Here is a 72,089-nt window from a genome sequence, read left to right as displayed (position 1 = left end):
GATACTTGATAAATTTGCCCTTATATGAATGGAAGTCTGACTTGGACTCCACAACACAAAAAGTTAGCCACGTTGGATCCACATAGGCTCCACGTAGTCTCCCAATCCCAATTCTCTTAACCCAATTCTCTTTTGAAAAAAGAAAAAAAAAAAAAAAGTGCCCCTGCAACATTTGTTTTGTAATAGTGAAGGTTTCTTCATGAACTCTTCAGAGCATTTCTGAACAAAGGAAAATATTTTTTCTCATAATACATTCCTAAACGTATACAGAAAGTAAGATCAGAAAAGTTGTGATCCTGCAAAAGTGATAACAAGACAATAAAATAAATTTGTGCAGTTCAGCTATGAAAATCCATTTTCAGTTCTCTTGAATAGTTTTTGGGAGCTTCTGACAGGGAGGCGACAACAATGAGTTAAGTTAGCTCCATCGAAGTTCACCTAAGATAGATGTCATGTTCAAGAAAGTTTTGCTGGTCAGATAAATTCTATGTTTCTGGAGAGAACAACGAATCCTTGGTCGTATTAAACATTTGTTGTTGCTGCTGTAGAATTTTTCTTACATGCCTCCTATTTTATGCATTACGTGTGTACCTCGATGCGATTAAAACTTCGGCTTTTCACATTACTACATGTGCCTTAGTGTCAGCAATAGTCTAGACGGGTTAAGAGAATTGGGATTGGGAAACGGGTTAAAAAGAGAATTGGGTTTGGGAGTCTACTTGCAGCCTATGTGGATCCGTCGTGACTAATTTTTTTGTGTTGTGGAGTCCAAGTCAGACTTCCATCCATGTAAGGGCAAATTTATCAAGTATGCTAATGGGGAGGGCAAATTTGATCCCAAACTTCGATGATGAGGGCAAATTTGATCTCAAACTTTGACGGAGGGCAAATTTAAACTATAACCCATACTTGGAGGGCAAATTTGATCCCAAACTTTGACGAAAAAGGTAAATTTGATCCCAAACTTTGACGGAGGGCAAATTTAAACTATAAACTATACTTGGAGGGTAAATTTGACCCTTTTCCCGTATAACTTCTATGTCTATTTGGAGAAAATATTTATCCGAAATGGCACATATTACTAATATTACCCGAAATGGCCCATATTTCTAATATTATCCGAAACGTCCCTTTTATACAAGGTTGATACATTGTCGATAGTAAGTGTATAATGTTGTATATCGTGTGCATAAAAATTGTTGCGAAAAAGAAAAGAAAAAATTGGCTATGCGGATGTAATTCAAAAATATGGATACGTGGATGTAATATTTTATGCTGGATTATACATTATTGAAATTGTCCCTTTTTTATTTTCACCCAGTATACGTTTGTACGGTATCCCCATTGGGTGTCAATTAATTCGGATTCCAGCACAATGTAAGGCCCATTAAATGAGGAAGCGCTCCTTACCATGATTTTTACATTTAACCCTCGGTGATAAAGAAGTAACGATTATATGTATTCTATTCTCCTTGCCTTTGCAGGTTTTTGCCCAACATTGTATAAATTATGAATATTTGTGACAGCAATGTAACAGTTCCTTTTTCTGAGGAATTAATTCTTGATTATGACGGATCTTAAAACAGGTATATTAGTTGCTTATATTGAAACTCAACCTTGTCTTCTGAATTATGTCATCTAACTAAATAGACACATATAAGGTCATTTGGATTATTCTGTGTATAATAATTATTTTGAAGACTCATTGTTCTGATTTGACAAGAAAACGAAGATGATTGAAAGATCCCTTTTTCTTCAAATAGTAAGAAAATCATTCAAACTTTGCGCTAAAATGTCATACATACTGCTATTATCTCATGTAATTGACTATAATTTGATATTCTTTTTTTTTTTTTTTTTTTTTTTTAAAGATGAAAATTGTCTAACCTTTGTTGGGAAATTAAATAAAGGGGTGGGGATTAAATACTGGTATTTCAAAAGTTTTAAAGTTTAAATAATATAAAAGCAGCGGGAAATTATGTTTGATAGTAAAACTTAATAACCCCACAGGGGCCTCCTTTTTTTATTTTTTTATTTTTTATTTTTAGAGGGGCCTTCGTTTTAAGTACAGAGTAATTTTTTTTTTTCTTCTTTTTTCTGCCAAATAGGGGTCTCCAAGTTTTGATGATGATATTACAGGCCCCTCTCAAGATAATATTTATTTCTTTAGCATCTGCATATGGCCACAGAAATTGCTTTGGCAGTATAATAATTTGACAGCCATGCATTTGAAAAAACATTATAAACACATTATTTAACTGAACTTTAATAAAATATCCACCCCCTCGCCACACACACACCCCACGACTTTCTAGTATATATTATTGATTTGTTACAGCCTTACAAGACAATGTGCCCTCATGGTAATGTTTAAATTAAAATATTTAGAATTTACTAGGACCTATTCTTCTTTCCTATCAATAGTAGAAAAAATAAAAGTGAATAAACACTGGTTTCAAGTAAATACCCTCCTTAATTCTAGTTATTCTTTTAGGTATTAATAAACAGGGTAGAGGTTAATGTCGTATCCCCCGCATTATAGAAGCTAAAATCCTGGGTGGAAGAATTTTTTTTAAAGAAAAAGTAAATACAGTGGAATATTAGAAATACCGTTGAATAGCACGTCAATATACGGAGCCGAATTCATGATTTGAATTTTATGGGTTCACAGTTCTAAAACGACTTTAAGTACTATAATAACTAAGTTTAAGTTTAAAATTTATACATATACTTAGTGAATTTTATGACGTAAAAACAAGGTTTAGGACAAATATAATTAAACGTACTGAATTAGTTAAACATGTAAGTTGTCTTCTAGCTCCGTCCCTGCTAAAGTGCTAATACATAAGTATTAGAGTTATGAGCACTAGGGAAACTTAACCATCACCAAACATTTTACATTTTATGTCCATTAGATAAAAGGAAAAACAATAACGTGGACAAGAAACTGCATATGTGAATTTATAGCAAGGCATAGGATTCTCCAAACCCCTTTTTCTTTACGAGAGCGTGCCTTTGCTGAAAAAGTGAAGTCCCAGTGGAGTGTAACATAAAATTAAAGAAAAAAACAAAACTACTAAGAAAAGGACAGGAAAATCAACAATCAACTTATGATCACCTTAAAAAGTTGGTTTTAATGACACAAAGAGAAAGGGGGTGCCCACACGAATGTAGGTATCCCAAGCATACAAGCCCTACCTTTCACCCTAAAGCTAATTATAATCACCCTAAAGCTAATTATAAAGGACAAATAAAAACAAGAAATGAATAGAAAAGACTAATTCCATATGTTGTATTTTCTTTCCTCATGCACGTGGAGCCTTTCTTCGCCTTTTACACTATTTGATATATCTTAAGTCTTAACATTATCAGGTATCACATCTTACTTCCTCAATCAGAAAACGGGAAGAAAAGACCAACCACGTAAAGAAAAAAACAAACAAGAAAAGTATTTAGATTTTACATGAAAAGACAAGTTGATAATTTGTAAAGTCAAGATCAATGAGGTTTTTCATATGAGTGAGCTCAAATGGACATTTTTGTCAGTTTTGGGTTTAGGAATCATAGTTTAAGACTCTGCAAAAACACTAGCCTAATTAGAAGCTTAAGTAGAGAAGTAAACTCCTAAAGATTAAGGTAAAACCTAAAGTGTATCATTAATCGAATAGCAGAATAATATATTTTACATGTAATTATCTTTTAGGTGATTTGGTATCTAGTGTTAAAGTTCATTATACTACCATTTACTATATCAATTATACTTTATATATATGTATATGCATCAGAGGATGATATATATGGATGAAACTTTACATGTAATATACTAGTCATGTCACATTTTAAGGTATGTGATAAAGGAAGTTGACAAAATTGTACGTTGTTTGTGGCTCATTAGAATTATATTTAGAAGTCATTACTTTCCTTTAAATTTAAATTCAAACGAGATTGGCCTAATTTGATGCCGATTGATGATGAATTTCCAATATCAGCAACAGCCAAAGTTTTCTGTTTCATTTTTGGTTCATGATTGTGACTAGCATTTAGTTTAAGATCAAAATTAACAATCAAGAAACTTTTAGAGTAGAACCAAAAAACTAAGATGAAATATAAAGTTCATTTTCTACAAAACTTAACAATTAGTAAGATTAAATGGTTCTTCGTAGCAACTTCTTTAGATTCCTCAAAAGATTGTAACTAGCATCAAGAATATATAAATACTACCCTCCGAATCCCAAGTTATATGTCATACTTTTCTTTTTTATTTGTCCTGACAATAATGTCATATTTTCTTATTTAGAAATAATTAAATTTTAAATTTCTCATTTTATCATTAATGAGATGATTTATATAGTAACACAAATATTTCTTATTTTCAATTTTAACAATAAATTTAGTCTTTATTTCATTCTTATATTTCATCCACGGTCAAATTAAATATCGCCACATAATTACTCTAGCAGACGCAGTAAATGTAAATTGTGTTATCAAGACGGTAGCAAACATTATAAAGAATGCCCCATATATTGAAAAAAGGAACAGAAAGTGATTGTACTATTTTGTTTGGTTCCGTTAGTTGTATAGTATTATCCTACTTCAAACTTTAGTTTTGTAGGGTAAAAGGCAACTCACTTTTCCTTTGTGTTCATCATTATATTTGCTTACCTTTCTGTGAATCCTAACTTTGATTAGCTGAAAAGTAAATAATAAGGGGAGCGTTAATCTTAGATTTTTGAGGGACCCAATTCACAATCAAAGGCAAAAGATTATTGCTCCTTTTCCTCTAAATAAAATTGGCACATGATAAGGGTGATGCACAAAAAACAACATAAATCAGATTTTGTACTTAATCCTTTTTTTTTTATTCCTTCGGAAGGTTTTGTCCTTAATCCGGTTTTACTTTCTGTTATATTTCCTAATAAAGTTCTTTCATATAATTTTTTTTTTACCTCTTTGGTAAACTGTGGGACAGCGCTATTCTACACATAATAACGGTTGGAAAAGTACTAAGTCCAAGTTAAAATAGAAAATTAAATTATTTTAGGATCTTTTAGTTCATGTTTAAATAGGATTATAGTAAAAACTATATAGTAGGAATAAGTTTTTTGAGTTTCTAGTAAAAGTAGGTGCATACTATTATAAATATATGCATTGCTACTACATCTATCGTAAATGAAGAATTGAGAGAAGAACGTTAATAGCTATATTGAAATTTATTTGATTTCGGGTGTATTATTTTTTTTCCTTCAAGCACTCTTCATACACCATCATTTATCTTACAGTATCAAAAAAGAATATTCATATTTTATTGCTATTTTTATTTCTTTTTTGCTACTTTCTTTAACCCTTTGATGCCGGAAAGTCACAGGCTCAAACTAATCAGGATTTGTGATTAATTTGAAACTTGAACAATCCCTTTTCTTTTTTTTTTTTTTTCTTTTTCTTCATATATGTGATTAATTATATGCAAATTTTCAAAGTGATAGGACTAGAGTAGAGATTTCATGAAAGTACTCAAATTCATCATTTCCATCATCCATATTTATTGTTTGGTTGTCACAACTCTCAAGTACTAATAAAATATGTAGTGGTCAATTAGCTAGACTTCTATTCAAAATCTCAAGAATGATATGATTAAAAACCATTCAAGCTCATTATTACGACATTTGGCTCTAGGTTGAATATATTCTACCAAACTAAGACTCAAGAATCTCTCACTTCGAAGAAAATACAATTGAATGCTAATCATTGGATGCCATTTTCTTGAAGCTAAAAACTCATTTTCAACAGCAAGCAAATAGCACCATATATATACAGAATATATAGTAATAGGACAATTGAGAAATTAAAAAGTGAGTTAAGACAAAATGTGAAGAACATCGATTACTGTTTTAATTTTCTTAAAAATGAATTAAAAAACTGCAAGAATATGACAAAGCTAAAGCTTAGTAAAAGGATAACTGAGTATTATGTGTAGGACAATTGTATTCCAATTTTGAGAATGTATAGCAATGTTTAAATTGCTTTTGCCTAGGCCCTAGGGTTCCATCACTTTTCAATCCTTTCCTGTTTAGCTTGTTAATTTCTACCGACCTTTTGGCTTCTTCTTTCTCCCTTTTACATGTTACATTTAGATTCCCGCTATGAAAAATTTAATTATTTTCTACGCAAAATCAAACCATTTTTAGCAACTCTTTCAACTACTTGATCAATAGGGGTCATTATAATAGTGTAATTCAATGGGTCAAAATGCAATTCAATCTCAAAGGTACAAATCAAATTAATTTGGAGATTGAAAATGAGGTAAATTCGGGACATAAACTATTTTTTTTTTTTTTTAAGAAAACAAAATAAAAAAGGATAGGATGTTGATCATGTGTTGGGTGAGTTGAGTCATGATACATTATTTAACCCAACTTGGCCTAACATATTTTGATCTAAGCAAACTTTGGACAAATTAAGTCATGATTTGTTTATCCACTTGACCCTTTTTTGACGGGCCAAGTTTGACCTAACCCACCTGTTTGCCACCTCTAGTGCAATAATGTAAAGTGTGTCTAATAGGCACATTTTTGAAATAAGTACAAGTATTAGTATAGGAGTTTAACTGAAAAATTCGGACAAGTTTAAGGGGATGGCCTATGTACCCAGCCTAGATAATATTATTATATATATAATTTGGAACAATATGAACAGATGATCATGAATGGCATAATGCAACTTGTTTATTGATTTGTACTGTTGTTATAATTTGAATCAATGAAGACTTTCATCGCTATCAATCAGAAAGAGAGACAAATAAATTGGTCACTCTATGCTTTAGCAGGAGTGCTATTGTAGGCCTCCACTACTATTCCCTGTTGATCCAAATAGATTAATAGCTTATAATACATCAATCCCTTTCGTTCCACTCTTTGGGGCACTACTATTCTTGCAAATAGTAGTATCAATTACTCTTGAATGCAACGTTAATGAGAGAGAGGAGTAACGTAGACTTGCAAGTTGCAATGTACACCATCATTCATCTTATCATCTACCCGTTAAATATGAATGGATTTAATCTATATATACCGATGATGTTAAAAAATAGAGACTCTAGATCTTAACTTCTTGTTGCCGGTGAGTTGTTTTATTTTTCAGACCATTATATAAGTTTTAAATGAATGATTGACTGTAATTATCTTTAGCTATATTTGATAAGATATGAAACTTAAACGGAACGGAAACTCGGTGTGCCTACATCAAAATTATCTGCATCTTGTGTTTACTTGTCTTGCACACACATAATTATTAACTTAATCATAATTAAGTGAGGTGTATTTTCACTTTAATTTGTAATCCTTCATATTAAAATAATTTGATTTAATTTGAACACCAAGTGCAATATATGAGTATCTTACCTTATAAATATACCAAAAGAAACGAAAAAAAAATTGGGGAATGAGCCATTGAGGTAGTGTTAGTATCTATGCGTATTAATTATAAGTCTCATGGAGTATAGCGTTAGTTTTCAAACTTCCCTTCATACCCGCGCCTAAAGAGAGAATCCCTTCATCAATACTCCCTTCATTTTAATAGAAATGAATTTTTGGCACTTTTTCTACGGTTCAAAATAAATGAATTTTTCAAAGTTTAAAGATGTATTAATTTTATTTGGAAATGCAAGAAGTAATCTATAGTACTAGATATCAAAATTTAAACCAGTTTGCAAAGTACAAATTAAACTTTACCACCTTTCCCCAAAAAATAATCTGAAAACTGGTCATTCTATGAGGTTGTGTGACCAAATGACAGCTGGGGACCAAAATGAATCTAGCAAGTAATAAAATGTGCAATTATTAGAAAACATCGACTTCTGTTTTTACATAACAACTTAGATAGTTACAATCAAACTTAGGGATGGCAACGGGGCGGTGCGGGTGCGGGGCGGGACAGGTTTAGACTTATGCGGTGCGGTGCGGGTATAGACATATGTGGGTGTGGAGCGGGTCGAAATAAATTATTTTAACAATCTTTGCGGTGCGGGGCGGGTGCGGGTTAGTGTTTAAAATTTTGAATGTGTTTGCTTTCATCGTGTCAACTAGCACTTCTTCCGTGTATATCTCAACTCTCTAGATAATGGTATGAAAATAAATTTGAAAGGCAACTGAGTGCCATTTTTCTCGGCATATATACTAACTTTATAAATAACACTTAAATTTACATGATCATTTTCATTTAATTAAATTTACATGATCATTTTCATTTAATTTTTCCAGTAAGAAAAAATAATTTTGATATAGTTTACTTAACTAAGACAAGATTTCATTACCATTTCATGTCCACGTAGATAATATTCGCATAGTGTGTATCTGATTGTCATTTTAAGAAGATTCCGTCAAAGTTAAAATAAAGTCCATCTTATTTTAAAGTAAGTGCCATCAATTTTCACTGAGTAAAAGTAAACTCTTTGATAAAAATAGCATTACATGTGCACATAGTAATAATTCTTTTAATTCCTAAATTTTCAGATTCCCCCAAAAACAAAAACTAAACTTTTTTATATTAATTAGTAAAGTTAATTTTTGACTAACGTAAACTAAAACTAACTATTATATTAGTTACTGAAAGTGAGCCTAGATTTATTACGTGGAAGAAAATTACACTTAATAAGATCAAATAAGTAATTTTGGATGAAAGCAACAGAAAGATTAAAATAATAACTTAGTTGCCAATGGGTGGTTAACTGGTTATTATCTAAAAGGACTCATTTAAAGTCCAGTTATTCTCAACAGAGTTAAAAAATGAATCGAGAATGGATCATCATTATTGGGACAAGTTATACCCGTAGGTGGATGCGGTTTGTGCGCGGAGCAGGTGGACGCGGGTATAGATGCTTTGCAGGGCGGGCGGGGCGGGTTGAAAATTTGTGGGTTAAAGATAGAACCCGCACCGCACCTACACCGCCCCGCCCCGCCCCGTTGCCATCATTAATCAAACTATAAGTTACCACTTCAATGATTATAAAAATGTACTCCTATCACAGGTGAAGATATGTTTGCTTGCTTCAAACCGACCAAAGTGCTAAAGGCACTGTAAAAGTAAGTCATTATAACATGCACATTTGTATATAAATTGAGTTAGCAACAGTTAGAAGTTCTGTACCTTTTTGCTCCGCTGGCTTCGGCAGTTGAGCGTGCCTCCTTATATATGAGCTAATCACCAAAAATTGTGATGGAATGGTAAGTATTAATTAAGTTTCGGATTCAAATTTTGAAAATAAAATTATTTTGATAATGATTATTTTACCTCCAAAATGAAACTTTTCAAAATCTGAATTAGTCGGGTTGGGCCTCAGAACCATCGATGGAAAACCAAAAAAATATGTATAAGGAGATACTCTTATATGGTGGACATTCTTCATCTCCTCTCGTGTTCTAAATTTCAATGTTGAATTATATGAATCTGTCTTTTTAAAAAAAAAAAAAATTGTTAAAAAGAATATTTTTATTCATTTAAGCGGTATCCAAATTCCAACATGCTTGTTAGTTATTACGTGCAAGTTCGATTCTTTTTCTTGAATAAACTGTAATGTTGTTTGTTCGTAAACGATAATGTAAAACCTGAATTGGTACAATATTGAATTGTATGAAACGCATTATCTAAAAGTTCATAAAGACGACTCTAACAGCTTATCCTACCTAAGATTTTATTCAAAACGAGATACTTAAAACTAATTCAACAAAAATTGGTTTGCTGGCACAATTCTCTGAATGGGCCGGAATTGTAACTTTGAATCAGATGGACCAAATCGTTTACTGGATCAAAACTCTGCGACAACTTTGTATCTACTATTATGTGCAATGCACAAACGTGCAAACCAGTGAACTAATATTTAGTTGTTGTTCACTCAACACAGGGTTTGTTGGGTGTTGGTCACGAAGCTTGGGGAAATTTTAGTTGTGAAAATTTTCCAAGTTACCGATATATATTTAATGTAAATACTATTTTTGTATAATTATCTGGTATTCATTACCCACATTGGCCTGAGTAATCTAGATTCGTGTTGCATAATGGCCATCGGGGATCATATCCTACCAAAGGTTTCTTTACTCTTAAGATTCAAACACGAGATCTCTAGTTAAGGATAAAATGATCTCATCTATCCCACCACACTCTTAGTGGTAAAATATGTTTAATGTAAATAATTGCCTATAATATAATTTCAAATGACATGACTATATAAGTATTTTTACATTATCAATAGACAAAATAACTGTAGTGAAAATATAGTGAGTTGGCTTCTTATGATTGAATCTCAGTAATGTAGGGGTTTGCACCAAAATCTTTTTGAAGGATTGAAGAGTTGCCATCGACAAGATTGTGCCAAAGAAAGTGACTGACGCATTGAGTCCCGCCTATTTATAACCAAGCAGCTCATAAATTAACAGCTCTTTCACCCACATATGAATCAAAAGAATAGAACCCTTCCAAATAAAGAAATTAAAGAGAATCTTTGCTGGGGTTGCTCCAAAGAGATATACTCTTTTGACCAGTCCTCGTTCATTTTTTTTTCCTCCTTTTAATTGAAGAGTCTTGGAGCAACGGTAAAATTGTCTCTGCGTGATCTATAGATCACAAGTTCAAATCGTGGAAGCTGCTACTAATGCTTGCATTAGGGTGAAATGTCTGCATCACACCCCTTAAGTCTTCCCCTAACCCTGCTAACGCATCATGCTTTGTTAACCGGACTGCCTTTTTTTGTCCTTTCAATTAAATTGATAACACGAAATAGAGAAATAACTTCTTATAGCATGAATAACTTTGTAGGAGATGAAAGGGATAGGGCCAAATTGAGGTCATGTGGAAGGTGGTGTCTAGTCATGAATGCCTGAGGCAAAGAAAAAGAAACAGCTGATTATTGTGATTAATTCCTCTTGGAGTATAACATCTTTATTGAAATTTGTAAAAGATGAGAGAGACCTATTTCTGGAATGACAGTATGAATTCCAATACTCCAATCCTTCCTGTAGTTTAGGCCTTGCCAGGCTTTGCCCATCCTTGTTTTTGCTTTTTGCATGCTACCAAAAATCATGAACATAGTGACATTTATGATGGGGAGATTTCTTCGCATCCGTTTGATATTTATCGAGTAGAGTTACCTGATACTTTTGTTGGTTGGAAGTAGCAAGCAGAGCAGGGCTATAAGGGCGCAAGTGGGCTAGCTCATTCGAATCCCCTTCACAAGAAAATTACATTATATATACAAGTTTAAATTTGTCATAAATAGTAGATGTTGATGAATCCCCTTAGCTTCTTAGTGTGTTTATATGATTATAATTTAAATTGCCTTAGTGAAATCTTGGCTCCGTCGTTGGTAACAAGTATATATCAAGTAAAATAATCGAAGTAGGTGCAAGCTTACCTAGACGCAATAAAAACTTACATGCACTCAATTTTTACGCCTGTCTATACAATTTAACTTTAGCAGTTAAAAATTAAAGTGAAAATGCATATCATTTGACTATGTGCGAGTAAATTGTTACGGCCACCGTCGTTCTAAAATAAAAAAGATCATGAACATTGTGACATCAATGTAACCGTACCTTTAAAGGGATTAACCTTGATTTGGAGAGATCTTAATATAAGTATAGTAGTTGTTTGAATGATTAAAACTCAATGTCATGTTATGTGTTGATCTATATAAACATAATTTTGATAAAGAACTTCTAAGTTTCATATGGTTGCTTATTTGAAGAGTCGAGTTTGCACTATTAATTGAAATTGCAGGGGAAAAGATAATAAGTGCGAATATGCAGGCTTGAATTATTTTTTGGGGAAAAGATAATAAGTACTAATATGCAGGCTTGAATTATTTTTTAGGAACATATTATTTTGATGAAAGTCACGATATACTTGAAAGATTCATATTTCTAGTAGCACTTTTTTTAAAAATAATGAAAAAATATTGTTAAATTTATTTAATTATTCTGCTTAACGATATGTATACTGCTAGCATCTCAATCAATCAACTATGGTTGATACTAAAAAGAAAAAAAAAATCTGAGTGACTTTGATTACAAAATAGTAAAGAGTGGGGAGGAGTGGGGTTATATATAGACAAGCATTTCAAAGGTCATAAAGTAATATTTATATAATAATAAGCAGGCGGGAAATTATGGTAGCTAATATGGAATTAAAAAACCACATTTAGGGGAGCTAGGTTTTCAAAATAAACTTATTGAATTTAAGTTTTATATGTTGATGGTTAAAAAAATATTATACAATCAAGTTATTAATAAAATAATTTCAGACAAACTTTTGTGATAACTAATAGTGATTGGCGACCTGAAATAATTAACCTACTACATAAGTACATTAATACATAAACAAATAATATAATGGACATATATAATATAAATCGATTCTGTTTTTTTTTTTTTTTTTTTTAATTATATTAGCCAAAAGGGGTCTCCAAGTTTGGATGATAATATCTCTTGCAGGCTCCCCTCTCAAGATAATGTTCATTTTTCTCAGCATATGGGTACAAAAATTGCCTTATAATAATTTGACAACAATACATTTAAAAAAATATGATCACATATTATTTTAACTCAACTCCAAATATAAATTAATATAAATCCCTCCACGCCCCAACAATTTTCGAGTAAATATAATTTGCCCTGTTGCAGCATTACAAGACAATAGGCACACCCTCATGGGAATATTCAAATTAAAGTATCTTGAATTAAGTAGAATGGAGCCTTATTTATTTATCCGGAGAAAATTAAATAGTAAATACTAAAACCATGCCCAAAATAAATAATAAAATAAGTACATATGATGGTTATTATATATTTCTTATACACATTTAGAGTACAAAATGTACATTAGTTGTTACAATATTACCCATCGTACCACGTCCCAGTGATATTGTACTTTTAACAAAATATACACAATCAGTGGGTAGAATACGTTAAGCCCATTCACAAAATTTGACAAAACCAATATATATCTCATCTAATACCTTTTTGTATGCAGAAGATTAACCTAAACAATAGCTCACCCAACCGATTTAATTAAACATGGCTGACGAATGTATAATATGTATATAACTGTGTTATTAAATCTGTATTCGAAAATGTACTTAAACAGACACTGAAAAACTTCAGATAATAGAAAACCAGAATCTGGAAATTTAGAAGGACAGTATCTAAAAAATATGTAGGAATTCAATCGAGCCCACTGAATTCACAGTGTGTCCTTAAGGAAATTATTCCCCTCAATGTACCTGAGGTGTTGGAATATATCCTCCCAGGATAAAACGATTTACTCACCATTGTAGTGGTACTGTAAACTCCGGCGACAACGAACCACTTGAAGGCTGTAAATCACGCGAGAATTTATTATTGTGCAAGAAGAAGAAGAAAGGAGAAGATCAGAAAATTCGTAAGGAATATTCTGAAGATCAATAGGAATATATAGCCATGGAAGTGTTGGTTCAGAAAGGTTTGCTTCCTTTCACAATTCTAACAGATGGCGAGAATATATAAATAAATCCGGGGAAAAAAAATGGGTCAGACGCGCGGATCCGGGTCACTAACCGGGTCATGATTTGGATAATTAATTACTAATTAAACAATTAAAATTAAATAAATTTGGTCTAAAAAGATCAATCAATCAATCAGAGCTGAAGCCGAAGTCGAGCCGAGCGACGACGACTACGGCGCGAGGCTTGCCTTCTTCTCAACCCTTTAACAACTAGAAGGAATGCTTCTATATTTAAGTATAAGGACTTTTCTTTCCACTACCAATGAGGGAGAAATGCTTCCTCCATAAAGCAAAAAGGAACAATTCATTTTCCCTCTATTTCTCATTCAACCAATCATTAAAACCCAACGATCCCCCACATAAATGGGGAATGGATATAAGATAAAGGAATGCACGGACAAGTGTGTGATTTACAAGTAAAGATTAATTGCATCTGGATAAGTAGGTTTCCCTTTGAACTTTCCGTAGTGAACTTATATCGGATATACTCGGTCAATCGGTAGATGTGATATCTTTGAACCGTCAAGCTTTGCTATGTACCTAGATAACATAAGTCACACAATTAACCCTTAACCGTTTATCGTTCTCACGGTTGTGTTTGTTTCAGCCATTAACACCGCTTGGTTTCATGAGTGCGTAGAGAATGGGCCTTTACTATCATTCTCCTTGAAGCGGCTTACACTTCACACTCACATAGGTGATTTCTAAACGTGTAACTCTATAGATACACTATCTGGTCATATCTTGCCAAACTTAGAAACCATTAAAAAACTTTAATGCTTTATTAACTCATTAAAAAGCCTTAACGTTTTATCCTTGTTTCTGAATATTGTCTTCATGACGAGAATGGGTTGAGTTATTTAACAATGTTGAACCGTCATTCATAACTTTATTTGATCTCTTTGAACCTAGCTCTTGGCATCTCCAGTCTACTAGGTAGAGATATCGCCATGATGACTTATCCTAGGCCTTAACCTCATTCCTCTCGATGATCTTTCAACTGCCTCTCTAGAAAGGCCTTTTGTAAGTGGATCTGACACGTTATCTCTTGACTTTACGTAGTCAATAGTGATGACACCACTAGAGAGTAGTTGCCTAACGGTATTGTGTCTCCGTCGTATGTGACGAGATTTTCTATTATACATAACGCTCCCTGCCCTACCTATTTCTGTTTGGCTATCACAGTGTATACATAAAAATGGAATATCTTCCAAAAAATTCCGGAGCCATTCAGCTTCTTCACCGGTTCTGTTTAAAGCTATAAATTCAGATTTCATTGTAGAGCGGGCGATGCATGTCTGTTTGGATGATTTCCAAGACACTGCTCCGCTACCAATGGTGAAAATGTATCCACTTGTGGATTTAACTTCAGATGATCCGGTTATCTAACTTGCATCACTATATCCCTCAATTACAACAGGATATTTATTATAGTGCAAAGCATAGTTTTGGGTGTGTTTTAAATACCCCAGAACTCGTTTCATTGCCATCCAATGAGTTTGATTGGGATTGCTTGTGAACCGACTCAGCTTACTAATAGCAAATGCTATATCTGGTCGTGTACAATTCATAATATACATCAAACTTCCCAAAACTCATGCATTGTTCAATTGTGAATCACTTTCACCTTCATTCCTTTGAAGTGCAAAACTTACATCAATTGGAGTCTTTGCAACATTGAAATTCAAATACTTGAACTTGTCAAGTACCCTTTCGATATAATGAGACTGTGATAATGCTAGACCTTGTGGAGTTTTATGAATTCTAATTCCTAAGATCAAATCAGCAACTCCTAAGTCTTTCATGTCAAATTTGCTAGCAAGCATACGCTTTGTAGCATTTATTGTCCGCAATATCTCTACTCATTATCAATATGTCATCAACATATAAACAAACAATGACTTCATGATTTGGAGTGTTTTTAATGTAAACACATTTGTCACACTCATTGATCTTAAATCCTTTTGCCAACATTGTTTGGTCAAACTTTGCATGCCATTGTTTGGGTGCTTGTTTTAGTCCATAAAGCAACTTAACAAGTTTTCACACTTTCCTCTCTTTACCAGGAACCATGAAACCTTCAGGTTGTTCCATGTAAATTTCTTCCTCTAAGTCTCCATTTAAGAAACCTGTCTTAACATCCATTTGATCGATTTTAAGACCTTATACTGCTGCTAGTGCTATTGACACCCGAATGAATGTTATCCTTGTCACCAGCGAGTATGTGTCAAAATAATCAAGACCTTTTTTGTGTCTATAACCTTTAATAACAAGTCTTGCCTTATTTGTCAATAGTGCCATCAGCTTTCATTTTCCTTTTAAAGATCCATTTCGAACCTAAGGGTTTATTTCCGTGAGGAAGGTCAACCAATTCCCATGTATGGTTGTTCAAGATTGATTCAATCTCTCTATTGACTGCCTCTTTCTGAAATGGTGAATCTGAAGAAGACATGGCTTCTTTAAATGTTTGAGGCTCATTTTCTAGCAAAAACGTCACAAAATCAGGTCCAAAAGAAGTAGATGTCCTTTGGCATTTGCTACGCCTTGGATCATCTTTACTTGGTGTATTTTCCTTTGGTTTTTCCCGGGGTTGTTTAGATCTTTCGCTGGAAGACTCACATTCATGTTTATACGGATAAATGTTTTCAAAGAATTCAGCATTATCTGATTCAATTACCGTATTAACATGGATGTCGGGATTTTCGGATTTGCGAACCAAAAATCGACATGCTTTGCTGGTGGTAGCATATCCAATGAAAACACATGCCACATTTTTTGGTCCTATTTTTACCCTTTTGGGTATAAGAACTTGTACTTTCGCTAAGCACCCCCACACTTTGAAATATTTCAAGTTGGGTTTTCTTCTTTTCTATTTTTCATATGGAATAGATTGTGTTTTGCTGTGGGGCACCCTGTTGAGTATTCGGTTAGCTGTAAGGATAGCTCCCCCCCACAAGCTCTGCGGCAAACCAGAACTTATTATTAAAGCATTCATCATTTCCTTTAGTGTTCGATTTTTCCTTTCTGCAAGTGCATTGGATTGTGGTGTGTAAGGGGCAGTAGTTTGATGGATGATTCCATATTCTAAACATATCTCTGCAAAAGGAGATTCATACTCTCTACCCTATCACTTCTCATCATTTTTATCTTTTTATTCAATTGATTTTAAATTTCAGTTTTGTATTGCTTAAATTCTTCAATTGCTTCATCCTTACTATTAAGCAAATAAACATAGCAGTATCGAATGCAATCGTCAATAAAAGTTATGAAAAGTCTAAAGGATTAGAATTTAACCGACTTAGATTAACACGTATTTGACATTTTAATTTATTATACTCGAATTTAGGCAATACTTCTAAGTTGATCAATTTTCGCAAGGTTTTGTAGTTGACATGTCCTAAACGAATATGCCATAAATCGTTTGACTCCAATAAATAAGAATAAGCTGGAATTTTATTAATACTATCAACAACCATTACATTGAGTTTGAAAAGACCCTCTGTGAGTTAGCCCTTTCCAACATACATATCATTTTTGCTTACAACAACTTTATCAGATACAAAAACACATTTGAATCCATTCTTGACTAGTAGGGAAGTTGAGACTAAGTTCTTCCTAATTGTAGGAACATGAAGAACGTTGTTGAGCGTCAGCACCTTGCCGGAAGTCATCTTCAGGAATATCTTCCCATATCTTTCAACCTTGGCTGTTGCAGTATTTCCCATTGAAAGCTCTTCTTCGGGTCCCGCTGGAGTATAAGTAGCAAATGATTTTTTAACAGCACAAACATGTTGAGTGGTGCCAGAGTCAATCCATCACTCTTTTGGGTTTCCAACTAAATTGCATTCCGTGAGCACATCACATAGATCATCAATGTCATCATTCTTTCCTACCATGTTTGCTTGATCTACATAGATCATCAATGTCATCATTCTTTCCCACCATGTTTGCCTGATCTTTTTTCTTATTCTTCTTAGGGGCCTGACAATCTGGAGCCTTATGTCCAGGTTTCCCACACAGCAGTTGCTTTTGAATTTTTTCTTGTTCCGTTCCTTCCTCTATTCAGGAGGCTTCTTCCTTTTCTTATTATTTGGAGCAGCTTCCTCAACGATGTTCGCTCCCATAATAGTTGAATTTCCACGCGACTTCCTTTAAGACGCTTTATTATCCTTCTCGATCTTCAAGCGAATCACAAGATCTTCCAGCTACATTTCCTTGCGCATGTGTTTCAGATTGTTTTTGGAGTCTCTTCACGAAGGAGGCAACTTCTCAATCACAGCAGCCACTTGAAATGCCTCATTAATCACCATACCTTTAGCAATAAGGTCATGGACAAGGATTTGGAGTTCTTGAACTTGGGTTCCAACAGTCTTACGGTCCACCATTTATAGTCTAGAAACTTGGCAACCACAAATTTTTTTCAAGCATGCATCTTCGGTTTTATGCTTCTTTTCAAGTGCAATCCACAATTCCTTTAACGTCTTCGCAGAACTATAGACATTGTACAAATCATCCTCTAAAGCACTGTGGATGTAATTTTTGCACAAGAAATCCGAATGCTTCCAAGCTTCAACAACCTTGAAGCGCTGATTTTCTGACATTCCTTCTTCAGGAACAGGAGGATCTTCGTTTGTGAACTTTTGCATACCAAGAGTGGTCAACCAAAAGAACATTCTTTGCTGCCTTTTTTTGAAGTTATTCCTAGAAAACTTTTTTGGTTTCTCTGCCGGTGCCATGGCATGTGCAGTAGTTGAACAGCTTGACGATGCAACAGTTTTCTCTGTCAATAATTGACAAACAATTTAATACAAACAAAAACAGAACAGTAAACAGTGAAGATGTTCAAACTGTTTCACAAGTTAACGATGAAGTTTTTATGTTCTTCAAATTGAACTAGAAAAATATACTTAAATAAATCCGGGAAAGAAATTTGGTCCAAAGATTATCAATCAATCAGAGCCGAAGCCGAGCCGAGTGCGAGGATTGCCTTCTTCTCAACCCTTTAACAACTAGAATGAATGCTTCTATATTTAAGTACAAAGACTTTTCTTTCCACTACCAATGAGGGAGAAATGCTTCCTCCATAAAGCAAAAAGGAACAATTCATTTTCCCTCCATTTCCCATTCAACCAATCATTAAAACCCAATAAACTGTATATAATTTATGTATACCGAATAAACCATGAATCCAGCCAGCATTTATGTATAATTAATATGTTTGTTTAACTGAGGTGGAGTAACCTAATGGCTCTTTTTAGTGAAAATATTAAACATTTTTTGTATTTATATACTTTACATCGTTTTTTGTTATTTAAACATCACATCACAGTTTCCTGCTTACCTAACGTTCAATGACAATCTTAGATATTGAAATGAAACCCAAATACCAATTCAGAAATAACTTGAGAATAGTTATGGTTACACTTAGGTACAAAATAAGGGGGAGGAAAGAAAATTTAGTATTAGGAGCAAAAAATAATAATGAAGGAACTATTACCAAGTAAAAGGGCGTTTTCTTTCTACAGCGAAGCTTCTATTCATCATGTAAATCCAAAATGTGACATGAATAAACAAAACGTAGTGGAGTACCAAAGATGCACGAGAGTTATGATTACTTGGGAACCTTAGTCGTCATCCAACATGATATAAAACAACAAGATTCAACTTATATATAATACAAAAACAAAAACAACAACAACATACCCAGTGGAATCCCACAATATGGGGTTTGGGGAGGGTAGAGTGTACGCAAACCTTACCCTCACTGTGAAAGGTAGGGAGACTGTTTCTGAAAGATTCTCGACTCAAGAGAGAACAAGACAAAAAAGTCAGATAAGGACAAGCATATCAAAACAATATGAAAATGAGAAATAATAAAAGCGAGAAAGTCATGATAAAACAGTGAAAGAAAGGACTAGTAGCTACCATATCAACTTATACATAAAATGTAAGTAATATTTCGCTAAAAAAATGGAATTAGTTTCAAATTTCATAGCTATATGTCGCTCAAAATCTTGTAGCTAGCAATTTTTTGCTATAGTTTATTGTTAATCCGTTACTAAATAGATTTAGCGACAGAGTTTTTGATGGTTAGCTACAAAATTTATCCGTAACTAATTCATACGCCTCAATCTCATTTTAAATCTTGTTTTAGCTTAAAAACTTACTCAAATAATTGTTACTTTAAGAATTCAAGACTAAAGTTGACAATTATTTTCAACTATACCCTAACATTAAAGAAGTATGCACAATAGTTAGGAGAAAATTTTAGTCTACCATTATTAAATAGGAATAACTTAATAAACTATACCTTGTTTTTATTGTTATTCTAATGGACGTAAAAAGAGCTAATAATATAAAGTAAGATATTTATTGTATTAGATTAACACCATATTAAAAAAACTATTTACAATTTTTTATGTAACTCATTTTAATAAAAAAAAAAATACTCCCTCTGTCCCAAAAAGATTGTCCTCATTTTCTTTTTAGTCTGTCCTAAAAAGATTGTCCTTTTCTATATTTAGAAACAATTTAACTTTATGATATGATTTACAACCACACAAATATTTAAGGCTTGTTTTGGACCACACATTTCAAAAGTCTTTCTTTATTTTTTAAACTTTGTGTTAAGTTAAAAGAGGATAATCTTTTTTGGACGGAGGGAGTATAAACTAGAAGATAACTACGTAGGCCAAGGGAGATGTGAATGGCGAGGCATAGGATTCCCAAGAACCCTTTTTCTTTTACGAGAGCGTGCCTTTGCAGAAAAAGTGAAGTGTAAAAATGAAAAGAAAAACAAAATTTACAAAATAAAGAAAGATAAAAAGAGGTAGTATAAAATCAACAATCAACTTATGACCTTAAAAAGGTGGCTGGAAATGCCACAAAGAGAAAGTGGGTGCCCACACGGATTTGGGGATCCCAAAGCCAAACGTTTTTTACATTAAAGCTAAGGGACAATTAAAGAAATAAAATATATTGAAAAAGGCTAATCGCATAAGTTTCATTTTCATTCCACACGTGGGGCCTTTTCTGATCCCTTTGTCTTATTTCTCTTTTTCTTTTTTACCATTATCTTATACGTGCATGTATTAAACTTACGTAGCTCTACATGGTAAAAGTTCTCTCATACTTAGGATTCGAGTCTTACCAATGAGGAGCCTCATGGTTGGTAGCGTTTAGTTTGAAGTGATATGTCGTTTAAAAAAAAAAAAAAGACTTTTTATTATGATTTAAACTATGATATAAAATTCATGCAAAAAAAGTTTTGGAGTTAGTAAAGTTAAACATGTCATAAGATTTGTATGGTTACAAAAGTTTTTCATTAAGGATAACATAGTGGCAGAGTCATATGCATTCAAGGGATATCAATTGAAATCCCTTCGCCGAAAATTATACTGTGTAGCTCGGTAATTTTTTTTTTATGTATATGTATTATATATGACTCCCCTTGGCTTCTTCATGAGCTTGTAATCCTTTGTATCTTGACGTTTCTTTGTGAAAATTCTGTCTTTGTCACTGGAATAACATGGGAAGTATAAAGTTGATTATCTCCAAATTTAGAAGTGTATGGTTCTTTTTTAATGAATTAAAAAGTGTGTTATAAAAATAGAATAGAGGCAATAGATCAAGTCTCGAATTCATGCCTTGCAAATGAGAAGCCTCTTTGGTAGCTGGAAGCGTAAAACGCTTCCTATTGCTCTTGTCGGACAAGAATTTAAATTAGTCAAATTAGTATATTTCAAATATCGGATGTTCAAAGAACAAAAGAAAAGAATGTATATTGGACTTCAAAATCATAAGTACATGCATTAGTGCAAAGTATGCATGACACTTTACATGTAATCCTATTGCTGTCTCGTTTTAAGATAAGGAAGTTGATAAGACTGTACCTAGCGTGTCTTGTGCCCATTGCTCCACTTTCTTTTAAATTCAAAAGTGATTAGCTTAATTGATGTTGATTTTGTTGACAGTTTGGTAAAAGTCAGCAACGGCCAAAGTTTTCATTTCACTATTTCGTTACTCAAACAATTTGTGAATGTAAATAGTATTTGTACAAATAAAAAACAGAACAAAAAGAAAAAGGGGAAAAATAACAGAAAGTGATCGATTTGTACTCTTTTGCTTGATACCACGTCAAACTTTAGTTTTGTAGGGTAAAATGCAACTCTCTTTTCCTTTGTGTTCATCATATCTTTGTCTACCTTTCTGTGAATTCGAACTTGATTAGCTGAAAAGTAAAAAATGTTAAGGGGAGCGTTATAGTCTTAGATTTTTGAGGGACCATATATTAACCAATTATCAAAGTTAAAGATCATTGTTTCTTTTTCTTTTTTTCCTGTAAATTGGCACATGATAAGGGCAGTGCACAAACAACTAGATAAATCAAAATTTTGTACTTAAGAAGGAATTAGTCCCCTTTTACTTTCTGTTCTTGCTCCTAATAAAGTTGGCTCATACAATTTTTTTTGCTTCTTGGGGAAAAACTGTGAGACAAAAGTATTCCTCACAGGAGCACAGAGCACTTTCATAATGGGTAATGTTTGAGCCAACTTGCATGCATTTCAATTAATTTTTCGCTACTTCTCACTAACACTGATATCAATATCTATCAAGCACTACTAAAAAATAGGAATTACCGACACACAAATCCTGTGGCTAAAGCAAAATCCAGCACTAATTCCATTTAGTAACGGATTAGCGATCTGCTTTCTCATCTAGCAATTCGTTCGAGCTATCGTTTTTTTTTTTCTTTTTCCATAATCCAAATTATTAACACCAGTAAGAAAGTGTTAATTAAGTAGCTACCAAATATAGAGTCGAATACGTAACAACACGATTCAAATATGATCTCTTAGCGATTAAATTGTCATGTAAAATTGAAATTTCGACCTGATAATCTTCCCCCTCACTCTCTTTTTTTTTTTTTTTTTTTTTTTTTTGATGATTCTCAAAAGTGAAAGGTAATTCTGATAATTTTTCGTGAAGTATTAGTAGTTTACCTTCTTAATTCACACCAATCTTAAAATTTGATTTTGTATGTTGGGGTTTGATATACTTATTTAAAAATTATGTTAGCTGGGAATTATTTATCGATAGATTAGCGACAAAGTTCATAGCTAATTAATTTCAATTTTTTTATACTGAAGGCTTGAACATATGAGAAAAAATTATCTAATATTTCTTGGCTCTGGCATTTAAACAATACCACTTTTATTTATGATGTTTTGGTGATATTCATTCTTTTTCGAATTATTTGATAGACTAGCTTTTCTTTTTCTATAGATTAGGTTGGGAAACCAGGGATAGGGAGAAACAACCGGAAAAGGGCATGAATAATATAATATAGCAATTCTAACAGCGCTGTTTACGGCTTAAGTTTTACTCTATATGTTTCAATCTGTATGTCTTACTCTTTTTTAAGTCCGTTTTAAAAAATATTACTTCTTATATTTAGTAACTCTATCAACTTTAACATCATACATGATATATTTAAAATCAGGTGATTCAAAAGATATTTTGATACATTACATATATTTAATTTAAAAGCACAAGAATAATTAAATTCTTTCTTATTTTTTTAAATTCGTACCCGGTTAAACTAAGATCCATTAAATAAAAGAGAAAGTATATTTTTTGAGATTCTTTATGTACTTTATTCAAGCTACATTGGTTATTTGTGCGGCTAAGAACCATTTGTTGGTAGATAAAGTCATGTTTTCCTAAGTAATCTTATCTTGTCAATTGCTTATTACTAGTTACGACTTCTATCCTTTGCTTTTAGAATTCTTCTATCTTTTCCTTTTTGACTTTCTTTTTTTTAAAATTTTCATTTGAAAATGAAGAACATAAAGAACAGATATGGACCCTTATTATTTAAAAGAAAGTGATCAGAGCACGTTTGGAACTGCATATATATATATATATATATATATATATATATATGAAAAGAAAGGAGAGACAAAGAAACAAGAAGAAAATATAAGCTAACTTTGGCTAAACTTTCTCAATTAATTAAATTAATTAAAAGAGCTTGTTCATATGGTACTTAACATAGTTTATGATTTGGGACTTCGGGGATGGATTGTGTGCACGGTATGACCTTTTTTAGGTCACTCTTTGAATTCTGTCTCCATTAACAAATAATTTATAGCATGTTTGGTTAAGCTATTGGAAAGCAAGACACTTTTTTTTATTAAAGAAAATGCTTGTTTTGGAGAGTTGAAGTGTTTGAGTAAGCTTTTAAAAAAAGTATATTTGAGTAGTAACAGAAATTGTTTTTTAGAAGCTGAAAAATAATTTTTCCCTTTAGGAACTTTTGGAACCTTACCATATACAAATTATTTCTCTGATATCGATAAAAGTGCTTTCAAATTAATTAGTCAAACAAAAACGAGAAAATGAAATCTTGCCCTCTAACAATTTGAATAGAAAAAAATGCCATTTTCAGATCTTTTATGTGAAAAACACTATCCAAAATAAATAGATTGTAGAAGTTTGGCCAAACATGCTATAAATTTCATCTATAAAAATGATTAGATGAATTTTTCTTTTCTTTAAAATTTTTAATCCACTGAGACCGAACTTAAATAGTGGCATCCAAAATGGCCATTTGTGCAAATATCCCCTCGGCGCTCTGTAGGGTCCATCAAAATAAAAAAGGGCCGATCATAAGATAAGGCAAAAAACAAAAAGTTATGCTAAATAAGTCCAACTTAGTATCAAATCAAAGGGAGATTATCATACGCTCATTGAATATTTAGATTAAATGATCATTAGGGTTTTCTTTTTGTTCACAATAGTTGCCACAAAAATGACCCACATATTTTTTTATTTACATTTTCATTCTTGATTGATTATAATTGCAAGAAAAAGAAAGTGCATTCACTTAGGCTCCTCGTAATCGATAGGTGGCGCTTGAGTTGATATGATGAGAGCTATTTTCCACAAAAATGAAAGCCCCCACCCCACTCCCCTTAGTGCAAATCAATCTCTTTTGGAAATTGGGCCTCACTAACCATCTTTTCTTCTTTATAATCAATACTTTTAATCTTATAATTTTGGACTTTCACGCTACCTAATCCTATTGTTTATTTTTTTCACAAATTTAATCAGTATAATCACATATAATTAGTATGTATATGTTATACACTTATTATACACTGAGTGTATATCTTCGGCGGCTACACATGATTACGGCTAAGTAGGTGATATTTTTTTTTACAAATTTTAGCCACTATAACTTTTGTATAATAAATATCATTGTGTATAATTACATGCTGATTATTGTAAAGAAATTGATCTTGGCTAACTCAACCTCAAAAGCTAGCTCATAAGGGGAGGATTGTTCAAGTCCATATCAATATTGGACCTTTTGCACTCTTCAACACCCCACCTCATGCCCTGGGCTGCACATCTGGAGAGTGAACAATTTAATATGAGGACCCAATATTGGGTGATATGGGTCCTGCTCTAGTACCATGTAAATAATGGATCTTGGGTCAAACTCAACCCCAAAAACTAGCTTATGAAGGGAGGATTGTCCGAATCCATATAAGGAGACCGCTCATCTCATTAACCACCAATGTTGAATTTTTTTTTTTTTTTTTTACTCTTCAACAAGTATACATTTACTATACTGAGTATACCCCGGCGAAGACTACGAATGGTTACAACTAGGAGGGTGGAATTTTTTTTTAGGCGTACGGATAAGTATATTAAGATCCCTACTAATTTTAGTATTTTAGGTTGCATTATCTTTAATTTATTTTACAGCAACGGTAAACAAAAAGAAAAACATTATTTACATCAATGTTCACTTTCTTATATTTTAGTCCCTCAGTTATCGAGAAATTTTAATTTTGGTCCTTATAATTTCTGGTTAAGTACATTTAACTTTAAATTAGTTGACATATTCACTTTTAATCCCTCAATTATGAATCTTCACAAATTCAACAAATTATTAAGTGCTAAACCATTCAATTATGTATTATATTAAATTTGTATTGTCTCTCCATATTTGAGGGTGATATAGTTTTAAAAAATGATCAAACTACATTTTAGTTAATTGAAGGTTAAATATGCTTAACCAAATATTATGAGGATCAAAAGAAGATTTTATCAGTAGCTGAAGGACCAAAAGTGCAACTATCCGTAAATTTTTACTACCTTATTTACTCATTTTAGTGCATTAATGGGTATCTTATACTTAGTGCTCCATCGTGTTTTTGACTCTTTTATTAAGCCTAAACCATATGTTTTGTGTTGTCAAGGATAAAATGATTTAGTAACTGAATTTATTGAAGGTAATGTGATATAGCATATGATTAATCATCTTCAAACTTTTCTAGTAGTCTCTAGGATAATCATGATTACTCTTGATAAATAATTTTGAACAAGACACAATGGAAAAAGAAGCTGCGAAGATTGGATTAATGGTTCTTTTTTTTTTTTTCTAGACCATTTTTTCTTCATTCATTTGCTACATTATTTATATTTTTTTTAGTGATATGCATTATGATAAGGTGGGGAAAATGGCAATAGAACTAGGCCAGCCGCATTATCCCTTTTTTTTTTTTTTTTTTTTTTTTTTTTGTCCAGAATATATGGGTCTTACCACAGCATTAAAAAGATATACTATATGATTTATGAAGATACAGAGAAATCTACTTTGCAAAAATAAAAACTTTAATTTTTGGCCTACCATCTTTGCTTCTAAAGCTCCCTGCAATATCATTCCAATGGGTTTTCATCATTCATTCCTTCTTTCCCCCACACATTAAATATTACATTTAAAAGAAAATTCTACAATCCGCTTTTCTTTTCTTTCTTTATCATACTGGTGCTCAATAAATGTAATAAAAGTAGGGGAAGTTACACAATTAATCACTCAACCAAATATATTTATAGCCTCTAGCCAATATACTTATATTATACACCCGTCAGTTACTTTTTGGGTGAGTGGATGGCTATATATGTTAATTTTGCTAAACTATCCTCTAGTTCGGCATCCCTCCATATTAATTGACTGGTAGTCACAAGAACTAAAAGAGAAGTGGTCAATAAACTAGACTTCAATTCAAAATCTAAAGAGTGATGTGATTAAAAAACCATTCAAGCTCATTATTAGGGCATTTGGCTCTAGGTTGAATATATTCTGCCAAACTAAGACTCTTTCAAGAATCACTTCAAAGAAAACACAGCTAAATGCTATCATCACATGATACAATATATAGTGATAGGACAGCAAAAAAATTAAAAGTGACGACTTAAGACAACTATGAAGACCATGGACTAATGTTTTCTTGCTTTTCAAGATCAATCAAATTTGCAAAAACTGACAAAATTAAAGCATATTTAGAGGATATATATACATGTGTAGGGTTATATTCCAACTTTGCCAAAGTAGCCTGGCTATGTATATAAGTTGCTTTTGCATAGGGTTCCTTCACTATTTGATCCTTTTATTTACTCTTTGGTGGCTGTTTGTGGGACAAACTTCCACCGACCTTTTGGCTCGTTCATCCTCCCTTTTACATGTTATAACATTAGATTCCCTCTCTGAAAAGCTTATTTTCTACATGCCTTTCATTGCTTCTTTCTTCTTTGCTTTTACTTTATAGGTAGATGAATATGGTAGTAAAATGTATCAATGGGATACACATGTTACGTTGATTAAATTTGAAACAATATGAACAAATGAATCAATCAGAACCAAATTGAGGATCTCGAGTCAACAAGTTCATAATAAATGTGATCTTATTACATGTATGCATTTTAATTAAATTCTTTTTTCATTTATATACATAGTTCAAGGTGAAAGTAATGGGTTTATTTGAACTCGTAGAATTCATCATAATCCACCTATGAACCAATAGCATATATGCAACCCTTCTTTTTAGGTTTCCTGGCCTGTATTTATTTCCTGCTTTGAAGCCTGACTAATCCGAATTCATGTACGGAAGTCATATTTTGACTTTTTAGAGGTATAACTCTCTTCCAAAGGCGACTCCATATCTTGCAGGATTGAGACATGAGACCTCTAGTTAAGGATGAAAGGATACTTACACCACCACAACCGTTGGTGGTATATGCAACTATGTTTATAGGCTCTAGACTTATAGTGTCGGAAAATTCTACTTCGGGAGATAAAGCGCTCCATTTCAAAAGCGAGGCCATTTGTAACTCAAACCTGAAACTTTTGATTAAGTAAAAGTACTTATCCCACCACAACCTTAATGTATATGCTACTATGCTATGCTTATAGGTCGTAGACTCGTAGTGTTGTTATTAAGTTGAAACAATAACTCCTTTGGGCGGGATATTTCACTATCAAGCAGAAAGAGAAACAAAGTCGAATAAGACGGCCATTTGCCCTAAAAAATATTATGGCCAATTGACGCTTTAGGCTTTAGCAGCTAGCAGCGCCAGAGTAGGCCTCCACTATACTATTCCATTTGGTTAAAAAAGACGGTTAATTTAACATATATATACATCAAATATTTCAAATCTCTTTCACTATCTGTTCGTGTCACACATATATATTCCTTGTCAAATGGCATCAATTAAACTTGAATAAGTTGATAAAAATTAAGGACTAATTTTATCTTCAACACGGAGATTATGAAGGAATTTGAATAGATTATCAAGATGATTAGCCTCATCTGGACGAGAAAATAGAAGATGACAATACCTTTAATTGGTTTTGAACTCAACGTTTAAGTGGTGCATGCAGAGTAAATTAAGTTGATTAGATTGTAACTCTAATTCCAAAATAAAATGTTTTGAAATAGAATTTAGTAATCAATTTGGCGACTTTCATAGAGAAAATAAGAAGATGAGGTCAAATTGTCAATAAAGAACTTGCTAGAGTTCTAGAATGCAACAAATTAAACAATTAAAGCCAAAGAAATTAAAGTAGTTAAGATAGAGTCCGGAGCCAAAATGGCTTCTTTTTACAGCCATTACACCAAAATGGCATGTCTTTTTTTTTTTAAACCCAAATGGGTATTTCGTGCAATGTTGCACGAAATGCAACAAATTTTTTTTTTTTTTTTTTTTAATTTCGTTTTTAATATAAAAAACGAAATTAAAAAAAAAAAAAAAAAAGAAATTTGTTGCATTTCGTTGGACGATTTAAATGCAACAAAATTTCTTCTTCTTTTTTTAATTTCGTTTTTTATATTAAAAACGAAATTAAAAAAAAAATAAAAAAATTGTTGCATTTGATGCAACATTCCAACGAAATGCAACAAATTTTTGTTTTTTTTTTATTTCGTTTTTAATATAAAAAACGAAATTAAAAAAACAAAATTTGTTGCATTTCGTGCAACATTGTAACTAATTCTTGGTTTATTGTCCATATTTTGCATTAGTCTTAGTTCTTGGTTTATTGTCCATATTTTGCATTGAAGTTGGTGTTTTGTTCGGGTTTGCATTGAATGTTAGTTGGTGTTTTGTTATATTTAGTTATCTTAGGATCAATGCAGACTTTTAGTTGTGTTTAACTAAAAATGCCTTAGGAAGACTTTTTAGTTATGTTTAGTTATCTTTGGTTAAAGGCTGATAACTTTGATAATTCCTTCACAAAGTTATGCGGGTCCGGCGAAGATAAGTTTGCCCATTAAAAGTATGCCCCCATCGGCATAAATTTGTTAACGAATTATCAAACTTATGTAGATGGGGGCATACTTATCCCGTGGGGGCATACTTATGCCTTATGGGAGGGCGGGACTAAGTACAAGAGGACGAGGGTTGTTGGACGGGGTGTATTTGTGTCGAGTGCTGGATACAAATGTGTTAATGTAAGTGTTTCTCAATCATCTAAGTCATTGTTATTATTTTTAGCCACTTTATGACACTAACCAATTTAAATTGCAAGGAATGCCTAGCGACGGGTTGGTGTCCACATCTAAGGCAATGAATTCGGCCTTGGTCACGAGGTGATATTGGATACAAACCCAAGCAAAGGATTGAAGTGGAAAGGAACAAAAACGATTACACAAAGACAACTCCAAGTGCAAAGTGCTAATCATAGAATCCAAACAAGATCAAAGGCTCTTGGAGTTCAAACAAGATCAAGAAAAGGAAAAGGAAAATCTCCAATGAAGTAGCTTTGTTATTTCTATGTTTAAGCTAGCTATTTTGGTGAAACTTGGATATGTAAGCAAACAATGTAGCTTGGTAGTTTTGTTGACAATTAGTGCTTGTCGGTTATTTTGCATATGGTCTCGTTCTTTGGTTTATTGTCCATATTTTGCATTGAAGTTGGTGTTTTGTTCGAGGTTTGCATTGAATGTTAGTTGGTGTTTTGTTATATTTAGTTATCGGATCCGCAGACTTTTAGTTGTGTTTAACTAAAAGTACTGGAGCCGGAGGCATACTTTTAGTTATGTTTAGTTATCTTAGATTAAGATAACTTTGATAATTCCTTCACAAAGTTATCTTTAGGGTCCGGCCCATACAAGTTTGCCCGTTAAAAGTATGCCACATCGGCATAAATTTGTTAACGAATTATCAAACTTATGCGATGGGGGCATACTTTATGCCTTATGGGAGGGCGGGACTAAGTACAAGAGGCCAAGGTTGTTGGACGAGGGTGTATTTGTGTGAGTCGGATACAAATGTGTTAATGTAAGTGTTTCTCAATCATCTAAGTCATTGTTATTATTTTTAGCCACTTTATGACACTAACCAATTTAAATTGCGACAAGGAATGCCTAGCGTTGCGGGTTGGTGTCCACATCTAAGGCAATGAATTCGGCCTTGGTCACGGGTGATATTGGATACAAACCCACAGAAAGGTTGAAGTGGAAAGGAACAAAGCGATTACACAAAGACAACTCCAAGTGCAAAGTGCTAATCATAGAATCCAAACAAGATCAAAGGCTCTTGGAGTTCAAACAAGATCAAGAAAAGGAAAAGGAAAATCTCCAATGAAGTAGTCTGTTATTTCTATGTTTAAGCTAGCTATTTTGGTGAAACTTGGATATGTAAGCAAACAATGTAGCTTGGTAGTTTTTGTTGACAATTAGTGCTTTGTCCAGTTATTTTGCATATGTAGTCGGTTCTTTGGTTTATTGTCCATATTTTGCATTGAAGTTGGTGTTTTGTTCGGGTTTGCATTGAATGTTAGTTGGTGTTTTGTTATATTTAGTTATCGGATCAATGGACTTTTAGTTGTGTTTAACTAAAAGTGCGAGAAAGCGACTTTTTAGTTATGTTTAGTTATCTTGGGTCAAGCATAACTTTGATAATTCCTTCACAAAGTTATGCCGGGTCCAAAGATACAAGTTTGCCCATTAAAAGTATGCCCCCGTCGGCATAAATTTGTTAACGAATTATCAAACTTATCGGTGGGGGGGCATACTTATGCCTTATCGGGGAGACTTTGCCTTGAAGCATATATATGTATTTGTCATTCCAAACTAATTATGGGTTGCATTGTATAGCGATATGTTAATTGTTAAACACACCGAGGCACGAACCCATTGTCATTAACGTGAGATACTAACTACTATTTGCTTAATTCGAACAATTTATTGTTAGGTTTTGAAGTATACATACGAGCCCTAATTGAGAGAGAAAATTTAACAATTAGAAAAGAAGGAGAACAAAAAGCTTGAAATTCAAGTTATGGTGTATTTTAATGGGGGAGGGGTTAAGTAAGAAGAAGGGTGATGTTTTTTATATTAAAAACGAAATTAAAAAAAAAAAAACAAAAATTTGTTGCATTTACGTAACAATGTTTTAAAATGCAACAAATTTTTTTTTTTTAATTTAAGTTTTTAATATAAAAAACGAAATTAAAAAAAAACAAAAATTTGTTGCATTTCGTTGGACGATTGCTTGAAATGCAACAAATTCTTTTTTTTTTAATTTCGTTTTTTATATTAAAACGAAATTAAAAAAAAAAAAAAAAAAAAAAAAATTGTTGCATTTTGCAACATTGCACGAAATACCCATTTGGGTTTAAAAAAAAAAAGGCATGCCATTTTGGTGTAATGGCTGTAAAAAGAAGCCATTTTGGCTCCGGACTCAGTTAAGATATATACTCCTGGGGATTGATTGTCCTTTTGTCTTTAATCAAAATTATTTAAAAATAATGAAGGGATATACTTGATAACCCTAGCTATAAAATATGAGATATGGTACATATTTATAGATAGGATAATGGTCACTCGAACACTATAATTGAAAGAAGCCAATATTTTGTCTTCTAATTAGCTAAACTTTAATTTGTCAAAAGGAGTATTCTGTTTTGATGATCAAATGGGACAATTTGCAGAGTAAGTGCAGGGACTTCTTTGTTGTCATAGACAAAAAATGGTATAATTATTGAAGGTTATGGCGGGATAGTAAACATCCTTTCCATTTTTAATTAGATGTTTCGAATTTGAGTTCGGGGAATGAAGTAGCCTTTGGTAGGGAGTGCTTTACTTCAAAATGAAACTTTTTAGCACAAACCTGAATTAACGGAACCTCAAAACTAATACTGAACACCGAATAGAAAAAAAATTAGACCAACAGTGGTATGAATAGGTGCAATCGTTTTAATCATTTTGAAGTATACTAAACTTCAATGCACTATGAGATGGCGATAGTATTATACCCCACACGTTTGTTTTCAAATTGAAGGACACCTTTTCGGACAATTTTGTGAGTCAAAAATCTGTTTAGGTCTACATCAATTTACGAATTAAGCAGAAATGCAAAGAGTTTGAATGTCCATTCCTAAAGACATGTAGAATGTTCATTGCAAAATTCATTTAACTAAACAAAAAGAAGAAAAAGCAAAAACCATAAATGTCACATTGGATATAAATCAAGATTAAAATTGCAATTGAGGCCCCAATTTCCCTTTGGTCGAATACGCGTTAGACAGAAATGTTGACTTTAACAAAAGATGAGTTAGTTAATGACGTTTTTCATTTAAAAAATCTTAGCTACAATTATTTTCAAAGTAGAACCTATATTGAACTTAATTGAAGCTAAAAAGATGCTTAGCTATGAGTCTATGACTATGACTATCGTTGAAGACGAGCATTTTCCTTCTTTGGCTGTATTAATTTTATGAGCTAGCAAGACGTGGTCCAATTTGAATAATTGATTGTAATACGAGCTTAATAGAAGTCATAGTCAAATAACAACACATTACTGTTGTTTGTTTCTCGAATTATATGAATCCAAATTTTGTCAAATTTTCTTGTAGATTTGGAAAATTCATTGTCCTCGTAGATTTAGAAAAAAACATTTGAGATTTATAAAAAAGATTGTAATTGGGGATGTTTTTACTAATCTTCTCATTCATAGTAGAAAATTCACCCTGTTTCTACCTTGAGGACATAAACTTTAGCCGAACCTACTTAAAACTTTGTGTTATTTCTTCTTCTCTATCTGTTTTTGTGTGATTATGTGTTAGTTAACCCACAATCTTCAACAGGAATTGGTATTTGAGTTTGTTGTGATCGAAATAATCAAGGCGTCATGCGGAAGCTATCAATTGTAAACCTTGAACGTTGATAAATAAGACGACAAAAGAAAGGTATACTAAAGACGCATAATACTTTAATATTATTTGGTCAATTGACCTACATAAAAAACTAATATAAAAGAAATCATAAAAACTTATGAGAGAAAAATCTCCCCCTAAACAAGATTCTTTTAGAGACTACATTGTGGATACTTTTTCATGTTTTTTTTTTTTAGTTGTGAGAAGGAGGTCTTCAATTTATAGATGTCCAGAACTTTTCCTCCAAGAAAAAAGTTACTCAAATATGAAAGATTTATATTATCCTTTTGAAAAAAGTAAAATCAATTATGATAAACTCTTTGCTCTTCCTTCAAGAAAAGGTAAAATCCAAACATGGTAAGAGAATCAGAGCAAAACCCTAACAGAGTTATGGTTTGAATTTTCTACACATAGTTTACGGTTATGTCTTCATCATCTTCAACAAAGTATGAAGTATAGAAAATCTATGAGTTCCAATTTTAGTCTATAGAAGATTAAGATGAGATTATATGTTGTTACAGGGGTTATAAAAGGGAATTGATGAAGATTTTACCGAATAGATGAAAGAGCCTGAGAAGGCAGACTTAAAGAGGAGGACTTTGAGTGAGACTTTCATGAGTGTTACAAATAGCGTTCTTCGTGAGATTGTTACAGAAACCTATTAAAACTCACAGGATGAGGTTAATCCAATTAGAATGGACATGAAAAAACATAAATATCAAAATTGAGAGTGACGATGGAGCCTTGATGGTATTATATTTTTTACCACGTCTTATGATACTTTTGTTGATACGTTATGTTATTATATGGGAAAATCAATATTTCACTTGATGCTATTACTAATGCACTAAATTCTAAAGATTTTAAAAAGCACCTATATACCCAAAAAGCAGAACAAAGGGTGAGGTCTAATTATCAATAGGGGAAGAACATAATAGAAAAACTTCAATAAGAAAAAGTTTAAGGTCAAGTTGAAATTCAGAGCGAGGAACTTACATTGTTTTGAATATATCATGGTAACTTTAGGAGAGATTGTCTATACTAAAGGAGGAAATCGAAAGCAGAAAAAAGATAATTCTGCAAATACTCGTGACACACTAATAATAGTTTTGATGATCGTTAAGATGTAGGGGAAGTCTCATCGTGAGTTCTAGTCGTGGGTATAATTCATGGGTTCTTAATTCTGGTGCAACTTTCCACCAACACAAGTAGATGAATGAGACTGGTTACCTGTGTGATGATAATCCACTATCAAAGTATCGATAGAAGGACTAGGCACATCAGAATTAGAATTAGATGGTATTATTGACATATTCCTCGATGAAGAGGAATTGGTTTGTCTTTTAACTCCAGATGATCAAGTGTTTAAGTCTTTTAAAAAGCTAATATCACCCCAAGATTTATCCTGAGCAATTTTTTATTGATAAAAGTCATCAAATGAAATAGTATCAGTAAGGAATGCTAAATCTTACTTTACTAATCCCAGTGAGGGAAATAAAGAACTACCTCTCGACAAGCATTCAAAAAATAGAAACTAGGCAAGAGATTAAGTTTTACTCACAGAATGAAACACTTATAGTTTGTACAGACTTAATGGTATCCATGAAAGGTAAGCTACATTCTATATTGTATTTTTTACAGGGCAGTGTAATTGAATCAGAAGCTGATGTAGCTCATGAAAAGAGCGATATATATGAAGCAATCTTAGTTGTGATACTTGCAATTTGGTCACATAAGTGACAAGGGGCTTTCTTTATTGAGCAAACATAATTTGTTGGATGACTACAATAATTAAGCTTATGAGTATTGTGTGTTTGGTGAACAAACAAAAAACTCGGGAAGAAGGTAGAGTACGAATCCGAGGAAAATTTGGATTATGTACATGCATACTTGTGAAGTTCGAACGAAAGTTCCCTCCATGATTGATTCTGGTATTTCATGACTTTGATTGATGATTACTCAAGAACGATAGAGATATATTTATTTGAAAAATGAAACAGGCACTTTCGACATTTGTTAAATGAAAGGCGCTGGTTGAGAGGCAGTCATAAAGAAAAATGAATCGTCTTTAAATTTACAGTGGGTGAAATTTTGCAATTCAGAATTCAGTAATTTCTGCAGCAAAGAAGGCATAGTGAGACACCACACTTGTATAAGAACACCACAATCGAATGGTGTTGCAAAACATCTAAACATAATACTTTGTGATAGGGCACAAACATGTTTTCACATTAATTGATGTGTTAGCTAGACTTTTCGGGTTGAAACAATAAATAAATCTTGTTATTTGGTCAATAGATCTTAATTCACAGCTATTAAGTGCAAAACTCCTTTTGAGGTATGGTCTAGTTCGCTCGTCAATTATTTACATTGAGGATATTTCATTGTCCAATTTACTGATGCGAGGGATGACAAACTTGAGCTGAGGACAGAACAATTATTTATGGGATATGCTTGTGAAGTAAATGGCAAGAGTTTCCAGGTGCAAGCAAAAGACTAGAGATAATTATCAATAGGAATGTAGCATTAAGTGAATCTGTCTCACTGGGAGAAGGCAAATAGTAAAAATAGATTGTGCTATCAGTAATTGCATGGAGCTAGAAATTGAAACTCCACTAGCTCAGCTAGTAGTTCGGAAATAGAGGGAGTGGACGAGGTGCAAAATCACAAATAATCGATTTTGTTACCCCTATTTAAGACATAGCTTCTATGAATAATTTTTTGTAGGTTTAGCCAAGTTCATATCCAACGCGACTGAAGTTACAAAATTTGCGACTGAAGTTATAAAATTTGCCTGAAGTTTGGTATATTGCTTGTGCAAGCAAATTACTTAAAATATCTTTGTCTGAACTTTAGACATAAGCTACTGAACTGTAGATATTTATGTTTGAACTTCAAGTATTTATGCATGAATTTCAAGCATATATGACCGAACTTATGTATCAATCATGAGGTTGAGGCTAAAACTTTAGAAAGAAACTATTGTTCCGAATATTGTCATTTGCTCGTCAATGCACAAGTTTATTATTCTAGAACAAGTGCAAAAAAAAAAAAAAAAAAGAACTAACTACTGTAGTAAAGCAAAAGCTACACATAGTTTTTTACCATGCACACAGTACTCAACCTACAAAGCTCGGTCAAACAGAACAAATCATGTGAGCTATAATAACTTTAAATTAATGCTTCTAGTAGTTGCATAATAACATCGTTAAAATTAGCTTTCAATTGTAATTGCCTTAATTTTATAAACATAGATGACCTCATTCTTGCTTAAGAGCTTTCACGTTTGATGAATTAAAGATCTATGAACGGACATTTTGTATTGTTTTTTGTTTTTACAGGACAAATGAGTAATTAAATAGTATAAAAAGAAGAAATCGGAGGAATTCTATTGGAAGTTTGCTAATATTGGATATACGTTAAATATATTGAAAAAAGTTTGAATATAACTAAATAGTACGGTAAAAACTGGCTACTGAATGAAATTAACATGTAAATATTAAATATTTTTGAAAATTCCTTGAAGGATTGTATTTTTCTACCATCTACATTGCCATTAATTTGTTAAAAGATAAAGGAATCTCTCCTTCTATTCTTTCAAGCACGTATAGTACAACTTTTAAGAATACAGTATAGAGTTTAATTAATATTATCCTGAACATACAACTCAGAGAGAAGGGTCAAAAACTTAAGTTTGACTACACACTACTCAAGAAAGTATTTTAGAAGTAGAACATTTGATTCTTGCCACATCAACTACCCAAAGGTAAATTGTACTTCAATCCTTAATTTCATTTAATTTAATTATAATTCCCTCCCAAAGGTCTTATTTAATCAGAACATTGCTACTTTAGGATTATCATTTTTCTTAAATAGTTTTTAATTTAGAGGATATATTGCACATCCATATATCAAATTCATAAATCTGAAAGATGCTCCATTTTTTCCCAATTAGATGCAATTAACTCTATATGATTGTAGCATGTTATATTTTGATACAAATTTGGTAAAAGAATGGTCCTAACTCTTGGATGCAATATGAGAGGTTCACAATTGTTGTGTGCAAATTTATCAAAAATGAAAGATGGGGAACCAAAATGGTTTTTTGTTGAAACTTCAGGGTTGGGGATCGAATTAACTATATTTGATGATGAACAAAATCCAATATATGGCGTTCGTGACCTCCATGAAAGCTATTTGACAAGCTATAAGGCTAACTATAGAGGACAAAATGCCAATAATATATTCAAGCAAATAAATCCAAACTCATGAGTAATTTGAATTTAAAGTCACACCAATTAAGCTGATGGACCAATATCATGCCCACACAAAATAGTCCCTGTTACTCCGTTTGGCTTTTCCTTTCTTATTTTTTTTTTTTTTTGCTTATATTATTTGTTGTTAACTATGTGAAAATAATAAGAAGGAGAGCTGTGGAGCAACGGCAAAATTGTTTCCGTGTGATCTATAGGTTACGGGTTCGAGCCGTGGAAGCACCACTAATGCTTGCATTAGGGTAGGCTGTCTATATCATACCCCTTGAGGTGCGGCCCTTTCTTGGATTCCGCTAACTCGGGATGCTTTGCACATCGGGCTTCCCTTTTTTATGTGATAATAATAAAACTTTATTTGTAACAATTACCAATCCAACAAAAAGATTACGGAAACAGAAAAAGGGAACATTAAGGATACCGTCAAGATTTATAGTCTAGTAGTATCGGTGAGAGTTTTTGCATCACTGTCCTTTTTTTTTTTTCCTGTTGGGCTAATGAGATTTTCGGTCCATCAATTATTGGTAAAGTTTAACTTCAATTCATGTTATATCTGACTAAGCACATTTAATTTTTAATTACTTGAAATGTGCACTTTTGATCCTTTTCTTTTGTTCACAAATTGTTTGAATAAAGCCGTTTCATCAAATAATTACCCCCTTGTTATGTTAAATTTGTAATATCACTCCATATTTAAGGGCAATATACTTCTAAAAATAGTTCATATATAATATATTTTCTACGTAAAGGGACCAAAGCCCATGTTTTAACTAATTGAAGGAAAATGTGTTGAGTCATGTATCACAACGACGAAAATCATAATTTACCAATTAACTAAGCAGCCAAAAATGTTATTCTCCTTTTCTTTCTTCTCCTTTCACTTATCCACCAATGTAATAGAATATTAAAAAAGAAAAACATCAAAAGGTTAAAAAGTTTGAATTTTTGGCACCTTCACCCCCAAGCAATCAAGAAATATAAAAAATTTCAACTTTGAATACAAGAACTACATTCCATTTACTCACAAAAAAGTGGTGAATTATATATGATCAGATCACCAGGCTGGACTGATCACATGACCATATGCTCATATTTGAAAAATATGAGACCCTATTTATCCCGTTCTTTCTTCAAACTCACGTGGCTTGCACCCTCATTTATTTTTTCATTGAAGTAGAAAAACACACCTCACCCACCCTATTACAAAACAAGTAAAAATTTGAACTGTAGAAATCTACATGCAATCTCATAATGCAGAGTAGTTGGGTCACGAATGTTGTCAAGTACTATTCAAAAAATGAAGTGGGAATTTTTTTTTTTATAGATAGTGAGATGGTTAAGGAAGAAAAAAAGTAATGAGGAATCTATAATATTAAGTCAGTAATTACATAATATTACTTTTCTCACTATTACTTTGTGGCAATGAGTATATAAGTTTAAACACAATACCTTTTATAGAATCAGTCTAGTACTCTATATTTATTTCTAATCAAAATACGACCGTACTTGTTATTGAAATTGGGATTTTTTTTTTTTAATTGACATTTGGTATTTATACTAAATTATTCCATTAGTTACATGGAATTGGAGATGGAATAAGAATTTGAAGCTTATAGGTTCGAGATTCTATTCCATTCTGGGTTTTGAATTAATAATTTGTAAATATTAAATAAATTTTTAAGACAATACAAAGTTTGGATCAAACTACTAGGTCCGCCCGAACCCGTAAGCCGTATTCTAGCTCCTCCAACGTGACATGTGTCTTTAACATCAATCTCAATCACTTAACCACGATTAATTTACATATATTTATATTTAATAAATCACATAATTACAATTACTATTTAAGATGATTTGGCAACAGTATCATGAGTAAGATTTGTCCATTGAAATGCTATCTTATAAGATTTGTCCATTGAAATGCTATCTTATCAGGTGTTACACCATTTTTTGTGGATGTTTGGCCAAAATATCTATAGCCACTGGCCAATCAGATTATGTATTTGCCGATTATTTTTATGAGCACGCGACAATTTAAGTTAATTTTTTCTCGTTTTTATTTTTATTTTTCATCCGGTGTCGGATACTGTTTTACGATCCGACTAATCTAGATATATGTTGAAAAATTACACGTGAAGATTAAAGCGTTCCCACCAAATGAGACTCCATAGGAACTACACCACTCTTTCAAATACCATCCACATAGTAGAAAGCATCATACTCCCTCCGATTCAAAATAAATGTCCAATTAGCTTTTTTATTTTGGTTTAAAATAAGTGTTCGTTTACACAATCAAGAAAGAATTAACTATATATTTTTAAATTTGTCTCTATTTACTCAAGACAATAAATAGATAAGAGTCGTATTAAGTAATGGTATTTTAGTTAAAATACCTATTATTTTTAGGAGTTCGTGTTTTTTAAGGAATGTGTAAGTGGATACTTATTTTGAACGGGAGGAGTAATTCACAGACCATACACTATAAGTGGTCGTTTGGTTCTTTGGTCGAAATAGTCCCGGGATTATAATCCCGGGACTAATTTATCCCATACAGTGGGATTATTTTATACCATCTAAAAGATGGTATAAAATAATCCCAAAGATAAAGTGGGTTAAGAAGGTATAAGGTGATTTATTCCAAGTATTAATTTTTATACCACGTTTGGTGCAAGGTATAAATTTATTTAGGGATTATTTTATACCTTATACCAAACGTGGATAAAAATTAACGGATAACTTCTCTTATACCATGAACCAAACGACCACTAAGAAAAAAAAAATGAAGGAGAAAGTGGGGAATGATGGTACTATTTTTCTAGTATGCCATTAATTATAGTCTCATGGAATTCAGCGTTATTTTTCAAACTTTGGCCCTGCAATACTCCCCCGCGCCCAAAAGCAAAGAATCCGTTGATTATTTTAACCACACACACATACATATAATCCATTATACCCCACTCAAAAACACGCCAATACAATAACAATTCAAGAAAAGCCATCCCTTTTACACAACAACAACAAAGACCAAAAAATTATGCTCTTTTAAACACCCCACGCCCTAAAATACCTTCAAGATCATAAAAAACAATCTTTATAAGGCTTCATTTACCCTTTTACGCAACAATAAAAGCAAAATATAACCCAATAAGTTATGTCAAAATCGCTCATGTATCTGAGAGGGTATAAGGGTCATATACCTCTATTCATTTTTATAAAGATCCCTTTTAACTAATTTCTTCCAAAAAATAATGCTCTTTTGAACACTCCACCCCACCCCCTAAAACCCCTCCACCCCCAAAAATACCTTCAAGATCATAAAAATACAATCTTTATAAGGTTTCCATATACCCTTTTACACAACAAGAAGACCAAAAAATTATGCTCTTTTAAATACCCCACCCTACAAGATCACCATAAAAATACTTTTACACAACAAGAGCAAAAATTATGCTCTTTTGAACACACCCCCCCACTACACACACACACACACACAAAACAACCCCCACACCTTAAACACCCCCCCCCCCCCCCTTTTTTTTTTTTTTGCTCTATATCATAGAAGATGACCATAAAAATACAATCTTTAAGGTTCTATATACCTTTAGATCTACGTTAGTATAACAAAACCCCATAAACTGTTTGTTTCTTTTTTTTCATTTTCCCAAATCTCGAGGTATTTTTTTTTTTAATTTTGTGGTCCAATACAAATAAAGAATCCTTAATTCGGATTCCATGGATGTTGTTTGAACTTTCTTGGGGCAAAAAAAGGGTTAAAAGTTAGAATCCAAGGCAAAAATAAATAAAATGGCTATTTCAAGATTGTAATTTGCTTCTAAGTTGTGTAAAAGAGAAGTATTATACAGTTGTTTTCCCTTTTTGTAAAATACCCTTTTGTTCTTTTTTATATATAACATTCACATAAAAGGGTGTCTTTTTTACTACTATAGTATGCAAGTGTTGAGGGAACAAAGAAGTGAAATATGAAGAGAAGTGGAAATAGTTGTGAAGCTGCTAAGCCTAAAGAAAGACATATTGTTTCTTGGTCTCAAGAGGTTTGTCTTTATTTGAGTTTCTTTTTTTTTTGTTTTTGGTTGTGTTTTTGGGATTGCTTGTATTAGCATTTTTGCAAGAAATGATTTTTTTTTTGTCATTTATTTTTAATTTTATGTTTTGAGTTGTTGGTTTGTTGTATTGATTGGTCTCAAGAGGTGTGTGATTATTATTCAGTTTCTTTTTTTTTTGTTTTTGCTTGTGTTTTTTGGGATTACTGTATTGGGATTTTTTCAAGAAATGATTTTTTTGGCATTTTTTTTTTAAAAATGTTTTGAGTTGTTCTCAAGAGGTGTGTGATTATTATTCAGTTTCTTTTTTGGTTGAGTTTTTGGGATTACTGTATTTTTTTTTTTTTTTTTTTTGGGCAAGAAATGAATTTGTGGTCTACTTTTTTATGTTTTGAGTTGTTGAATTGTTGTATTGATTGGATTTTTTGAAAGAATTGATTTTCTTGGTCAGTTTTTTTAATGTTTTGAGCTTTATGGATTGTTGTGTATTGATTGGATTTTCTTGAAATGTAATGGATTTTCTTTTCAAGATATGATATCTTTTTTCAGTTTTTTTTTTTTTTTTTTTTTATGTTTTGAGTTGTTGGATTGTTGTATTGATTGGATTTTTTTTTTGAAAGAAATGATTTCTTTCTCAATTTTTTTAATGTTTTGAGTTGTTGGATTGTTGAATTGATTATAATTTTGAGATGTAATGGATTTGTTTTCTGTTGTGTTGCAGGAGGATGATATATTAAGAGAGCAAATTCGAATCCATGGAACAGACAAGTATAGTTTTTTACCCTTTTGATTGTTCTTTCAATGTTTTCATGGAAACTTTATTGTTGTAAAGTATGATTAAAGTCAATAAATTATGTTATGTGGGAAATGAAATGAAATGAAATTCAAATTTATTTTCTGGTTTGTTTTTGTAGTTGGACGATCATCGCATCAAAGTTCAAGGATAAAACAACAAGGCAATGCAGAAGAAGGTTAGTTAAAAATGAGTTCTTGATAGGGACTATCACCTTGTATTCTTTTTCTACTTTTTGTTTTTATTTTTTTTTCTTTTTTTGGTTGGTATTTGAGGTGATATTGTTTGCAAATATCTGCAGATGGTTCACTTATTTGAACTCTGATTTCAAGAAAGGAGGGTGGTCACCTGAAGAAGATATGCTTTTATGTGAGGTGAAATGATGCTTTCTTGATTGCATTTTTATTTTTATTTTTATTTTTATCTCCAACTCCCATCTCTGTCACTTATTTTAGCATTTTGGGCTTAAGTTTGGTTGATGTAAAGACTTGCTGTTTCTATTTCAGCCCATTTTAAGTTCTGATGAGAAATTTGCTCTTTTGATTGAAATCAAGATATCTGATGGAAAAAGAAATGTTTGCAGGCTCAAAAGATTTTTGGAAACAGATGGACTGAAATTGCCAAGGTGGTTTCAGGCAGGTAATTAGCTTTTTTATTTGGTTATTGTTTTACTTTTTCAGTATTTAGTTCTGACAGATTTAAGTGTTAAGCTGAAATTCTTGTTTTATTTTTTATTTTTTATTTTTTAAACTGCAGAACGGATAATGCTGTGAAGAATCGGTTCACTACGCTGTGCAAAAAGAGAGCAAAGCATGAAGCTTTGGCTAAAGAAAACAGCAATTCATACATTAACCTAAATAACAAGAGGGTTATTTTTCCAGATGGCCTCGATATTGACAACATAACTGAAGGTGCTGCTATTAAAAAGCTGAGGTAAAAACGAATACAGCAAGCTTTAACTATCGTTTAAAGAGAGAGTATCCAATATAAATCTATTGTTTTGCTGTAGGACGAGCAACATTTCAGATGTCCTTCAAAATGGTAACAGCAGAGAAAAATCTGTTGGTGATAGTGGAATGACACATCCAGTACTAAGACATCCATTTGCAGTACTAGCTCAAAACTTGCATAATGCTGGGACAACTGAAAATGGTAAATAACTATGAAAAATTAGAACAGTATATCACTGACTAGTAAAAGGAACTATCTGATACATTAACTTGAATACGTATCTAACTCACTGTTTTTGGATTTTTAAGCAGCTAGCGACAACAAAACTCAAGGAACATTCCTTAAGAAAGACGATCCAAAGATACATGCTTTGATGGAACAAGCCAAGCTCCTAAGCTCACTGGCAATGAAAGTCAATACAGAGAATACGGATCAAAGCCTTGAAAGTGCTTGGAAGGTGACTTCAATGTTCTTTGTACCGTTAATACACTTCTGCTTTTGGAAAAAATTGATGTACTAGGTGAATTCTGATCCACGCCATTCAGCTGCATAATAACTATTTGGTTCATCTCTAGGCAAGCAGTTGTTAGAATTAGTGTCTCGTGAACTTGTAATTCTTGTAATCATGTCGAAAAGGACAAAGCAGTAGACTTGAACCTTGTTCTTACATGATCTGATTAACTCAATCAGGAAAACTAATCAACCATCTAGTCTAGTTTAATGATTCATTTATTTGGGGAAAAACGTGAGATCCATTCTTCAGCTCTTCGACAACATAAGAAAGATAAAAACCATTTGAATGATAAGTTTCTTCAATTGTCCAGTTCTGTTTCTTGTGTTTATAGTTCTGGGAACCAGTCTGCACATAACCTGCTGAAACTCTAATGGGAAAATGTGAATATTGTGCAGATACTTCAAGATTTTCTTCAACAGACAAAGGATGGCGATACGCTCAAGTTCCAGCTCCCTGAGATGAATTTTGAACCTGATGATTATAAGAACCTGATAGCAGATTCAAGGAGTAGTAATGAAGGCAGTCGACCATCTTGGAGGTATTGACCATGCAAGCAAGGGGTGGCAAATCAGCCCATAAATCACGACCCGCTTATTTTATTAGTTCAGCCCATTTGAAAACTTGGCTGATATGCAGCCCAAATTGACCCATGAGAAACTTTGTCTAAATATTTCTTAGAAGGCATTTTTAAATTGATATTTTATATATAGCCATGAGTTTTATTATATACTTAAACAAATTTTACAAAAACAAATAAAGAATTTTAAACTTAGTAAGAGTTGGGCGGGTTGGATTATGACCCGATTTTTGTCCCATTTCAGCCCAAGTAACTAATGACCCGCCTGTTTATTAACTCAGCCCGTTTTGACCCGCCCAAATTCAGCTCAACCTGCTTATTTGACACCCCTAATACAAGCTAACTTTTAAAATGACGCCAGCTTATCCCATGCCATTTGTGTCTAAAATGTTGATGTGCAGGCAACCTGCTTTATCTGAAGATTCTGCTGGAAGCTCTGAGTATAGTACTGGATCAACTCTGCTATCCCATGCACTCGCTGATAAAACAGATGAAAGCCAAACCGAGGTGTGTGCGCATCATCAGGATATCGAATCAGAATTACGAACTTCTCAAACGAGTGATCAAGCTGGGCTTCATGAATTAGAAAATGGAACCTCCTGCCGTGTATCCACCACTCGAGGTACATTCATAATTGGAATAATTACCTTTTTGGACCAACCTAAAACATAATAGCTGGCAAATGTGTATGTTTTGTATATTGAGTATAAATATAGACATTATATACATAAATATACCTAGTCAGTGTATATGTTATGTATATTTAGTGCCTGTAATTAATTTCGCCGACTGGACAAAAATGAAAAAAAGCCTTTCATAATTTGGGGGAAGGACTGCAATGTTTCTTATAGTTCTACAGCCATAGGAGTTGCTTTGTACTGATACTAGTAGTGATTGTATTATCTCAGATACTTTGCCAGTTTGTGATGAAGAAAAAGTGAATAATGGACCAGCTACAGCTGAATGTGATTTTCTGAATACAGATTACAGTTCTCCTCTTCAAGTTACTCCACTCTTCAGATCTTTAGCTGCAGAAATTCCCACTCCAAAGTTTTCAGAAAGTGTAAGCAATCTATACCTTGTTAACATTTTAATGTGACATTTTTTTAACCAAAAGCAGCTTCACTTAAAAGTGCACTGAGGTAATGGATCAAATTGGATTTGTTATGCATGCGTAACCCATCAAAAGAACTGATACCTTTGCTTAATTGAGATATTAGGAGAGATGTTATTGCTACAGATTTTATCAGTTCTGCAATGATTCTTATTGAATCATTGAAACTGTGACACCTGCCTGTTGCACAAAAGAGAGTAGTATGATTAGGCTTTTGAGGTTTACAAGTGTGAATCTGTTCCAACCAAGTATTGCCCATAGTGAACTGTAGACAAATTGATTAAACTGAAAAGCCAAGTTTTACCTCAGTTGATAGTTCAAAAGCTCAAGAGAAAGTCTGCCGTTTTTTTTTTTGTTTTTTGTTTTTTTTGGTTCTTTCCATTCGGTGTCTCCTTAACACAAATTGAATCCTTGTTATCTAGAGTGCTTTGTATCATGTTTCCTTCTCTGTATAATATAAAAAGAAAAAGGTATAAATTAATGCTGTCAGCAAAGAACTATGCATCTGTTGTCAGCTTTAATATGTTGAACACTAAAAAGGAAGAAGGATAACGTGAAGATGTACTGGTATTTCTACATAATGCAATTATCTGATTTTCAGACAAACCTCCCAAATCTTTGCCAGAAGGCAATTTCTTAGATATATGCCAATTTCTGCTTGTTAGGTACAAAAAAGCCGAAAGAAAGAAAATCAGGTTTTAGAGGTTACTGATTGTCTTTTATGTATTGATCTATAAGTGTTCACATATACTAGTTGTCATCAAAAAGTGTTTACTTATACCAGTTGCCAACAGTTGCTAGAGCAATCTATGATGCTCGGACTCTTCCAAAGTGCCGCCGATTGCGTGTCAGATCCTCCAAAAGTAGTTCATTTTGGAGGTTCCAACACGGGTGCGGCAACAGTTTTGGAGAGTCCGAGCAACATAGAAAGCAATCAAAGATAAATGGTAACAATATTGAGATTCTATAGGAAATAGTTTATAGCATTACATCGCGTTAAGGGTGACATATGGGGACTATGGTTGTGAGAAAATCTATGTGGACAGCAAAGACAAGGCTGTTAGCTTGAAATGCTTGCCAAAACCCTGTCAGTTTACCGGTCCTTCACTTTGTTGACCTAATCTCTAGAAGAGCCAAATGATCTTAAGCTTGCAGCATAATTGATTTTAGGATATAAGCTGCTTCCCCATTGTTATCTCTTACACTTTCCTTTCTTTCACAAACTTGATCTCCCTTTCTAGTCTGGCCTTAACCATAACAATTAGCATCCAAATTCTATTCTAGCTCATTTGCCTTGGAAGAAAAGACATGCTTATCTTTGATGCAGACTGATTTACAGAATTCCTCAGTGGACACTAACGAATGAATAAATCCAAAGAAAGGCACACTTTTTTGGATTCTTATGTTTAATCGGAGAGCATATAATTGCCAACTGTAAACAATCACATGAATTGTTCACCTTAAGCCTTTCCTACTCTGAACCTCGCTCTCTTGTCACGCTTACCGACTACCCGTTCTCTATCCTTTTAAATTATAACCTCTATAAAGATTCTAAAAGTAAGATATCAATTCCAATCAAACATTAAGTTGTTTTAGTTAATTTTATTTCTTCGTTATATGCTTAAAATGAAAGTCCTAAGATTACTTTCATCATTTGGAGTAAGGTCACGTTCTTTCCTGGTTTTTGGGAACCTGGAAACTATTTGAAGTTTGGTTTAGTGATCCTCATCATGCCTTTTACATTGACTTGTCTATTTCATGTAAATTGTGATGCATGATTTCATATAGCTTCCTCATTGACCTTTTACCTATTTTATGCAAGTGTGAGGCAAGACTGAGATTAACTTTTATCAATTGTTTTTTCAGGAGAGGCAGTTCCTATTGAAAACACTCGGAGTGGAGTCCACAAATCTTTCACAACCTCCTTCGTGCAAAAGAGCCCTCCTCCACAGTCTATAACCAACTTTACTGATCAAACCTTACACAGATTCTGCCGGAAGCAGTATCACCATATCTTTGATCAACAGTTTTTTCTTATATGTAGTCTACTCAATTTTTGGAGTTCTTTTTGTTTGGATAGCAGTCTCTATGACCTAAGTTTTTTTCAAGAGGCCTTGGAAGATCTGGTCTACAACCTAGAATGCAACGGAGGCATTCTAGCTTTTCTCTGGAGATCTGACAGATGATCTGCATCCTTTTTTGGAGTTTCCAACCTAATACTCACAGTATCTAGTGTGGTTTCTTTTATTGTTTATCATTCTTTGGTGTGTAGTTATGGAACTCGAATGGGGGTATTCGATGGTCCATAAGTTTTTGGCTTTTGATTAGCCAGTTGTACAGAACAAAACATTGTACTTACTAAATTGGCACCTCGCCAAGGTTTATAGAGAATATTGATAAGACAGAAAGAAAGAAGAAGAGAAGAAACCATAGAGAGGTAGGAGGATCAACAAGGTGAATTGGCCTCCTACGTCAGTTTCTTTTCATATATTTTGTGTGTAGAAGATGTTATATAATAAGTTCCTAGGCTGTTCAGAGCTTTTTTTCCGCTTTGCCTGATCTACATGTAATGTAAAACATACTTTATTTGATTGCAGAATGCGATATGGTTCGTGTGTGCAGACATTTCTCCAGTCTTCTATACTTGTCTGATATTGTTACTGGTAATACAACTACATATCCAGTGTGATCTCACAAGTGAGGTTTGGGGAGGGTAGGATAGGATGTACTCAGACCTTACCCCTACCTTCGTCAGGTAGAGAGGCTCTGTTTCCTACCTTCGTCAGGTAGAGAGGCTCTGTTTCTGATAGACCCTCGGCAGATACTGTTACTGGTAATGCTGACTGCAAATGAACAGCTATCTTTACATACAAACTTGTTATATGCACAGAACATGAAAGAGATACAGAATTCTTACGCGAAAACATAAAGGTTGTTGCTTTCTCTGGCTTTATGAGAGAGTTCTTCCCTTCCTTTTGCTTCTGCTGCTGTTGTCTCTGTGTCTGATATGTAAAATGGGGTTAGAATCTTGTGGGGGAAGGAGGGGTCTGTTGCTTATTTAAATTGGTCAGCAGTTGGTGGTGGTGGTGGCCAACTATAATCATTATTAAAAGCAAAAAGCTAGTGGTAAAAGGAGAGGGAAGCCTGTACAAATTAAAGTGTGAATTCTACTGGCAGTCACTTTGTGGGTTGAACAATTGAGATGAAAAGACTAGAATGACCTTAAATAACTAGTTTCAATTCTCTCGTGCAAACTGTGGAAGGACATAATAGTAATTAGATGTGGTCATGATGGACCAACCATGGCCCAAGGAAAGTAGGGATCTTTAATATTTGGCTTAATATATTGACAACCCCTCAACCTTTCCAATTAATGGATTACGCTAAAATTATGGCTTGTTCCAATTAAGCACCTGAACACATGATAAAATGTTCTTATTAGATACTTGGTTCAAAATTTGAAATTTTCTTGCGCGTTTTCTAAATGCTAGTTATGTAAATAAATTAACCATTTAAAATATGTCACCCTTTTTAATTATACGAGTTAGTCTTAATAAGCCGTAAAATCTCAGGTCTATTGAGGATGATGTGTATAAGTGGTTTGACTTATTTATGTAATGGACATTTGAAACCATGCGCAAAAGTTTTTTCAAAATTTGAATAAAAAATGTCTCATACGAACACGATCATGCGTTTAGGAGCTCCATTGGTGCAAGCCATAGTTTTGAGTGTAATGAAATTTGATAAGTTTCGAGGGTTTTTGGATGTATGAAGCCTTTAATATTTTTCTACTATATTAGAAGCACCGGTTGGTGCTTCTTTCGTCGTCCGTCGTGGAACCCCCCCCCCCCCCCCAACACCAACATAAAAAAAAAATTTGGCCCCCATATTAAACAGGCCCTAAAAAAAAAAATTGAAAAAAATAAATTATGGGCCCCATATTCAACAACATTCAGTATTAAAAAAAATTGTGGGCCCCATATTAAACAACATCCAGTATTAAAAGAAAAGTGGAACCCACCACATCCAAACTCACGGGAAAAAAAGTGAACCATATTAACAAAAATCGAAGCAATATTTAAAAAACAAACAATGTTAAAAAAATGCGGGCCCCATATTAAACACGATGCGTATTCATAGCAAACACTAATATAATAAAGTTTTAAATACGGAGCACAAACTACAATGTTATATTAATCGAGTTTTGAACATAGTATCCCATATTGACAAAATCAAGCAATATATAAAAAAAAAAATGAATCCCATATTAAAAAAATAAACAATGTCAAAAAAAAAAGTGCAGACTTTATATTTTTAGCAAACACTAATATAATAAAATTTTATATACGGAGCACAAATTACAATGTTATATCAATCATGTTTTGAACATAGTAAAAATTGTAAAAAAAAAATAAAAATTGTGGGCCCCATATTCAACAACATCCAGTATTAAAAAAAATTGTAAAAAAAAATTATGGGCCCCATATTAAACAACATCCAGGTATTAAAAAAAAAAAGTGGAACCCACCATATTCAAACTCATGGGGAAAATATATAAAAAAAGTGGACCCCATATTAACAAAATCTAGCAATATTGAAAAAAAAAAAAGTGAATCCCATATTTAAAAAACAAACAATGTTAAAAAAAAATATGGGCACCATATTAAACACGATGCGTATTCATAGCAAACACTAATATAATAAAGTTTTAAATACGGAACACAAACTACAATGTTATATTAATCGTGTTTTAAACATAGTATCCCATATTGACAAAATCAAGCAATATATATAAAAAAATGAATCCCATATTAAAAAAATAAATAATGTAAAAAAATATATATATATTTGTATTCTTAACAATATACTAATATAATAAATTTTAGATATATATATATATATATATATATATATATATATATATTATATATTTGAAATCATATATATATAAAAAAAATAAAAAAAAAAAAATTGGGCCTCATATTAAACGGGCCCATAAAAAAAAATTATAAAAAAAAAATTGTGGGCCTCATATATATTGACCCCATACTAAAATAAGCATCAAGCAATATATATAAAAAAAGAAGTTTAATACCATCTCCAAACTCACGGTAAAAAAGTAGACCCCATATTAACAAAATCAATATATTATCAAAAAAAAAAAATTGAACCCGATATTCAAAAAAAATAATGTCAAAAAAGATTTTGTATTCATATATAAACACTAATATAATAAAGTTTTAGATACGGAGTACAAACTACAATGTTATATTAATTGTGTTTTGAACATATTATATATATATATATATATATATATATATATATATTAAAAATAATGCAAATTAATAATGTAAAAAAAAAAATGCACCCCATATTAAAAAATCAAACAATATTCATGTAATTTCCAAAGTATCTCATTAAGTCAATAATAATGGATTCATTACGCGTGCGTATCAATCCATTTATATATATAAATGAAATTATTGTATAATAACATACTTAAAATACTTATATATTAAAATAAGATAGAATTTAATTACTTTTTCATTTTTTCCTTACTCTAATAAATGTGAAAATAATTGTGGGCCCCATATTAAACATATATGCGTATTTGTAGCAAACACTAATATAATAAAGTTTTAAATACGGAGCACAAACTACAATGTTATATTAATCGTGTTTTAATATAGTATCCCATATTAACAAAATCAAGCAATATTGAAAAAAAAAGTGAATCCCATATTAAAAAAATAAACAATGTAAAAAAAAAAGTGCAGACTTTATATTCTTAGCAAAAACTAATATAATAAAGTTTTAGATACGGAGCACAAATTATAATGTTATATCAATCGTGTTTTGAACATAGTGTGTGTGTATATATATATATATATATATATATATATTATATACATAAATATAATACAAACTAATAATGTCCAAAAGGGTGGGCCCCATACTAAACGACACCAAGCAATATAAAAGATAAAAAAAAAAAAGAAGAAACTATATAAAGCATGGGTTTAGATATATATGTTTCATATATATATTGTCCACAAAAAAAAAATAGGAAGAAAAAAAGTGGGCCCGACCACATCCAAACTCACGGGAAAAAAAAAGTGGATATATATATATATACGGAATCAACCAATATTAAAAAAAAAATGTAATCATATTAATAAAACAAACAATGTTAAAAAACAAATGCTTAGAAAATCAAACAATTAAATCAATAATAATGGACTCTTTAGAATAAGGAAAAAATTAATTTCTACTTTGTTTCATTTTAAACATGTAAAATTAATTTAATAATTTGAATTAGAATTATCTAAATCAAAATTTGATAAAAAATAATAAGTATTTTACACCGTTAAATTAATCGAATTAAAATTGAAAGTGTCAATCGATATTCAAAATATTTATTGTTTTATCGAAAAAAGGAAAATAGTTTCTTTTTAAACAAGTCTTCTCTTTTAAAAGGTATTAATAAATTTTCGTAGCAAACACGAATAAAATAAAGTTTTAGATACGATATATATAAGACAAACTACAATGTTAAATTAATCGTATTTTGAACATATATATATATATATATTATCATTATCTAAACACATATATATATATATATATATACACTATAATCCGAATGTTGGGCATGTCAGCGACACGGGGAAAACTATAGGCCATCTAGTTGACTTAAGGTGCGGCTGTTGGATCTGCCACGTCCCATTTTGGTCATAGCCAAGAATTATACAGAACAAACATTTTACTTACAAATTGGCACCCGCAGGTCTATCGAAAATATTGAGAAGAGAGAAGGAAAAACAAAAGAGAAGTAGTCCTTGGAAATCCTATAAAACATTAGTGATGCTATAGCTTCTGAGCTGTATGGTCTGAAACATTGTAAGTATGAAACAATTACAAAATGGGCTATACCCTTGAAAAAACTCATTCTACAAATGTGCTAATTCTTTTCGATTACACTGTCAATGATGGAAGTTTTACCACTCCTGGGATGCTGGAACTACATCAGGAGAAAAATGACTAATAATAGTACAGAACTGTATCCTCAGATAAAAAGATTTAACATTTACATGGGCTTCCTCTTCTTTGTCATCCTCTGCAACTTCCTCCACTTCAAGTAAATCTGGTAAGACAATCCTGAGAACACCATGGCGACGCTTGTCCATTGCTTTGGTGACAGTGGATTGCCACTTAACACAGAAGATACAACTATGCTCACAAACTTGCGTGTTGTAGTGATGGTTGTGTTGGTCAGAGAACCAAAGCGACTAATGGTTAGGAAAATGAAGTTCTGTCCCACAGCGCCGCATAGACAGTAAAGAAGAATGTCCCATGCTGCCTCTGGATGCTGCTTACAGAACTGAACGGCCTCATAACCGCTGGCAGTTGGCCAGCCAAACATGAACACCATATTGTAAATGGTGCCCCACAAATTCATTCCAAACATAATATCCCACGCAGATGTCTTAGGATACCTGAGAAAAATTAGGAGAAATTTAGCTGTTGAATACAAGTGAAAAACTGGATTTCAGAGGAGAACTCCTTAAATGAAAGAAACAGACTAATGTTCAAGGACATTTGATGTATCGCTAGTGCATTCGAGGAGAACAAGATAGCCTGACATTCAAGATATGAGCTGTGCATCCATTGGCAATAGAATAAGCATAAAACTACTTTAAATACTCATAACATGGAACATGATTACGTGCAAATCCATCCTATTCTTTATCAAATTTCAACTCGAAATCCAGAAACTTCCACACACTTGATATTCCAGTTATTATCCTACTATTCCTGATATCCCTCTCCAATCAATTGTGTGCGTGAATGAGCTGGTTTCGTGATCCAGTTTCTATGGTTAAGCGACTGAACTGTCCTTTCTGGGTACCTACCTGATGTCGGGACATCAGACAGTGTATCCGACTGGAGGTACTTCAATTAACTCTTAAAACACTTCCGGCTCTTTTATACCTCAACGTAAATTTGTGCTGTTAGACACTCAGCAACCTGATGGACAGTAGATCGCCTAATCACGTAGTTAGTCTGAATTGAAATCAGATAACTAATTTAAACAATTAAATAATTGTTTATTTATTAGCCATTAATTTGTCCCGGGGGATATATCATGACATATAGAAGTATTCTACTTAATGGAGTTATAAAGCTAGATAATTTCTCCTGCCCCAACCGCTTAAAAGCCATAAAAGCAAGCTTTACTGGAGTTATTGGATAAGCCAACTTTTCTATCATCAGCTTGGTCACTTTTACTACATGTTACCTTCCGCCCAAATCATGCTTAAAGATTATCAACAGCATGTTGCAGTTAAGTATTTGGAAGGACGGACTTATAAAAAGGAAGTGTTTGTTGCTCCTTTATTAGTACGTCCTTTATCCCCAAATCCCAAACACCCTTCAATCCAGCTTGAGAGTTGGTATAACTGGTATAGTTGAGAAGACTCTGTAAGGTTCTTCCGTATGTAAATAGATAAAATTCCAGTTCTAATCCGGATGATTTCTGGACGGGACTCAACTTGAGATGAGAAAATACAAACCTACTGAACAAGAGTCAATTCTACGATATAGTGTTTTTCCCAGCATTAGCAAAAATTCATGAAGTGAGAGAACATTGATATGCACTATTCAGGATGTGATAAGGAAAGCTAAAGCATATAAAACAAAAAACAAAGAATTCCTTGTAAGGACTTCCGGATGATTAAGCACAAAAAGACTTCGATAGGTTAACAGGAAAAGTACCTTGCTGAAATCGAATCCTGCGTAGCATTGGTGAAACCATCAAAGGTGAGGTTCAGGAAGCAAAGCCCATACCCAAGTGGAGCGTTTGGGTGTGCCAATTTACTAATGGTTTTCGAGCTAGTCTGTAATCAAGTCAAGTACAAGAGAAAAAGTAAGGGGTAGTTCACAGAAAGGACCTTGGCTTTTCCTCGAATAATTGAAAGCATGTCAAAGGGAAGAGAAAAGAAAAGTTACACATTTTAGCTTAGATATTGTAATGAAAATGTTACCTTTGAGAGCGCAAATAGTGACACACCACCAGCAACAAGTAGAGAACACACATATTCTGGAATGGAGTATCTTATGCCATAAACAAGCGTTCCCATGAACATTACTGCAAGAAGCAATCACATAACTTTTGTCAGAAAACAGAAAAAGAATAAGAAGAAAGAAAGTTATACTGAAATAAACTTTAATCTCATTATCAAAAAGATTGACTTCAACATTCTTGCTTATTGACTTCAACATTCTTACTGCAGAAAAACTTCGCTCTTTAGAGGAGAGAAAAATAAAGTTACCAAGAACAAAAAAAATCTACCAAAACATCTTTTTTCCCCTTTCATAATAGCGTGATTCTTTCCTTATCGAACAGCATCCACATAAAATCTAAGTGATACTACATATGGTCCACACTCCACAGTAATGCTAGTTTCCACCTAACGCTCAGCCCTTGAAAACTATATCAATGGCAAACATCTTGATCCAGTTGAACTCATGTTCCTCTACAGAATGCTCTAATTTCCTTTCCTGCAGCAGCAATGAAGCTCTGCTTTTGGATGCAAGAATTCAGTTTTAGAACGATAAGAGAACATATTTGTAAATCATTTTTCAGGTTTTAATTCTAAATCCTTTGTTCAATCACCAATTCATCTCATATACCACCATTTTCCCTCTTTATATTCTTTCAATCAGAGGCTTTTCTGTAGATCATGGAGAGCTAATAACGGTGAGTTGCCACAGATTCAAATGACTAAGTAGTAATTGCTCCTAGATGGTCCAAGTTGTGCAAATAAAGTGGTGAGTACCTATTCACATATTTTCACGCACCATAAATTCAACCTAGGTTTACAATATTTGGAATCCAGCACCTTCTATAGAGCAGTCAGATTATAACACTTCAACAATCAGACTCTTCTCTTTTGATACTGAGGCATAGTTGTTGAAGAACAATCAAAATCTTCTATTTTGGTTAGTTTCTGGAAGGATTATTGTGATTGTTGATACAACGCTTGGAACCATGATCCTATGCTAAAAATAAAAAAATGCTTGGAACCATGTCAAGTATTCTATACAAGTATTTTATTTTACCAAAGTATGCAATTACTTTGGACAGATCTAAGCCTTCAGCTTGTGTGCAGTTTTCATAACTTCTATAAGTCCATGTAATGTATTCAAGGATAGCGTTAGTAGACCATCAAAAGATCGAGATGCGTCTGTTTTTCTTTTCCTTTTTTTTTTTTTTTTTTTTTGACATGTAATGTATTCAAAGATGGCTCTTTTAAGTAATGGTTCACATCTTATTTTGTTTCAGTCTATCTTATTCTACCATTTGTGCTCTCCTCTCTGTTTCAGTAATAAAAGCCCTTTATCTAAATATTAGTTCTGCCTACATCACATAGATGCTATGCCATACAAATACCACTCTTCTCTTTGCCCTTTTATCTTATTTGTCTCATAATTGGGTATAAAGACTTAAATTTCACTTGTAGCAACTCCAGTATTCAAGATTGTCGCATTACATTATGTCATTCTATACGTTCAGCTTCGGCCCACTAATCACATATAACTATTCTGAAGTGTTTTTCTATATTCACCCTCTCGTGAAGAGTCAGTTCCCTCTCTAAGTATATGACATAACACCTGTCCAAGTATAAAACTGCAAGGGCACAGCTGAATTACCAAAGACGTAGAACAATTGAAAGACCACCATGTTCACTGGATCTCCTTACAATTCAGAAATTCAATAATATCATCATATCATCTTTTTTTGAAACTTAAAACCCTAGAACATGGCCTTTTCCATAAATAAAAGTTCATATCAAGACATTTTCTATCCACTTTTTTATCTTCCCATAAATCTCAGAATTGACAACATACACAAAAGCATACTCAAAGAAAAGAACATCCATGTAAGTTATAAAAAATGCTTGCTTGCTAACATACCAGGAATCATTTTTGATGATTTTGCCAGGACCTGCAAGTGTAAATAGCCTTATTACTTACTACGTATTTGGTTGAAAAGGAAACAACCATTTTCATCAACTAAACATCAGTTAATCAGCCACTACTATGAATTAGAACATTAATAAAACGTCATACGTTTCTCTCAATCCCGAAAAGTACTTCAGGAAATCCTAAAATGCTAGCTAGTTAGTACTATGGTTCACATTTCACAAGAAGCCACAAAACCAGAAAATTCAAGAAATTAAGCCCCTCACTTGGAATATACAAGGAAAAACAAACAAGAATTGCGCATACCTGAGCAGGATAGCTAATGTACTTCAATGCTTCAATCCCCATTGCGGGGCCAATAGTATTTGTAATACCAGCACTCCAATAACTCCACCAAGGAGCACCACCACTCTTCCCATTAGACCAAATCTTAATCACTGCAATAAATTACACACACTCAATACTTAACCAATTATTCATCTCGCATACACATTATAACAGAGAGTCGTCGAACATGCTGTAAACTTACTTATAAATGACCATACCAAACAAACTACATTTTGCGCCAGGTTTAGGAACGCCAAGTGTTCAAACCTCTCATTGTTAGGACCAAACCGCTTCGTTGACCTAAAATCCATACGTAAACATATTAAAATTAACCAAATAAATAAAGGAATAGATGAATATAAACACATTCTACAACTAAGTTAAAAGGAAAACTCGCATCACATTAAGCACATTGTACTCAAAATTGAATCATTTAGAGTATAGAAGAAAAGAAAAACTCTAGAAATTGTTATTAATAGTCAATTTGTAACATTGTTTAAGCTCAAAGTTGAATAAAAAACTGGAATTAGCTGTGACCTTTGTCGCTAGTTCTCTTGTAGCTAACAGAATTATATTATAATCTGTCGCTAAATAGGATAAGCCCCGGTTTGCTATTTAGCTACGAAATTTGTCCGTCGCTAATTCCTGTCTTTTTTAGCAGTGTTCACAATTGGTACTAACATTTGGCAAAAGTACGGTTCACCAATTTGATCAATTGCTTGAGAATTAAATAACAACAACGTACCCAGTGAAATCCCACAAAGTGGGATTGAGGATTAAACATCAACTTAATCATAGGCTAATGCAGAACTAGCACTAAATATCATGAATTTTCTTAACAAAAAAAAAAGCAAATCATTTAAGTACTAAACGAAGCTTCAAAAAACACCAAAAAGAGGAATTAAAGGAGAAATGTTCCACCAATTCGATCAATTGCTTGAGAATTAAACATCAACTTTATAATAGGATAATGCAGAACTTGCAGTAAATATCATGAATAAGAAATTAAAGAAGAAATGTATACACAGAGTCAAGCAATTGATCAAACTTTGTCATAGGATAATGCAGAACTTGCAGTAAATATCATGAATTTTTTTTTTTAAGAATAAAAAAACAAATCATATAAGTGATAAACGAAGCTTCAAAAAACAACAATATGAAAGAGGAATTAAATAAAAGGAGAAATGATGTTATACACTGTCTCTTGAAGAACGCCTTGATAAATATAAGCAGACCAAATGCCGGCTACACAAAACGCGAGTACAGCTACGCGCCGGAGACCAGCACCGTGAGCTTCCATTTCAGATCCCGGTTGCCACGTGGCGTATTCTCCGACGATCGAACGCCGCAGGCCAAAGAGAGAAATGAATCGAAGCCGTTGATGTTTTCGCGGTTTTCTTTTAGCCGGCGATTTAGTTGTGGCGAGGGAATTTATATATTGGCGCGTGGGAGGTATGTTACGTGTTTGATTACACGTGGAGAGATATTATTGGTTGAGGTGAGGTCACTGTGGCAGGTGATTGGCTGAGTAGACGCGTAGATTTGACCCAACGTTTAACGACTTAAAACTGGAATAGTACCCCGGTTGGACATCTTTTTATTTTTATTTTATTATTATTTCTATTTTGAGATCTGACTTTTTTATAACGGGTAATATCACTTTTGATCCCTAAATTATTGATTTATTTTGTTTTTAGTAGTTTTTTTTGGTCCCTTCTCATAAAAATATTATACTCCGTCCGTTCGAATTTATGTGAATAGTTTTATTAGGCACGGAGTTAAAGAAAGAATGAAAAGCTTTTGAAACTTGTGGCGTAAAACAAGCTATAAATACTTGTGTAGCCTTAAATCATTTTATTAAGGATAAAAAGAGAAGTTTTTATTTTTAATTATAGAAATGTATCATTCTTTTTTACATAAACTTAAAAAAAAAAAAAAAGTGTATCATATAAATTGGGATAGAGGGAGTAATATATTTGATTATTTATAAAACTATATAATGATCAACTATGAAGTAACAATACAAACTTAACATAAAATGAGTATTTAAGTGATAAAATGATTAATAATTATCACAAACTTATAAATATTTACAAGCAAAAGGATAAAACATGTTTCAATGAATTTAATTAAAAGTTTAATGTGCTAATTATTGGTGTGGAAGTAACAAATACAGTAGTAATATATTTCTTTGATACAAACCAGTATATAGTTAAGAACCTTCAACTGTGAAATAATTCAAGCCCTGAAGGACCGGTGTTCGAATTTCATGTCCTGCTTTCCTTGGTAATTTTTTCGTTTTTAGCTGACAAAACGCAGGAATGGCAAATTTCAAACACGTGACCTCATGGGCACAAAGTCGTGCTCACAACCATCACTCCACAAACTAAGCTTTACCAATTAGGGTCATTTAATTCATAATTATACATTATCAGTACATTAGTTCTATGTGTGCTTAATACAATTATCGGATGAAGTGGTATTGCGTGACATGCTTTAACTAACGTGCATTTGTCTTTGGTGGTGCCCGTCGTCGTCACCAAATCCTATGGGTCCTCCTCTATTCAAGCCTATTTCCTATTATACAATGGTGTACAAATTCAGTATTAAATATCCTCACAAAAAGGCTGTAAAATGCATGATGAAGATTGATATACAACAAGCCCACGACTCTATGGAATGGGGTTTCCAAAAGCAAGTGTTAAACAATTTAAACATACTTGAAACTTTTTTTCAAATGGATAATGACTTGTCTAACCACTAACTTCTACTACATTATGATCAATGTGAAACCTTCAAGTCCATTCCCTGCCAAGAAGGTCTGAGGAAAGGACGTGATTCTTTGTCCTCACTTTTATTTGTGCTAGTCATATACTCCTACTATCTAAGCAGGTTGCTAAAATCACTTAAGAATAAAGCAAAATTTAACTTTCATCCAAATTAGTATGCAATTAGTTAAACATTATTCAATTGAAATTTGCAAGATGATTTGTATTGCTACGTAGAGGAGATGTTATCTTAGTATGAATACTTTATGAATGCTTTAGAAGTTTCTCTTAAGCTTCTGATTTGGGGGCTAATACTTATAAAAAAATACTACTCATATACATTTGGTGGAGTGGGTGGGTGTAATATAGGTGATATTAAAGAGTTTGGGGTTTATTAAAGGTGTTCTACCTATAAGATATCTGGGAGTCACTTTGAGGATGTTGGGTAGAATCACATCATGGACTACTAAATATTTATCATATTCTGGAAGAATTTAATTAATTAAAAGTGTCATGTTCTCCGTAACAAATTAGATCTTTTGGTCACAAATTTTTATTTTGCCAAAGAAAATTGTCTAGTTGATAAAGGTTACTTGCAGATGGCTTCTTATGGACTGAAGGAACTGCGGTTTTAAGAAATCAACGCTAACTTGGGATAGAGGTTGATATCCTAAGTTTGATGGGGGCTAAATATCCTGGATGTGCAGATATAGAATAAAGCTACTATATATAAGTGAGTACTATGGAGCTAGCCTGTGCCAAAATTAGAATGACAAGCTTTAGGTTCAGTGAATTCATATTTACTCTGGTAAGGGGAGATCAATATACAAAAATATTAATTTCTTTCAAGCTTCCGAGATGATGAGGAAAGTGTTGCAAGCTAAAGACTACTTCCCAGTGGCGGCTAAGGGGTAGGCCACTAAGCCATTTGCTTTAGGCCCCAAATTATTTTCTAATAATAGTATGTGCATATACCAAAAAAAAAAAAAAATGGTTAATAGGAAAAACACATTTAGATCCTTGTATACCTCTTAATATAAATCTTGTTAAGCTGTTTACATTTGATTATGGAGTAAATGACCCAAATTATGTTTCTTGCTTTTTTCATCTTACTAAAAATCTGTAGTCTTAATTTTTCCCCCTTCGTCCATGTAATACATTTTTGTGTGTGAGAGTGTGTGTGCGAAGTTGTTTTTGAAGAAAAGTTAAGGCCTATTATTATAGTTTGGCTTTAGGCCACTAAATATGTTGAACCGCCCCTGCTACTTTCAGGCTACTAGTGTTGTGGTGGCTGAGATGGAACATATTGAATCTTTCTATATAAAGAAAAGGGATATTTTCGTTTATGCTCCTTTGGCCAAACTTAATTAATTACCAGCAATAGTTCATTCAAAGATACAAAACCTATACATTGATATGTATATTATACTTATAGTATATGTATATTATATGTATGGTATATGTATATTTAAGTATAAATATACAAAACCTATGCATTTTCTAGCTATTTTATAAGCTAAATCACCCAAAGATGCCGGGCTGTAATTTTTTGTAAAGATGCATATGAAAATATATAAGAGAGGATTTTCAGAAGGTCTTTGGAGGAAGTTGTCATGCAATAATTATGGTGCTCCAAATTGGATTTTCATTCTTTTCTTAGTTAGTCATGTCAAGTTTTTTACGAAGGATAAACCGCACGACGAGATTATTGATAAACAAATGTGCCCAATATGCAATAGTGAGGATGAGAGCATAACCCATCTGCTCTTTGGTTGTGAGATTTTCAAGTGCATTTGGAGTACAATATATATTGATAACAACAACAACAACAACAACATACCCAGTATAATCCCATCAGGTGAGGTCTGGAGAGGGTGGAGTGTACGTAGGCATTACCCCTATCTTGGGAGGTAGGGCCGTACAATATATACTGATATAGCAAGATACTCAAAGGCAGAGTATAGAATTATACGAACAATGCATCATTAAACTAGCTAGGTTTCGATCCCAAAGTATAAGAGTAATTTTGTATTTCCCTCTCTTAAACTAGTAGGCTATAAAAAAATATTTAGTCTCTCAGTAAGCCTTATTTAAGTAAAATGAAATCTTAAAACACCGGCCCATTAGCTCAGTTGGTTAGAGCGTCGTGCTAATAACGCGAAGGTCGCAGGTTCGAGACCTGCATGGGCCATTATTTATCATTTTTGTTACTATATTTTGGCAGGTTTCGGTATGGTATCTTTTTAACATTATTTATCATTTTTGTTACTATATTTTGGCAGGTTTCGTATGGTATCTTTTTAACATTACGATTCTTTTTTTTTTTCCCGTAAACAACCCAATAAATGGGGTAACTGTAAAAAAGTCTATCAAATATAGTTTAATTTTAGGAAAAATATCGAACTAACTTTTGTAATTTAAAAATGACTAAACTTTCAACATATACCCTAGAAAATCAATTTGCCCACCAGCCAATCTTCAGCAGAACTCATACAAAGTCACAAACCCAAATTAAAATCATATCTTTTCATTAAAAAAAATCATTTTGTACTGAAAAAAATTCTCCCTCACCATTGGAATAATCATTTGCGGATGCATTAAAAGTGCCAGAAGCAAACATTATAGGACCATTAACCTTTTCTACTCCAAAATGTTTTTTTTTTTTAAAGCGAGAAATGATTTTAAATATAGGTTTACTGGTTTCCGCCCAAATTTATATTTTAAGCTGTGTACTGAAAGTTTCTTAGGCTGCCTAAGTGCACTAAGCTCCAGCTATGCATGAGGTCCGTGAAAAGGTTGGACCACAGGGATCTATTGTACGCAACCTTATCTTGAATTTTTACAAGAGGTTGTTTCCACAGCTCGAACCCGTGACCTCCAGGTCACATGGAAGTTTCTAGTATTAACATATAAATATCCTTATTTCCTAACAAAAAGTTTATTTTCTTTATTACGAGAATTGGTTGCCCCTTGTTGAGGAATCTAGTTCACAGGACTTTTAGTAAACATGATTTTGACATAAGTGAATTGAAGGAAGGGTCAACAAAAAGTAGGTGCTCCCCTTGGAGAAAAAAGAAGTTTCTTCGTGTGAAAGAGAATATGTAAATTTTCTTTGTTTCTTCTGCGGGAAGCAGGAAGTAGCTTTTAGGTAGAAATTTCTAACAGGTCGAAAATGATATATTGCAATTTTTTTTTAATAAATTTCTTGCTTTCAAATGTTAAATATTGTTGGGCCGTTGTAGTTATCATGCCATTTTTTAAAATAAAAAAAGTTATCATGCCATTTTTTTAATCAAAGAAGTTATCATGACATGGTTTTTGATTAAAAAAAAGTTCATTTGGTTTGGTTTTTTTTAACCCCTCCCTAAAAGCTTCCAAATTTTTTGCTCCGTTGATGATTCGAATTCACAATCTTCGAGTTAAAGGTGAGGGTATTTACCACCTGAGCAACCATCTCTTACTGTTTCGTTTATTCTTATTCACTGAGTCTCCACAAAAGATTTTCGATGGCGATTACTTAATTTTTTGTAGTGACTAACGATTTTAGTCGCCATAAAAAATCCCATTTATTGTAGTAGAACAAAAGTTTTGGTTTTATTTGTTTTTTTTTCCTCTATTACATCTTTTTAATACTTTTCTTACCCTCTTCTAATATCCCTATTAATCACTTAATTCATGTAGAATCAACAATATCACTTTTTATCCTTCACCATTATGTACGTGATGCCAATGTCCAATTACCTATTGCTTGGTACTGAACGCAGTAGCTATACCATTGGAAAAAAGTCTTACGTCCTAAAAAATGTTGAATTTTCTTGATCCATAAAAAGGTTTCCAAAACTAGAATTTCTTCCCTACGCTACAAGGTGGCAATTACACAAGTTGTTGAGTACTCTATGAGATTCTTCTTACTGAGTTCCTATATCACAATCGAAATTCGAAACTCAAGGCTTGCTTTGTGCTTTATAAGATCAATGGACAGTTTAAGGTGTGTTTGGTACGGAAAAAATATTTTTTGAATTTTTATTTTAAATTTTCATATCTTTAGAAAAACAGTTGTCTTTAAATATCAAGAAAATAACTTTTCAAATAAGAAAATCAAGTTTCTTAAGTAAATATTTTACATTAATTGTCTTCTCTAAACCTCCAACACCCACCCCAACCCCCCGCCTCCGCCTCCCCCTTGACCACTACTTCCATAGTGTTTGCTAGATTATATATAAATGCTCTTGAGACAATATATATTTGTTGTTTACTTGACAAACATAAAAAAATAAGTCTGGAAATCACTTGTTTTTTAAAAATATTTTCCTTTGTACCAAACACACCCTAAGGATAAATTTTTTGCTGTCGAATTGATTTCCACAATGGATCTCAAGACTCCTAAAATATCTACTACTAGAAATTATTATATTTTTCTTTTCCCATACTGTAGGTCTTTCATTAATGAATCAAGTCTAAGGTCCCATGACTTTGCTAGGATGGTATATAACTGTACATGGCCACCCATGATTTCAAATTAACTAATACCAAAGTTCCAATAAAAAAATCTTGCTGTGAATTGTGATAATATTTCCACTTGTACAGACTTAAAATATTCGAGAAAATAAATCTGGTCAACAAGGAAGCTAACTTATGCCAATTCCAGTGTGAATGGGTTGCACATGCAAATTCTGCGTACGTGTTAAATAATTATATTTATTTCTAACTTTGAAAGTTTGGCTACATGTTTTCCTTTAGGACGCAATAATTTCGTTGGCAATTAGCGTGATGATATAGTAGCAACCCATTGACTATGTTAGCTAATCAATGTCTCAGATTTGGCCCCAAAGAATATTTGACTTTTCTTTTAAGAAAAATATCTCCCTTCCTTTTTGTTTTCTTACCGAACGTCCAATATCCACATCGAAGCTCCGACTAATCCGAATTCGCGTTGCTTAGAGCTTAAAGGGGAACAGCTTCCTAACAAAATCTTTTCCGTATATGCCTAACCTGAGACTCCTAATATAATTAAGAGTGGAGGGATTTTGTCCATCCTACAACAATTTCTTGTTGGTCTTCCATTTTTTTTTTCTTCTGATTTCCCACCACTGTCTCATACCCACAAGTACTATCTCTATTTACTTTGTATTGCATGATATGTGAAACAACATATTTAAAAATTTAAATGGTCAGAGATGAAACATTTTTATTTATATATATTAGATGTATAACACGCCCCTTTATGTGTGCATCTAATTTTTATTACGAGGGTCTTGAGACTTATGACTTTTTTGGCTAAGTTTCTGAGAGGTTAAAAATGCTTATTTTCAAACAAAATTCTTAGCTTAACGATTGAGGTGTTTGGTCAAACTTTTAAAGAAAAGTAAGTGTTTTAAGTAGTAGCAGAAATTGTTTATCATAGGCTGAAAAAAGTAGTTTTTCTCCAAGAATACCTTTAGATCCTTGGTCAAAAATAAATTGATGCTCTAATTACTTTTCAAATTGAATGAATTGGCAAAAGTATTTTACAAATCAATTAGCCAAACACTAACAACTACTATGCAAAAATAGCCAAACACTAACAATACTATGCAAAAATACTTTTGACAGAACTTCTTTTTAATTTAAACAGATTTTGAAAAATTGGCAAAATAAGTTAGTATTAAACATGTTTAAACAAGTTGCAAGAAGACCAATGACCCCAAATTCAAGAAAGTAATTGAGTGCAAATGGAGAAAAAGGAAGCGGGAAAAGGAGGAAAAAGGGAAGGAAAAACCATTGGAAGAATTTTCTCCCATGGATAATGACACTTTGAAGGAATCTTACATCACTGCTGAGGTGGTTCACAAAAATTGCATCATGCTTATGTTTTAGAATCTAATTCCACAATTGTCACTTCATTGCATTTTCTCATTAGTTACTAATAAAACAAACTTACAGTAAAATGAATTTATTTAAGATGGGAAATAGTATTAATAAAATGATTTGCATGCTATATCAAGAATAAATCGTGCGGCTAAGTGGATGGTTTTTTTTTTTTTTTTGGGTGCATGCTTGCCTTAAAAATGCGTCTAGTAAATTAGAGTAAAATGTAGTCCACTCTTTCCAATAATGCAATTAGGTTTTAAGTAATGAGAAAATGAAATGAAGTGAAATATAGAAAATGCAATAATTTTGTATCACATTTTCACACAAATTGATATATAGTAGAATTTATTTCTCCCGTATAAAGGAAAGCCAAATGAAGCAAATGGATATAAGGATAATTGGCCATGTTGGCTAAGTAATTTCTGCAACAATGAGGATAACAATAATTCAAATTAATGTCGTTAGATTTTTTAAAAAGGTACAATTTCCCTTTAATACTATGAATAGTTTTGAAGCATGGAATTTACTTTTAAAATGGTGAATAGCCTGACAACACTTCTATTTGTTAGATTTTGACATCGCGCTCCCTCAACTCCAGAAAATTTCAACCAGACACTTGAATTCAGTATTAATAAGAGTTCTAAAACTTCGTTTCATTTTATGTGACACGAAAGCCCAAACTTCTGCATACTGGCACACAGGTGCCCAATAGGGTCCGAATGAAAGATCAGAGTGCGAGGTCAACAACCTAATTTTCAGTGTAAATTCAGCTAAGAAAAATCTTCAAGCTTTTTTAAATGAAATTTACATATCTAGAAATTACATGAAAAGTACTATAGTCGGAATAATTAAAAATTCAAAATATTTAAAAGACATGTGAGAAAATTACAATAAAAAATTTCCTTTTAACTCTTCAAATTCTAATTGTATCACATAAAATAGGACGAAGAAAATAGTAAGTAATAAAAAAATGATGGTAGTATGAATCATGAAGAAAGTATGGGATTGAAGTAGGGGTGGGCATGGTGCGGTACTCGAAATTTCAGTACGGTAATTTCGGTTTTGGTTTCTAAAAATACTATACCATTACCATACCAAATTAATTTGGTATGGTTCGGTATTTTAAAGTTCGGTTTTGGTATTTTACGGTACGGTAAATCGGTACCATAGTTTGTCCAACTTCGACTTACATATACTCATATCGTGAAGAATTATGACTTCCGCTACTTAAAAAAAGTCCTTACACATGTAAAAATATTCAAAAGAAAGTACAAGCAATCCCCTTCGTAAATCAATTAAACAAAAAAGATATTTAAATCAAGATAGAGTAGTTAAAGTTCCAACGTTTAAATAATTAATTTTCTAATAATGCTAGTTTACATATTTGTTAGTATTATAATACTAAGATATATGAATTGTATATCTAATTATATACTCTGGTCGGCATTTCAGTATTTTCTTTATGAATACCGAATACCATATCGAATACCAAATTTTATTAAAATGCATATCAAATACCATAATACTAAAATCGCGGTATAAATAATTTTAGTGTCAATATGATAATCGGTATCTATCATATCATGCCCATCCTTAGACTTAAGTGGATGGTTTTTTAATTTTTTTACTTCTTGAATTAGACTTGTCTTGGCCAGGTTCAGATACTGCTGGAGTTTAAACTGTAAGTCAACTAAACTCGTCTTTAAAATCCCCACTAGTTCAAAATTGTTGTATAAGATAAAGTATTATATTCAAAATATTATTTATAAATCCGTTGGTGGGTACCTGTTGACTGCACAAAAATGGAATATATTATTATTATTCTTATATTCCTATATATTTTTACTTGCTTTCCTTGTAAAAAAGCGTCTAATAAATTAGTGAAACATAGTCCACTCCCTCCAAAAAGACAAAATGACATTCCAAACAATATCATGTACTTCTTTAAATTGTTGGTAATTATGTTATTTCTAATAGACACAGAATAAATATTTCTTTTTTACTCCAACATTCCCCTAATTGGAATACAAATTTCTCGCATAAAGGACTTCGTAGCTAAATGAACTCATGTTAATTTAGAGAAGGATAATTGTGAAATTAACATATTCACTTTTGGAAGAAAATTTAATTTTATAAATTTAACAAGAAAGAAAAAATGATGCTATGTGGAACAATGGAGCATTGAGAGAATAAAGAAATACATAATACATTTTCTCTTCCAATTTTATGCTGTTTATCATGTTTTAAATCAAATGTCTTGGTAAGCTTTAGTTTGTTGTTTCCTTCAACGTAGACTTTTTGCTTTTTCTACAATGAGTTTAAGAACAATATTTTTTGAACCATATTGTTTTCTTCGTTACAATTTATGTGATGGTATTTGATTGAGCACGAAATTTAAAATGAAAAAGAGACTTTTTAAACGTGTGGCCTAAACAAGCCATATGTATTCATGTGGTTTTTTAAAAAATCTTATTAAGAATAAAATGAAAAGCTTAAAATACTAAATATAAAAATATGTCATTCTTTTTTAGACTGACTAAAAATAAAGAAAAAATCATGCAAATTGGGACAGGAGAGTAATTGATCTAATCTCTCCTTCGGGGTAGAGGGGGTGGGTGGAGGTGGGAGAGAGCGTGAACTAAATATTTTTCCTCCTTCAAAGTTCAATGTTTGTTTGGACCATACTATAAGTTACTCCCTCCATTCCATAATAAGTGACTTTTTAAGCTCATGCGCACCCCTTAAGAAGTTGCTCACTCGTAGGGATCTAATAGCTCAGTTGGTTGACTACCTAAACTTTCACCTTGTTGGTGAGGATTCGAATCCCCACATTGTAATTCCCTCCCTCATTTTCCCTTCTCCTACCCCCTATGTAATAAAAAAAAAAATTGAGAAATTGCTCACTCCTAGAAAAGTAGGAGTGTTTTTACTAACTTATCCCTAATCAAGTTTTACTACTTTCTAGAAAAAGAAAAGGTAGTTAGTGAATCTTGACTATTTAAATAAGGGTAATCTTGGAAGAATCTGCCCAAAGTCTTCTTGAAATCCTAAAGTACCACTTATTTTGAAAAAAATTAAAATACCTAAAACACCACTTATTATGGAATGGAGGGAGTAATTAATACTCTGTTTCTCTTTATAATTTCTAACCCCTTGAAGGGGAAAAGGGACCAGTAATTAATATGAGTTGTACTGGGATAGTTCGGGTCCCTCTATCCTTAATTAGAAGTTTTGGGTTTGTGCCCCTGAAAATAAAAAATTTTTTGTTGAGAGCGGCACCTCAAAAATTGGCCCTACAGTGCGTGATCATAATTAATCGAACTCCAATACGGATTCCAGATATCGAATGAGAACAAAAAAAAGTTAATCAACACTCAACCTCATGTGTTCTGAATCCGCGACTTAAGTAGCACAAAAAATAAAAAGTTGAACCAAACTAGTGCAAAAAAAAAAAAAAATACATTACTAGTATTCACGCACGAATTCCGTGCGTGAATGGTGTCAACTGTTTTTTTTTTTTTTTTGGCGTTACCTTTCCAATCACGTTTTTTTCCATACTTTGGGCAAAGATTAGTCATGTTTCAAAATCCCAAAATATCAATATTTTATATAAAACTTAATATCTTTTTTTGCGTAAAATAATGTCGGCTCATTACATGAAGTCCACCTAAACGTTTGGATCGTCGTTTTAGGGGTTCTAAAGTGCCCCGAAGCAAGTTTTGAAACTTGTAATATTTATAGGGTTTTGATTTAAGTATTTTTATTATATTTGAATGTACAAATTTAAATATTTGATTTAATAATAATTCATCCAATACGAGAGGTTTATACTAATTAAAAAATAATTCATTCCATTTAATTACAATACTAATTCAAAGCAATACAATAATAAATTACAATAACAATACAATCTTCAAGTTCTAGAGGCTCTATTACTTCGAGACGTGATTGTACTACCATGGCCTTGTTGCCCACACGAATGCTTGTCATGGCCATATTGCTTACATATAGAGCACTTGCGAGAGTAAGTTATTTCACTAACATCCATTTGATTGGGTCTACGACTCCGTGAGTTAATGCCCAATTTTCTAATGTAATCCTTGTTAGCAACCATCGAAAATGGCTCGTTTGGCCAATAAGCTTCATTACCAAGTGGGTGGAATTGGCCGGAATATGCTCTAAGGTAACTGTGGACCTTGTATTCCCCCGCCACATAATTTGTTACCGTTTTTCTCATTCTCTCGAAGCACTTGACAGCATGAGAACACGGTATGTGGTACGTTTGCCACTTACCACAAGTGCATGTTCTTGTTGCCTCATAAACGGTATGCACGTTTCCACCATTACCGTTGTAATAACCCGTCCTAAATTCATACACATGTTGAATTGGGTCATACTCTGTCATTTGGTGACGCTCACATTTTTGTCTAAATGCTCCATAGTTTTGAAGGGCTTTGGCATCCATGTCCCGCCGTCGGCTAATATCGCTCTCCTGCCTTGTCCTAACAACAAATCGCTCCACCACCTGTTTGAAAGTCATTCCCACCATTGCGGTGACAGGTAGTCCTCGAGCAGATTTCAAAGCAAGCCATTGAAAGACTCGAGTGTTTGTTGTGAGCATGCCCCATCTTTTTCTCCATCGCATTTAAGCGTCCATTTTTCAACATGGAGCTTCATCAACCAAACGTATGCGGGTTCACTCACTGACCTGATGAGATCCATTTTTGCAGCTCATTTTCGTTGTTGATGCTCCATCGCAGCCCCCCACATTAATTTGTTTAGAGTGCCATTGTGAAACGTCGATTGCAAATTTGCCTTCAAGTGCCTTAAACAATAGCGATGGTAAACAAAGGAGAGCTGCCACCCCGTAAATTATCCATATTGTGCAATATGCCTTTATGACGATCGTAAAGACGCATATGCCGGTACGATCCTTAATAACATGAGTTTTCAAATGGGTCAAAAAGATCCCCCATGTATCGTTGTTCTCGTTAGCGGCAATTGCGAAAGCAAGAGGAAATATTGACCCATTGGCATCTATTCCTATTGCAATTAGGAGCTTCATGTCGTAGGCACCATATACATGCGTACCATCTATGGATATCACTGGTCGGCAGTAAGCAAAACCATCAATGCATGGTTTGAATGTCCAAAATACGAAGTTGAAGATTTTACCCTCTATAAGTCGCCACTCTACGCAATTACCATGATTAAAATGTTGTAGAGCTGCCATATACCTTGGCAGTGATCGAAAAAAAGTATGCCAATTTCCAAAGACCATCTCAAAAGCGCGTCTACGCCCGAGAAATCCCTTTCTGTTGCTTATAGTTTTACTAAATACGGCTTGAACGTTTCGAATACAATCTTTAATGGGAACCCGCACAAGTTTAAACAAACAACATTTAGTAATGATCTTTCAATTGATATAAGACATATAATGTACTAGGTAGATAAGTTACCTTGGCGTTTCGGCAATGTCTTTAAGTAACACTTGAGCAATCATGTTTGTATCTAAATTATAATGATCTCGCTCGATTTTCTTCCATATCACAAGTGTGTCTTTCATGAATTTTGTGATAGTCCACATAACATCGGAGCTTAACAATTCCCCAAAGCAACCACTCCACAAATTTCGATACCGTCGTCTACAAACTAGCCTCCATATCTTTGAGGTTGACAGATGAACCTTAAACTCCCTCATGTCCTTAAAACAATAAATTTTGACAGCTCACGTTGCAAAGCTTTTTTGACGCGAACAACATTCCCTTTGCAAGGTAGCATCGATCTTTGTTGAGATCCTTAGTTCAATCCAGGTTTTAAAGCGACTATCATCATCTTCTCTTGTGAAGACAAATGCATCATCATGACCCTGCAAGCTATCAAGATAAGGGATATTGTTAGAATGCCACTGAATTGGGCTTTCAGAAGTTGGGTTTTCAGCCATCGATGGTGGTATGTGGTGGTGTATTGGTTCTTGTTGGTTTTGGCTTTGAGGAATATTGTTGGTCATACCAACTTGAACATCATCATCATCATCGTTTTCATCATCGGTTACCTCTGCATTATTAGCTATTTCATCGTCATCACTTGATGATGACTCATAATAATTAGGAAAATCTTCATTATTAAGTGCATTCATCCTCCTACATGAAAAGTAACATATTTTAAATACCAACATCATACATATATATAGATAATTTAATATCAAGGTGATGAACTTATCGTTGTTCATAAGCACTTGTCATGGTGTGGAGAATGATCAACTCCACCGAATTGAGAGGATTGACCAACATCCATATTTGGTACCACTTTGGTGAGTTTTGATAATAGTTCCTATAAAGATTTGAAAACTGGTTATTTTCCAATTCATACAACAAACACATGCTACTACACATAATAATAATATAAAAAATCCATATTTACCAATTTTCATTGTAAGCTTGATTAAATTGTTGGCTTAGATTTTTAATACGCACTTGACCACTCAAAATGTCTCCATAAGAACTAAAGTCCCCATATGTGTTACCATGAATAGGTCGGACGTGAGAGATTTCTTCCCGAGGTATCTTTTCAACATACATCTCAAGAACATTAATGAATACTAAATCACGATATTCTTCCAAGCGATCCCAAATAATCACTCAAAGATTCATCATCGTTGATATTGTGCATGCCATAACGCACTACACCGTTTGATATTGTTTGTGGATATACGCCATTATTGAGATTCCAAACTCGATGGGTGTAGTTTTCATTCTTTCGTGCATGTAACTGACTAGTGTTTCATAATTTAAAGTTGTTGGAAATTTAACATGGGCTTTTGGTTTGATACTATAACGA

The 72,089-nt window shown here is 32.9% G+C and overlaps 2 protein-coding genes and 1 non-coding gene across 5 annotated transcripts; 2 read left to right on the top strand and 1 right to left on the bottom strand.

Annotated features, from left to right (window-relative positions):
• The first annotated feature begins 40,862 nt into the window (after nucleotides 1–40,862).
• On the top strand, nucleotides 40,863–47,941 carry LOC132067488 (transcription factor MYB124-like). 3 transcript variants are annotated; one of them, XM_059460751.1, is made up of 13 exons: nucleotides 40,867–40,981; nucleotides 41,256–41,360; nucleotides 42,091–42,137; nucleotides 42,284–42,340; nucleotides 42,464–42,536; nucleotides 42,746–42,801; nucleotides 42,919–43,095; nucleotides 43,172–43,314; nucleotides 43,422–43,570; nucleotides 44,023–44,165; nucleotides 44,606–44,826; nucleotides 45,113–45,267; nucleotides 47,185–47,941. In XM_059460751.1, the coding sequence occupies exons 2-13, from the start codon at nucleotides 41,289–41,291 to the stop codon at nucleotides 47,275–47,277; spliced, it is 1,386 nt and encodes a 461-aa protein (XP_059316734.1). In that variant the 5' UTR covers nucleotides 40,867–40,981; nucleotides 41,256–41,288; the 3' UTR covers nucleotides 47,278–47,941. The 3 variants fall into 3 exon arrangements, with proteins under 3 accessions (XP_059316733.1, XP_059316734.1, XP_059316735.1); XM_059460750.1 differs by having other exon boundaries at nucleotides 40,863–41,360; XM_059460752.1 differs by having other exon boundaries at nucleotides 40,875–41,360; nucleotides 43,425–43,570.
• A 4,225-nt stretch (nucleotides 47,942–52,166) lies between these two features.
• On the bottom strand, nucleotides 52,167–58,045 carry LOC132067487 (UDP-galactose/UDP-glucose transporter 3-like). The gene is made up of 7 exons (XM_059460749.1): nucleotides 57,828–58,045; nucleotides 56,834–56,931; nucleotides 56,611–56,741; nucleotides 56,296–56,326; nucleotides 54,363–54,466; nucleotides 54,094–54,215; nucleotides 52,167–52,814 (listed from the first exon to the last, which is right to left on the bottom strand). Exons 1-7 carry the CDS (start codon nucleotides 57,929–57,931, stop codon nucleotides 52,406–52,408), a joined length of 999 nt encoding a protein of 332 aa, XP_059316732.1. The 5' UTR covers nucleotides 57,932–58,045; the 3' UTR covers nucleotides 52,167–52,405.
• Nucleotides 58,046–61,516: 3,471 nt separating this feature from the next.
• TRNAI-AAU (transfer RNA isoleucine (anticodon AAU)) lies at nucleotides 61,517–61,590 on the top strand. The gene has a single exon. It is a non-coding gene; the product is annotated as a tRNA-Ile (tRNA).
• Nucleotides 61,591–72,089: the final 10,499 nt, after the last annotated feature.

Source organism: Lycium ferocissimum, chromosome 8 (genome assembly GCF_029784015.1).
Source record: "Lycium ferocissimum isolate CSIRO_LF1 chromosome 8, AGI_CSIRO_Lferr_CH_V1, whole genome shotgun sequence".
Classification (NCBI taxonomy): domain Eukaryota; kingdom Viridiplantae; phylum Streptophyta; class Magnoliopsida; order Solanales; family Solanaceae; genus Lycium; species Lycium ferocissimum.
Note: the sequence above shows the minus strand (reverse complement) of the source record. Positions and strands in the feature narration are given on the sequence as shown.

Bases quoted from the DNA above. Each gene is read 5' to 3' on its own strand.
- LOC132067487 (XM_059460749.1), bottom strand. From the start codon at position 57,931: ATGGAAGCTCACGGTGCTGGTCTCCGGCGCGTAGCTGTACTCGCGTTT. The intron at 54,216-54,362 runs GTAACATTTTCA...ACTTGATTACAG, and splicing joins CACTATTTGCGCTCTCAAAG to ACTAGCTCGAAAACCATTAG. The intron at 52,815-54,093 runs GTACTTTTCCTG...AATTTTTCTCAG, and splicing joins CAGGATTCGATTTCAGCAAG to GTATCCTAAGACATCTGCGT.
- LOC132067488 (XM_059460750.1), top strand. From the start codon at position 41,289: ATGAAGAGAAGTGGAAATAGTTGTGAAGCTGCTAAGCCTAAAGAAAGA. The intron at 41,361-42,090 runs GTTTGTCTTTAT...GTTGTGTTGCAG, and splicing joins TTGTTTCTTGGTCTCAAGAG to GAGGATGATATATTAAGAGA. The intron at 42,138-42,283 runs GTATAGTTTTTT...TTGTTTTTGTAG, and splicing joins CGAATCCATGGAACAGACAA to TTGGACGATCATCGCATCAA.